Source organism: Rutidosis leptorrhynchoides, chromosome 1, assembly GCF_046630445.1.
Source record: "Rutidosis leptorrhynchoides isolate AG116_Rl617_1_P2 chromosome 1, CSIRO_AGI_Rlap_v1, whole genome shotgun sequence".
NCBI classification, from domain to species: domain Eukaryota; kingdom Viridiplantae; phylum Streptophyta; class Magnoliopsida; order Asterales; family Asteraceae; genus Rutidosis; species Rutidosis leptorrhynchoides.
In genome coordinates, this window is record NC_092333.1 from 450990097 (window position 1) to 451062185 (window position 72089).

The 72089-nt window shown below is 33.6% G+C and overlaps 2 protein-coding genes across 2 annotated transcripts; one reads left to right on the forward strand and one right to left on the reverse strand.

Annotated features, from left to right (window-relative positions):
• Nucleotides 1-17486: 17486 nt before the first annotated feature.
• Nucleotides 17487-21885, forward strand: LOC139873243 (probable polygalacturonase). Its single transcript, XM_071861180.1, has 6 exons — nt 17487-17584; nt 18312-18656; nt 19473-19593; nt 19989-20163; nt 20879-20949; nt 21044-21885. Exons 1-6 carry the CDS (start codon nt 17534-17536, stop codon nt 21745-21747), a joined length of 1467 nt encoding a protein of 488 aa, XP_071717281.1. The 5' UTR covers nt 17487-17533; the 3' UTR covers nt 21748-21885.
• Nucleotides 21886-22922: 1037 nt separating this feature from the next.
• LOC139873254 (mitogen-activated protein kinase homolog MMK2) lies at nt 22923-26641 on the reverse strand. Its single transcript, XM_071861192.1, has 6 exons — nt 26312-26641; nt 25317-25446; nt 24790-24927; nt 24309-24641; nt 23992-24175; nt 22923-23353 (listed from the first exon to the last, which is right to left on the reverse strand). Exons 1-6 carry the CDS (start codon nt 26503-26505, stop codon nt 23181-23183), a joined length of 1152 nt encoding a protein of 383 aa, XP_071717293.1. The 5' UTR covers nt 26506-26641; the 3' UTR covers nt 22923-23180.
• Nucleotides 26642-72089: the final 45448 nt, after the last annotated feature.

Below are 72089 nucleotides of genomic sequence, written 5' to 3' on the forward strand. Positions count from 1 at the left end.
AAAAATATGATTTTTAAATTCGTCGTAAGTTGAAGACTAGGTCTTTAAACCGAAATTGCTTTACCCGAGGGAGGGACGAGAACTTTTATTATCATTATTTTTAATCTTATTGAATTAAAGTATGCCAAAAACATTAAAAAATCCAAAAATCTAAGCTTTTAAAACAATTGCTTGAAAATGAAAAATTTTAAAATTTTGTCGAGGGACGGACTAGGGCATCGTTCCGAAACGTCCTCATTCTTAAAAGAAACAAATTTTTAAAATTAATTAATATTTGTTTTATAAGTTAAAGGTTTTATAAATAAAAAAAAAATAGTATGTATATATTTGTTTGTAGTTTATCTTACAAGACAGGGTAAAACAACGCGTTTTCAAAGACTGGCATTAAGTTCAGCAAAAGCAAGTAATTTTGATGACAAGATGCAAAATCTGTGTGAAATAACAAACAAGACGGAATAAACAAATGACGTGCACCATTTATCATTCAACAAACAAACAACAATATGTTTGAAACTTTGGTAAAATTTAATCACTTTTCTACGCTTATCACCCTCAATAATTTAAATTGTTACTGATTTCTTGCAAATGAGGGCATTGCAAGAACTTAAGTGTGGGAAGGGGTTAAATTATTTCGGATTTTAAAATTTTTTATTTTAAACACTTGGTTACCATTAAAAATACTAGTAACGCAGTAGTTGTATTAGAATCTAGTGCTCTCCGATAACAAGGAACAGCTCTAGTCTTATATACTGACTACCCACTTCTAGTAAATTTTTCAAAATTTTCAACAAAATGAATTCAAAATCATGTTTATACATATTTATGAACGATGAAAACTAGGTCATTGAGCCGAAATTATCGTTACCTCGGAAAGGACATAAATTGAGAAACAACCAAAATGTTGAAATTCATTTAAAATGGAATAGAGGACGATAAAAAGGAAAATAAAAGCCAAGTGTGGAAAAACTTACCAAGTTATCTTAAACATATGTCACATATATCTGTAACAAATAACTGAAAATACTTTTGCTTTGGACTAAACTAAACTGTTTTACCCGATGAAAGAAAAGAAGAGATGGATCTACACGATGAATCAATTCCATCATTAAAAGGAAGTAAAGTCTTCCGAAAAAGAAACGCGCTTCTTGATTTAGGTCATGAAGTTGTCGTCCAGACCAGCTGTAGGTTGACGAAAAATCTAGAAAAGTCATCACTAAAATCAGCAGGAAATCCACGGACCTCAGCATTAAACAGGGTCGCCAAGTGGTCAGATTTATCCTAACCATGAGAAGGATTTATCTCGTACAATGGGGGGCACCATGCAAATTAGCTGGATAAGACTAATGAATCAGATCCCCAGAAAGGATAATCTCCTTAAAGATTAAAAATCAGCTTTTAAGACTGATATTATTCAATCCTAGAGATTGACCTTAAAGATTGAGAATTCAAACTCATGGAATTCAATGATATCTAAACTCGAGCTTGAACGAGAAAATATTTTGATCAAAATTACAAACCGATTTGTTTCCTGAAAACCCTATTTTCAATGCGTTCATTACCATTGAACGTAAAATCCTAGGAATTCACCGGGAATTCATTAGGTCACCTGAACCAAATCGGGTGTCAACCGTAAGAACGGTGGTTGCATAGCATGGTCGGAGACAGGACCTTGTGCCAGACCGAAAAATCATAGGATGATCTTTACTATTGCTCCTACCAAGGATAGTACTAGCATCCGACACGTAATTAGACCATGAACAAATACATGTCATTAGACATTGCCTTAACAGTTTCTTGTTCATCGCTTTCCTTTACAACCGGACGGTAGTTTACCGAAAGGTAATATACGGAACAAGTAAACTGGATGTGTGCTATTCGATACCGGGATAGCAGTGGATTACACAAGCCTAAAAGTTTTAGCCAAAATATTGATCCACAAATATATTTTGCAACACCAATGATGGACCAAATCAAAAAACTTGTCTAGGGTAAAATCTAGCTTGAATTTTCAAAAGATCAAATGTTTTCATAAAGATCCAATTTCCTTAAAGGATCTAAATTTTTATAGTCATGTGGGACTGTAAACCGCCTTTCAAATGTGCACTTTGCTTTGGAAACCGAAAGTAAATCGGCTATTTGATTGCCAGTGTCGTTGACCTAAACCCGAGGCAACTATAAAAGACACACCCACCTTTAACCACATCGTTACTACCATTGTTTATACCGCCGTATTGAAGTCACTGATGTACAAAGTGTGAAGAATAAAGAAGTGATTCAAGTGTTTTTCAAGACTATATTGCTTGAGGACAAGCCACGCTCAAGTGTGGGGATATTGATAAGGCTAAAAAGGAACATATATTTCATAGCATTATCCCCCCAAGAAAGACAAGATTTTAGTTGCAATTGTTCCATTTTCAAGTAATATTCGTTTGTATTAAATAAGTGCGAAGACAAAAGGCGTAAACGACAAATTGAAGACACAAAGGTCCAAAAAGCTCAAAAGTACAACATACAATTAAAAAGGTTCAAATTATTGATGAGGAACGTCTAAAAATGACAAGAGTACAAGTTACAAAACGCAAAGCACACGATATAAAATAGTACGCAAGGACGTTCGAAAATCCGGAACCGGGACATGAGTCAACTCTCAACGCTCGACGCAACGGTGTAAAAATTATGAGTCAACTATGCACAAGAATAAAATATAATATTTAAATAATTCATAATAAGAATAATATTAAATAATAAAAAGTTGTTAATTTAGTATAGTTCAGGGGTCGTAAGTGAAAATTCAATTTATACTTTTGCCTATAAAAGGCGATGTAGTTTTATGATATCGGTACACTTTTTTTTCTCATATATCTTTCTACCGATCCAATATCAAATATCAATATCTATATCTAAAAATCTCTATCATAATGTTAATGTAATAAGATATAACAATAATCTTAATTTTAATTTTAAATTATAATAATAATAAGATTTATGATAGAGATCGTTTGAGTGTATAAGTCGAAATTCTGTCCGTGTAACGCTACGCTATTTTTAATCATTGTAAGTTATGTTCAACCTTTTTACATTAATGTCTCGTAGCTAAGTTATTATTATGCTTATTTAAAACGAAGTAATCATGATGTTGGGCTAATTACTAAAATTGGGTAATTGAGCTTTGTACCATAATTGGGGTTTGGACAAAAGAACGACACTTGTGGAAATTAGACTATGGGCTATTAATGGGCTTTATATTTGTTTAACTAAATGATAGTTTGTTAATGTTAATATAAAGATTTACAATTGGGCGTCCCTATAAATTACCATATACACTCAATCGGACACGATGGGCGGGGTATTTATATGTACGAATAATCGTTCATCTAACCGGACACGGGAATGGATTAATAGCCACTAGAATAATTAAAACAGGGGTGAAATTATGTACAAGGACACTTGGTATAATTGATAACAAAATATTAAAACCTTGGGTTACACTCAGTCGACATCCTGGTGTAATTACTAAACAAAGTATTAAAATCTTGTTACAGTTTAAGTCCCCAATTAGTTGGAATATTTAACTTCGGGTATAAGAATAATTTGACGAGGACACTCGCACTTTATATTTATGACTGATGGACTGTTATGGACAAAAACCAGACGGACATATTAAATAATCCAGGACAAAGGACAATTAACCCATGGGCATAAAACTAAAATCAACACGTCAAACATCATGATTATGGAAGTTTAAATAAGCATAATCCCTTTAATTTCATATTTAATCGCACTTTTATTTATTGCACTTTAATTTCTGTCATTTAAATTATCGTCATTTACTTACTCTTTAAATTAAGTTTTAGTTTTTTTTTATATTTTACATTAGGTTTTAATTGTATTTTAAGTTTTAAAAATCGACAAACCGGTCATTAAACGGTAAAAAAAAAATCCCCCTTTTATAATAATAATACTACTAGTACATATATATTTTTGTATTTTTACAAATATTGTGTGTAAAAAATATAGCGTTAAACTTCACGAGCTCCCTGTGGAATGAACCGGACTTACTAAAAACTATACTATAATACGATTAGGTACACTGGCTATAAGTGTTGTAGCAAGGTTTAAGTATATCCCACTCGATAAATAAATAAATAACTTGTGTAAAATTGTAGCATATTTAATAGTATTTCGCACTAAAATAATACTATTTTGTATACACCCCCTACGACATCAGTTTGACTTCGGTTAACTTTGTTTGACTTGCATGAATTAGTTGACTGTATGTTGACTTCTACTTTGAAACGCTTCGAGTCGAGCAATAAGACAACTTATACTATGAAACCACATTTGTTTAGGACATATTTATTGACCAACCTATATACGTATACTTAGGTTGCATTACTCGGCTATAAACCGTACAAGTAAATTGTCCACTTTTCATTCCGAGCTTTATTCAAGGTGAGTCTACAGTCCCGTTTTTACACGTTTTCAGGGATGAGAATACACGCTATTATACTTACATTATCAAATGATTTTTGTATTGACATGAGTACTATATCTGCATATTGAGTTTGTACATAAAGCCTCTAGCTTGAATACTTTAAATACCATCGGTTTAGGTACAATTTACATGGACGGATCCGTTAGGTTGACAACCTCACCCGCTATAAAAACTGTGGTGCATTTACTTTGAACATAATACATTCGTACAAGAGTATAACATTTTTATGCGGTAAAGGCGGGTATAGTGGATTCTATACTCGGGTCATTGCTAGTATTCAGGTGCTCATAGATTATGCAAACGTTTCGCAACTTGGAGTTGTACTTGTAAAATCTCGTGGTCAAGGAACTTAAACTTTTTTCTGATAACTGTTTTTAGATACTATACAACATTATTTAAAATTGTGGTTTACGAACAAATGAAATAAAACTTGACATGGTATTGTCTACGAATATTTGAAACTTGACATGGTATTGTCTACAAATGATTGAAACTTGACATGGTAGTGTCAACAAACTTTTGAAATGGGACACAGAGTTGTCTACAAACTTTTAACATTGAACCTTGGTGGTCTTCCACTAATAACCGTTTTCGAAATGTATTTCTTAAACATACTGTATTGTTTACCTAAAACCTGTAGATTCACTCAACATTGTTGTTGATCCGTTTTGCATGTTTTATTCTCAGGTATTAATTGCTTCCGCTGTAGAATATTGCTGTCACTTAGAAGTCAAGCCAAGCACTGGGACTAGAGTTAACATTCCGTTAAAGGGATTTTTGACGGGGTGTTACATTTAGTATCGGAGCTTTGGCTATAGGGAACTAGGATACATTAGTGTATCTAACCGTAGGACGCTTTAGTGAAGTCTAGTCTATAGCCGTGTGTCTTGGACGACTTTTATGCACCGTACTTACACTGTATGTGTCACTATGCTACATGTAGAGCTACACATTACATCACGTACATATACACCTTACACTCATATGATATGGAATTGAACTGAACACCATACTACAAAACACATACGTACACGTGACGCGAGATTTAACTAAATTAAGTTGATTACGCCATCTTGAACTTATGGAGTGATGTCGAATGGAAATGTGAGATAGCGTAATGTAATGACTGGGATTACATTACAGTAACTCATATAGAAGTTCCGACACCGCAAAATAAGGAATTGGGAGTGAGTCAAGTAGGTTACTTGGATAAACAACGTTTAGAACAAACCGTGTAATCTCAAATGCAAGTAGAAACTTACACTATGCGAACTAATTGTTATTATAACTTATAAGTAACTTGTAATCATGACACAACACTTCACTGCTCGACGCCGTCCGTTCCCACCGACCACTACTTGTCACAACTAAGACACTACTTGGACACACTCGTCATCTTATACCACTACCCAGTACTATTTATCACTGCTAACTACTACTCAACACCGCCTCTCACTACTAGTCGCGACCGATCACTACTTCTCACTGCTTATCATTTTTGATCCACCGACATCTTACTGCAATTATTGCACCGATTATATATAGACTAATCCTGTCGCTATCATACTTATTATATTAGATTTTGTCTGATATATTTTCTAAATTTCCTCCGTAAATTACAGAAATCTTTTTGCTATATACACGTATTCAAGGAGACGAATATATCATCCAACATTCAATTCATATCAAACCCTATTCCAAACACATAATATGGATTTCTTATCTGATTCCTCGAACTCCATGGACAGCGTAACCGGAACGAATGAACCTATTAGCCATCATCTTTTCTAGGTGAATTGGGGGTGGGTTCGTAGTCGACTTAATCAATGGAGGCGAGAAGAAGGCGATCCCTTCCACCAACCGAATTCACCTATTGGCGAAGAACCTGAAGCACTTACCGGCGAACCAGTTCGGAATACTATTTTCACCCTCATTTCCAGAATATCCCGTCACGAATATATAATATCTAGAATTCTAGATCTTATTCATCCACTCGTCCGAACTGCCAATCATCCCGGAATAGTGGAAGAAGTCAACGAGCTTGGCGCTCGAGTAGTGGCTCTGGAAAATATGGTGCGAAATCTAAGAGCATCAGCAGCACCAGCAGCATAACCAGCACTACCAGTACCATCAACATCACCACCAACAGCATCAGCTTCACCAACAACAACATCCGCATCCCACACCTCAACATCACACTCGGTACTTCGGATATCAACATCATACGCCCCATAGATACCAAGGAATATTATTAATTGTGAGTTAAGATGTATTGACTCATTCTTCCTTGAAAAAAAAAATTATATATGTATACTTTATATAAATATATGGTTTGGAACAATAATAAATCTTTTCGTACTAAGCTATTACGTGTGAATCTTAACTAGTATGTGCTACTTGGTTAAATCATATCATTAATATACTATGATGTACATCCTTCATTAATGACGTAACAATCATTAATCACTGCTTCAGCACAATAAACTCCATTTCATAATAAACTAAGTGTATTATTCAAATACATGTTTGATTTTTCACTTCTATTTTCGATGTACTCGAAACTTTCTAGAAAACATTATTCGTGCCTTGTAAATTTCACAAGAACTCCACGAGCATCAATATCATATACCGAGGTATATCAATAAACAATTAACGATGAAGTATTGATTCATAACTTCATTAGCGAAATATTTCGCGACAATTATGAAATCTCTAAGGCTTTGGAGATTATCTTCAACCGTAAATCAAATGAGTTTAATATTATATTAACTCATTAAATCCATGATTACATCTGAAGAATATATACGAATATATATATCTTCATAAAGATTGTAATTAAAAACCCTTCTGTAGAAACTGTAAATTGTAAAAATATTTAATGGGTAGGTAAAACCCGAGAAATATTTATATCTCACATTAATATGTTACATTATACATTCTTCAAATTCTGATTCAATAATCAGTAACTATACTAATTACACTCACAAGATATGTGTATCCGTTCACTAAAGAACAATTACTACATATTCTGATTTTGACGTATCGGAATCTAAGTAAAGCTTTAGCAAGTGTTATCTTCCTAAAGATCACTACATTCATGAATTATATTCATTTGTATTCCATGATGAATTATCACATCAAACCATCGAAATTATCATTCATTACTTTTGAAATCAACAACGCCTATTCGTCAACCATTAGACCCGTTAACGATTACAATCAGCGTTTAATCATCTAAAAATAAAATCTCTTGAAACCATCTCGGATTGATAACCAATGATTCAGATTCGTTAACCTTGAGAATGCTGACGAAGCAGCAAAAGCTATAGATTGTCTTAATGGCCAAAAGTTTGATGATAAAGAATAACGTATTGAAAAAGCTCAGATTTGGAACTGAAAAACGGATTGAGCTAACCATGAAGGAGACCAAGGAAAAATACAAGGACCAAACCTTATATTCAAAGAATCCAGGTAATTCTGGATCCGATGATATCTTTAGAGAATATCTTGCTCCGGAGTCATGCTGAATTTCTAATGGAAGATGATGATTCACAGACCTTACAATCATCATGAACCATGTTACATAACTCTTTCATTCTATTTAACTACTAAACATATCAAGGAAATATATTTCTTGATGATTCAGTCTTTTTCGAATATTCTGGTAATTTGACAAATCAAATCGTGCTATTACCTTTCCTTTCTACCTTGTATATTATGATCATGCAAAACTCCATACCTACGAATTCTGGACCATTACTTGCTTGATTTAAAGTCGAGAAGAGAAAACAAGGTGAAAACGGATACTATGATGATGAACAGCGAATGTTTCTGCATCATCATCGGCTATTGATCCGTATTATTTGACCATGTATAGAAGAACAAGTTGAAGATCTTCTTGGATAAAAAGCATGAGTCTTCGAAAAATAGGTCAAAATATAAAAGATAACAAACATGGAAGATCATAAACCATTTATATCAATAAGTATTGAAAAACAGAGGAGTGGTAGAATTAAAAATACTGTCATCCCTAGATCATTATAGAAGAACAGAGATTCTTCTGGTGGTAGACTAAAAAGAAGAATGACTATATACACAGTCAAAATAGTAACGAAAGTCAAGAGCAGATGAAGCATCTTCACAAAATTTTCGAATATAGAATCTTGAAAGTAAGAAGATTGAGGTTGAGAAAATAAGGCCGCAGAGATGATTAATTTATATTAGAACTTTTTACCATAGCAACGCGTCAGCCGATTAAGATAATTGTATTAAATTAAAAAGAAAAGGATTCTAATTTCCTTAATTACCGGGATTCAAATCTCACAGATTTCAAACGATTATATTAAAATCCCTTGAATTTAGGAGAATCAATAGTGATTACATCGAAAAGTCAAGGCGGACAACTATTACTTCAATACATCCATTAGTGACATATTCAGTCATATTTTTACACGTAACCGAATCATTTCATCCATATTCTTGATGATAAGAAATTCTATACACTTAACTGGTATTCATTACGAAATCAAACGGACCTTAGAAGTCCATCCGTATAGAGATCTCGAAAGATTATTTAATCTTATCATATTATTTGACGAAACAATCGTATATGACCAAATTCTTTTATTAAAAGAATCTATGAAGGCTTACGTCTGGAAAGACAAACTATTCAAGTCAAGTATGAACTTTATTTGCAAACTTCGTTATAGAATTCAAGCTCACGTTGAAACGTGGATTTCTAATGATACGAAAATATTTTATTTTCATCAATAACTGCCATCATCCAAATTTCGGGACGAAATTTCAATAACGGTGAGGTAATGTAACAACCCAACTTTTTCCGTTACTTTAGTTAACTGTCCGTTAGTTAGTTAATGGAACTTACGTGAATTTTTTTTTTGTATTTAAAGAAATTAAATGCGTACTTGATCCTTAGTGGATTACTTGAATTAATATGTTATATTAATTAGTAAACTTAATTCGGTTGACGAATTAAACTAGAAACGACACGATTAAAGTTAATCGCCTAGAAAACTTTTCAGTTAACGGAACTCAGAAAAACGATAGAATAATTATTGTTAATAATTATGGAACTTACGAAAGAAATTTAATTTATTATTTACTTAATGAATTAAACACGGTGATTTTGTTTCAACGACTAGTTAATGTTCCGTAGATTCGGTACGGTTAACGGCATTCGAAACGAACCACGCGCGAACGAGCTTTTACACAAAACGAGTCCGAGACCCGAGCCCGATGCCACATGGCCGTGACCTCATACATCATATCCTAAAATATCTCATATTAGTCAAAATAAGGTGGCCATTATATCTTAAAATATTTTATATTAGTCAAAAGAAGGTGGCCATTTTATCATAAAATATCTTATATTAGTCAAAAAGAGGAGGCCATTAGTAGGTAATCCCATAATTTTTTTTAGACATGTGCATCACCTTTTACATGTAAAACTAGTAATCAGAAAATAAAGAGTTAAATGGTGCATCATATCTCATGAATACTCACCATCATCGATCATCTTTTCTTCAAGAACACCCTCGATGTTTGCTTGATCGTTAAATTGATCGCATATCCGTGTTCCTCTCGACGAGCCCTACGTATCTATACCAATAATTGTATGATTAGGGTAAGATCTAAAAACTCTATTTTTCCAGATTTAATTATTTATCATATGATTTAGATTTTCTATTGCTCAATTGGTCGCGTTTGTACATGTATTTAGTCGTTATATTGTCCGAATTACGAGTTAGGGTTTAATCACGAATTGTATTTCTATGCTACTGATTTTGTGACTTTGTTTTCTATAATTGAAAATTGTTTATATGGATAGCTATCGAAAAACTATTGATTTTAGGCTTTGGATTCGCTTGATTTCGTTTCCGGATGATCAAGTTATGTCCATTTGAAATTAACGTTGTATTTTTGTTGTGTAATCAGAAATCTGGGTTTGATAGACCATGAATTAGATTGTGAAACTTATACCACTGGAAATATAATTTAAAAACACACACTTTATACTAGGATATCATGTCGTTTGCTCATGTGAAACCCGAGTTATGCTTGAATTAGTGTAAAAGTAGTTTTATACAGCACTTGCATGAAAATGACCTTGTATAATAAGATGTATTAACTTCTGTGATTAAATATTTGCATATTTGAAATCTACTCAAAAATTACTTCATCTTTCATGTAGATATCATAGGCTAATTGTATCTAGATCTTTGGATAATCGCGTGCCAATGTGACTAGCGAGACTAGAATCGAATCTGTAAATTGCTCCCTGTTTTATACTCTGAGGATTGTGTTTATTGAATGAGCATGTAAGCTTATGGAATATGAATTTTAACATGATATGTGACTTATTTTTAGTTTATGTTAATCTCAGAAACCTTATGCATTAGGCACAATAGAGCCATACTTTATGTAAATTCTGATTGAGCTGAAAACCGAATATTCAACTTGCATGAATAAACTGTACAAATTGGCTAAACCAAAATTGCTCGATTTTTGATATGTGTTAGTTTAACTTGTTTTTGAACTATTTACACTGGTCTTGTATCAATTGCATGTTCCTAACTCCGGTTATAGCCGAAACCAAATCAGTGCGTGGTCAGAAACTGACTTGGTGAACCCCAAATGTACCCCTTCTGATTTCTGACTTTTAATTATCGTATGAGACCCTAGCTGGACTTTTTGGAATCGATTTTAAGTATATTTACGATCTGGAGTTTTCCATATTTGCATGAATTATGTACCATGAGATAATATGCTAAGTATGCTACGTGTTCATGAATTTTGTGTACAACGATAAACTGAAATTGTGAAAATGATTATTCATGACCTGAAACGTGTTGTTTGACTTAGGTTTGACATGTTGACCCATATTTGACATGAACCAACTGATGTTGACTTTAGTTGACTACTTTGACCAAGTTTGACTTCCAGTTTGACTTCGGTTGACTTTGTTTGACTTGCATGAATTAGTTGACTGTATGTTGACTTCTACTTTGAAACGCGTCGAGTCGAGCAATAAGACAACTTATACTATGAAACCACATTTGTTTAGGACATATTTATTGATCAACCTATATACGTATACTTAGGTTGCATTACTCGGCTATAAACCGTACAAGTAAATTGTCCACTTTTCATTCCGAGCTTTATTCAAGGTGAGTCTACAGTCCCGCTTTTTACATGTTTTCAGGGATGAGAATACACGCTGTTATACTTACATTATCAAATGCTTTTTGTATTGACACGAGTACTATATCTGCATATTGAGTTTGTACACAAAGCCTCTAGCTTGAATACTTTAAATACCATCGGTGTAGGCACAATTTAGATGGACGGATCCGTTAGGTTGACAACCTCACCCGCTATAAAAACTGTGGTGCATTTACTTTGAACATAATACATTCGTACAAGTGTATAACATTTTTATGAGGTAAAGGCGGGTATAGTGGATTCTATACTCGGGTCATTGCTAGTATTCAGGTGCTCATAGATTATGCAAACGTTTCGCAACTTGGAGTTGTACTTGTAAAATCTCGTGGTCAAGGAACTTAAACTATTTTATGATAACTGTTTTTAGATACTATACAACGTTATTTAAAATTGTGGTTTACGAACAAATGAAATAAAACTTGACATGGTATTGTCTACGAATATTTGAAACTTGACATGGTATTGTCTACAAATGATTGAAACTTGACATGGTAGTATCAACAAACTTTTGAAATGGGACACAGAGTTGTCTACAAACTTTTAACATTGAACCTTGGTGGTCTTCCACTAATAACCGTTTTCGAAATGTATTTCTTCAACATACTGTATTGTTTACCTAAAACTTGTAGATTCACTCAAAATTGTTGTTGATCCGTTTTGCGTGTTTTATTCTCTGGTATTAATTGCTTCCGCTGTAGAATATTGCTGTCACGTTGAAGTCAAGCCAAGCACTGGGACCAGAGTTAACATTCCGTTAAAGGGATTTTTGACGGGGTGTTACAGCTAGGGTATGGTTTGGGTAATCGTGGTACACTTTTCGTTCGAAGTGTTTAAGGATTGATCGAAATCTTTCGTGTGCTCAAGGTTGGAGCTAGATGTGGTGATGGGTCTTGTGAACCCAATCGTTTGTAAAGTCTACCTTCGGTAGCATTGTACGGTTGTACGAGTTGTGGATATGGAACGTAGTTCCAAGTGGGAGAGTTGCACTCCTGCCCGAGGAAGTTTTAGTGTGAGATTTCAGATGATGCTTTTGGTAGATCCGGAAAATGTTGTCGAGACCTAGTTTTGGTCGATTTGTGGTAGAGAACAATTTCGGTTAGATTGTACTTATGGTTTGGATTTGAATTATCACCGAGGTGGTATTGTGGTAAATCTCGTTGAGAGATAATGGACGTGTTTGGCGAGCAAGGTGAAATCCTTTGGGTAAAGGAGGTGTGTGTCGGATTCTCTTTTAGAGAATTATTATTTTGTGCCTATGTTTGATATAGGTGGTTTTTGCTCGAGTGTGTGAATGGTTAGTGGTATCCGTTAGGATTCACTATGGCGTAGCAGAGCGCGATGTTACGCTACTCGTCATTCGAGGCCAAAAGGGCGTTGATTGATGAAGCATGACCTTCGGGGTTCGCTGACTTCATCATGGTATTGTTGATTGGTGAAGCATGACCTTCGGGGTCCGCTGACTTCATCTTGGGTGTAGTGTTATATCGGTGAAGCATGATCGTTGACAGGGTCCGCTGACTTCATCGGGTGATGTTTGATATATTGGTTGTTTGATACACCAATGGTGGGGTCGTAAGGACCATGATGTTTGATCTATTGGTTGTTTGATACACCAATGGTGGGGTCGTAAGGACCATGTTGTGGGAACTATCGGCTGTTTTATACACCGATGGTGGGATCGTGAGGACCATGTTGTGTGATTAGTGATTGTGATAGCCGTGTTTCGCTCACATGTTGTTACGGGTGTGACAATAGTCGATTTTGTACACCTTAGGATTAGCGTTGCCATAGTCATTTTGGGCGCTTTTGGTTTTAGCCGTTGCTTATGATGTTAGGATAGTGGCATATTGGTTGTATTGCGCACTACGAAGGATGTTTAGTGGTAAGTGTAATCCGTAAGGATTCATGTGGTTCGATCTTCAACGTTCGGATTGTTGACTTTAGATTGAGACTTGGTTGCTTTTAGCATTGTACTCGGTAAGGGTACGCTAAGGGGTTGATATCTCGGTTCGAGATTTGGTTGAGTTTTTCCCGACGTTAGGGAATGAGCATGGTTTTAGTGCTCGGGATTGTGAATTGATAAATCGCGTGTGACGATTTAGTTGTTAAAGGCGATTCATTGGGAAGGATTGCTTAGGAAAGTCGGAATGGGGCTATGTTTGAGGACCGTTGAGTGAGGTCTGTTCGGTTACGTGTTGCAGATCGCGAGGACGCGATCGTGTTTAAGTGGGGGAGAGTTGTAAGACCCTGTTTCTGTTTCTGATTTTGCAGTAGATCGGGACACCGTCCAACCTTCGGGACACCGTCCAGCAAAGAAGGACGGGACGCCGTCCAAGATTCGGGACGCCGTCGAAACTATCTGTCGAGCCAGCTGTTTTAATTAATTAAAAAGGAGTAAAATGGTAAATTCACTTGGATGCCGGTTAGGAGCCTTCAAGGCTGGTTCCTTGGTCATTTGTGGATGATATTTCATCCTCACAAACACTCTCAACCTTATCTAGAGAGAGAGGAGGGTTTTAGAGAGAGAGAGAGGCGGATTTGGAGAAGAAGGAGTCGGATTCTCGCAAAAACTCGGGTTCTAAAGTTGTTCATCTCGCTCCTAGCTACGTTGTGGTGGTATTGGTAAGCTCAAACTCCGAATTTCATTTGTTAGATTTGATGTTCAAGTTAGGGTTTTGAGCTAGATTGTTGTGAAACCCTTTTAGATGATGAAGTAGGTTCATGGTGACTTGTTAATCTTGTCACTTGGCGGGTTTTGGGTTGGTTGATGTTTTAGCCTTGATTAGGGTTTGATCTTGAGTTTAATCACTAGGTTTAGTGATTATGGAAGTGTTGAAACTCTTTTGGGTGAGTTTGGCTAACTAATTTTGAAATGGGTCAAAATTAGGGTTTTGGTGTCAAAATGGGTATGACACGTGTTTAACACTTGTGTTCGGGTTTAATTGGCGTGTTAGGACCATTTTCACTCGTGTTAGTGATTATTGGTTAGTTTGGGCGCGTTTCGTGCTTGAAAGTGCAAATGGGTCGAATTTGCACTAGGTGTCAATTGGGTTGGTTTGTAAGTCAACCCTAATTGTGTTGTTGTGTTTGTGATAATGGAATAGGTACTTTCCATTTGGCGCGTTGCGGTTTACTTGGAAGCATTCATCAAGACCAATAGGTGAGTGTTAATATCCTATATGCATATGTATGTGTAGGATGGGTGTGGGTCGGGAGAAGGGGTTCTCGCTTGTAGAGCTCGCTTCTCGTATAGGTGGAATTGTTGGACTTGTGTATAGGTCCAATTGGCACGGTTGTGCGTTTTGGTTGAACACGTTGGCGAGGTGCACACTTTGTGTGTACGTTATCACATGGGCGTGTGATGTGGACTTAGATAACCCCAATGACGAAGGGTTAATATAGTGAGTGGAATAATTATATGTGTAGGTATATAATGTATCTATTTGTTGTAGCGTGAAATGCGTAGTGTCAAGGTGTTAAGACACCACGTTTCACATGACGAGTGAAGCATCGAGGTGTTAAGATGCCACTCGGGGTGAAGCATCGAGGTGTTAAGATGCCACCTAGGGGTGTAGTGTCGAGGTGTTAAGACACCACTTCGTAAAATAATGAGTGAAGCATCGAGGTGTTAAGATGCCACTCGGGGTGAAGTGCCGAGGTGTTAAGGTGCCACCTAGGGGTGTAGTGTCGAGGTGTTAAGACACCACTCCGTAAAATAATGAGTGAAGCATCGAGGTGTTAAGATGCCACTCGGGGTGAAGTGTCGAGGTGTTAAGGTGCCACCCTAGGGGTTAGTGATACGAGGTGTTAAGTACCCTAACGGATGTTATGAACATCGATGACTTGTTTCGCGAAGTCATTCCTTTGCGAAGATTTGGTTAACCATGGTTATTGTGTTGTAAGCGTAAGCAAATTTTGTTATTCGAGATATATATATATATATATATATATATATATATATATATATATATATATATATATATATATATATATATATATATGTATATATATATATATATATATATATATATGTATATATATATATATATATATATATATATATATATATATATATATATTGTATACATATAATGTTGTATTGTCGTGATGTAGCTAACCCTCCGGGTGTAGCTTATTGGCATTGTTCACATCGTTGTTGGTGAACTTATATTTTGTTGATGTATCTTTAGCTCGTTGCTTAGTGATCTTACGGTATGCTTAGACTAGCTTGCCTTTATGCTTGGATGCTCCGGTATACGGTATTTGGTTTTGTGAGGCGTGTTCATTTTATGCATATATATGTATGTAGTATATTATCATTCACTAAGCGTTAGCTTACCCTCTCGTTGTTTACATTTTTATAGATTGCATGGATGCGGTGGCTCGGGTAAGCGCGGGGACTAGTGGACTTGCGTTGTTACTTTAGAAGACTTGCTTTTGGATTTGATTAGGATTGGGTAGCGTGTCCCCAATCCCATGCTCGGTCTTTGTTTTTGCATAAACTAACGGGTCGAAATAATCACTTGTGGTATTTTGGGTCGTTGTGGGCCCGGTGTCGTAAAACTCGGTTTTTATTGTGAAAAACTCTTAGTTTAAACTATTGTAATCTATTGTGAAAGTGTTTTGGTTTAAAAGTGTCGGGAAGCGGGTTTTCGCCCGCGTGTGTTCAAAATACTGATCAGAATGTTTTAGTACATCTAGACGCCGTCCCAGATGGCTGGACGCCGTCCCAGTCTTAAGTGCTGGACGCCGTCCAAGCTTTTGGACGCCGTCCAGATCAACTGTTCTAGAAATTTTTTTTTTGTGGCACATTTTCGGAAGGTTAACGGGTTGGGTTGTTACATATTTTCACGTTGTACTATAACCGTATGCTTTATCGACGAGAGAACAAGGTGCAGGCTGAACAGTATGTGAAAGTAGCTAAGCTGTGCTACTTGAACAACATGGTAATCGATCCATACGGATGAATTGGATGACGACTGAAGACTTTTGATATAGAACTAGGTCTTAGGGGGAGTTTGTTGGTGCATAATCCCGAGTTCTATGATGTAATAAGTTCTATTTGTATTATCGTTTACACTTCAGTCGTGTATCAACATTGTCATTGATATTGTGTGTTTGAATTGATTAAGCAATGGCGTAAAATGGTTCGAGCTGTTTGGTTGGCAGCTCAGACCATCGACCGATGGTAGAGACCATCGGTCGAGGGACTATCACCATCAGCCGTTGGTCAGAGACCACCGACCGATGGTCACTGTAACTTTATATATATACGGGTGTTGGGTTTCATTGTTAGGTTACACACCCTACACACCCTAGCCGTCGTTTTTCGCTGTTATTATTGTCCCAGACCATACCCCAACCGAATACACTCATCTAGGCGTCGATTCTATCAATATTTCATTGGTTAGATTGATCCCAAAGTGAAACTAGTATTCGATTCACTCTAGGTTATTGTTTTCCGCCTTTAATCTAGATACAACGTTTAATCTAAGATCCAAGATCGTCTACAGTAACTACCATAAACTAAACCGCATGTGTGTGCGGTATAATTCTGTTCTGTTCTGTTCTGTTCTATCTCGTACGCAGTTTGTATTCATTGGCCATGTTTTTTAAACCAGCTTTTGTTTTTGTTGTTGCTACTTCTGTAGATACACGATATATATAATGATTGTTTTATGTCATATAAGTTGGGCCGTGCTAACAATATTTGATGATTTGGACCTATAAATACCCACAAAAGACTTCATAATTTTCCAACATCCCACCACACACATATTCCACAAATTAACAACAATGAAGTGTTGCTACAACTCAAAATTTACAAGGTGCCATCTACATCTTCAAGTAAGTGCACTTAATTAATTCTATCTTAATTCTTAATATTCAATTTTTACTAATTTTGTTTATACCAAAACTCAGTTCCATATCAAATATTATCTACTGATGCTAAAAAAATCGACGTTAAAAAAAAAATCAAAAATATCATTTCAATCTACCTATAAAATTCCCGAACACGTAAACTACAGTTTCATCATATTCTATTATACTGTTTTGGCATTAAATCCGTTATCCGTATTATGGGTAATATAACATCTTTTTTACACGTACATTATTGACTTGATAAACATCTGACCTAATGGTTGATTTCCTGATATTCTCACAAGAGGTCTTATCTTCAAACCTCACTAACAGCATATTGTGATAACCTGGAAAAGGGTATGAACGGTCACTGAATATGCATTCGAGAAAAAGCTATACGTGAGGAAAAACCTCATTCATTTACTTTTCTAGTTGATATCTTATCTTAAAATCCCTGAACTCGGTATGCATTTTGGCTTAAAATATCACTTGAACGCAGCCAACAGATAATATTTAAAAAAACATTCTCTTGTAACCGTGATTTACAAATTTTTTTTTTTTTGAACGGCGAATTTTTTGGCATCGGTAGATCATTTATTTCAACGACCCTCATCATTTGCACGAAACACACGTTCGGACGGAAACCCGAACCCGATCGACGGTACCCGGCAACACATCCATTCGGGATTTACAATTTATTTATATTATATAGATGCGAGAAGCAATACGGTTGTTAATGCTGGTGATGGTGGTGGCAAGTATGGTAGGAGTTGATGGTAGAAAAGGAAGAGTTGTATTAAACGAGGGGTCATTAGAGTACACAGCAATAAACTGCAGGAGTCATAGTGCATCAATTACGGATTTTGGAGGGGTTGGAGATGGAAAAACTTTAAATACAGGGGCCTTTCAGAGTGCAGTGAATAAATTGAGCCAATACGCCTCAGACGGCGGGGCTCAGCTGTTTGTTCCGGCTGGTCAATGGTTGACCGGCAGCTTCAATCTCACAAGTCATTTTACTCTGTTTCTTCACAAGGATGCCACCCTCCTTGCTTCTCAGGTATTTAATTTTTTTTTGGTCATACTTAAAAGAAAATTTCTAATGACAACCCTAAGGGTTGTCTTTAAGAAATTAAGACATGCTTAATTTATTTCTACATTATAATTAACCACCCACTCCATGAAAATAATCACCTCCAACAATCAAATTATAACACTATTTTATGCATCAATTACTTCTTAATGATAACCCTTAGGGTTGTCATTAGAAAACTTCTACTTAAAATATATAAAAATTTTATTTTTACTATAGTAATATTTTGATACATATATCTTCCATATGGAGTAATTAAAAAGTACCACACCCAAAAAGGCAGAATTGTCTAAAAAATGGTACATGGATACTTTTTTGGTCTGTTTTGAACATGTGATATTGATTTGTCATCATTTAAAGAATATAGACAAAGTTTGAAAATTTTATATAATAAAACAGTTAAGACATAATCACTAGTAAAATTTACTCCAAAATAATGTATTATTACTTTCAATCTTTAATTTTTTAATATATTCAATAAACTTCTCTTAAATTTTCTAAGGATAAGATGGAAATTACCAAACCATTTTTAAATTCAATAAAATTCTCAAGACACTAATGCACCAAGTCACTTGTTTGGCTTACGGAATCAAATGGGATTTCGACGGTATTCTAATTGAATTTAGACACTGTTTAAATCAATTCAATTCCGCCGAAATTTCATTAAATTCCGTGAGCCAAACGGAGCCTAAAAAATAACAAACATTAGTTTATCTTCACGTGATAAGTCTTTGATCCGTAATCAACGTTAACCACCATAATTTACGAGTGCATGAATTACAGGATATAAATGCATGGCCGGTGATCGATCCCCTACCATCTTACGGTCATGGTAGAGATGCAGCCGGAGGAAGGTACATTAGTCTCATATTCGGGACAAATCTCACTGACGTCGTCATCACTGGTAAAAAAAACATATCTTCTTGATATAACTTCTTTAGAATGTCAAATGTTGATTGTGACAACGAGAAGTTGTTGGTGTATTGGTGGTAACCTGACTTCCTATAAGAAGGGTCAGAAGTTCGACTGAAAAAATATTTTCCCTTGTGTTTACCTGCCCATTTCATGAGCCTCGGAGGTTTTCGGATGTCTATGCGTTAAGCCTCACTTGAGGTGGTTCGTCAGCGATTCCTAGCCGCCGTTCAATTATCTTTTTTATTTTATTTATTTATTTATTTATTTTTATTTTTTTGACTGTGACAGTGACAGTGAGTTGTTATTCTAAAAGGAATTTGTATCATGACTGTGAGTGGTCTTTTTAAATAAATATTTTTGATCGTGACCATTCGTTCATATTAGGTGACAATGGTACAATCGACGGCCAAGGTCTACTTTGGTGGCAAAAGTTCCATGGGAAAAAGTTAAAATACACGAGACCATACCTATTCGAGATCATGTATTCAGATACTATTCAGATTTCAAATGTTACCTTCCTAAATTCTCCATCATGGAATGTTCATCCTGTTTATAGTAGGTAATTATCGTTTTATGAGCATTATTTATCCATCATGTAATGTATATTCTTTAATTCACCTTTTCTTTCATTACAAGCAACACAAGACTAGAATATAGATGACTAGTTACTATTTATTATTTATAATAAGCATTTGATTAAACCCAAACTCAACAATGTTCTGTTTGGTCTCTAACTTTTGCGAATGGATAGAATAGTTTAGGAACATGTAAGGTTGTAAAGGTCACTAGTCGGAGTTTAGTCAAGCAGGACATTGTAGAGACTAATCAGCCAAGTTGGAGACTCTAATATGACGTTGACCAACTTTGACCAAATAACTATGAATTTACCGATTAAATTGGATTTCTGGCAACTTTGACCGAATAAATCAGCTACGTCGGAGACTAGACGAAAAATAATCGGACTACTTCAAAATCCCGACTAGTTAGGGGACTTTTACGACCATCGATACATGTTTAAAACAAACAGAAACAACCATTTTAGTTAGTATCCTTTAGATTTGGAATGATTTCAGTGTAGCTCTTTTAGAAGAGTATGATGTTAGGCAAGCCTCTTTTTACTTAAAGTCGGGGTTTTTTTTTTTTTTTTTTTTATAAAGTTAAGATACTACAGGGGCTTTAATAGTAAGTTTTCAAAATGACATTCAGCCTCCGATAATACAGATTAATTGTCATTCCAGTATAGTCTTACGTTTTTACATGTTGATGTATTACAGCAACATTCTTCTACAAGGAATTACAATTTTGGCCCCAATTCAATCTCCAAACACTGATGGCATTAACCCAGGTTAGTAATCATCATCTATTAGTTTAGTACTTTAGTTTCGATTATCATAATTAAATCGAGTTGCTAGTAACTCTATGAATTTAATGTGAAACAGATTCTTGCTCAAACACAAGAATAGAGGACACATATATTGTCTCTGGGGACGATTGTGTGGCGGTTAAGAGTGGTTGGGATGAGTACGGGATATCATTCGGTATGCCAACCGAACATTTGATCATTAGGCGCCTCACGTGTATCTCCCCTTATAGTGCAGCAATTGCACTAGGAAGTGAAATGTCGGGTGGCATTCAGGACGTGAGGGCCGAGGATATAACCGCCATCAATACTGAGTCAGCAGTTCGGATCAAGACAGGGGTGGGCCGTGGTGGATTTGTGAAAGATATTTATGTAAAAGGTATGACATTGCATACCATGAAATGGGTGTTCTGGATAACTGGAAACTATGGGTCCCACGCTGATACTCATTGGGACCCAAAAGCTGTTCCTATTATCCAGAACATAAATTATAGAGATGTGGTGGCGGAAAATGTGACAATGGCAGCTCGACTAGAGGGTATCTCGGGTGATAGTTTTATGGGGATATGTATATCGAACGCAACTATTGGGATGCGGGTCAAGGCTAAAAAGGTCCCATGGACATGCACTGATGTTGAAGGGGTGACCAGTGGTGTGGTTCCTAAACCTTGTGACTTGTTGCCTGACCAAGGGGAAGACAAGATTGGAATGTGTACTTTTCCTCAAGAGAAATTAGACATAGACAATGTTGAGCTCAAGAAGTGTTCCTATGTCATGGCATGATTCTAGGGACTTGATTCTATTGCATTTGTAGTCGTTCTATCGGACACTTGTATTTTGTGTCTTAAAAATTGTACATCGTGTTCTACATGACAATTTCTATGCTTCTATATGACTATATCATATATTGAGATATGAAAGGGTTACCATGATATCAACTGTTGACTTGTTTGCAATTTGTCCGCTTTACGCCCTTTTAGAACTTGCACTTATCACTTTGATATGACTCAATTTTCAGGAATCGAACTAAAACAATGATAAAGTTATTTTCCCTTTGAATCATTCTACATGGCAATGTTGGTGTTTTAGTGTAATTGAGATTGAGATTTACTTAAGCTCATAAGCTCAAAAGAACTCCAAGTTAAAACACGATTTAGGAGGTCCTAGGTGCACACTTGTAAAACTACATTGATCAAAGATTGATAAATTGATTGATGAATGATAAAGATTGTGAATGTTGATCAAGGAGTGCGGTTCTTGATTGTTGTTTTAAGTAAAAAAAAATTCTTTGGTCACTATCGGAAGTTCAGTATATGTGACTGTTCACTTTAATTACAAAAATAACGGTCGATATAGGAACGTCGCATATGAGAGAGTCATAGAAATTGGCCACTAATCGGCATGTTCAAGCTACTAGGGAGGGAGAGTATGATGTATGTGGCCTAACGGGCTATTCTGTGACCATTTTCAACCATTACCTTAGTCACCTGAAACTTACGTTGTTAGTGAGGTTTGAACATGAGACCATTTCTTAAACATGAATGGATACAAAGATCATTTCTAGGTTGAACCTTGTAATGCAAGTGATTTTTGAAAGGAATCAGGAAGACTTGCTTTCGTATAACCCTAGTCAGCAATGAGGTCGAACTACTACAATCTGAAAGTGCTTCGTATACGATTCAAGGTCTTATCAAAGTATTCATGATTATCATTATACCCAAACCAACATAATTTCTAACACATAAGCCAGTAAGCTAAGTCTGTAATTCTAGAGCCGAAACCTCTAATTTTCGTAATATAATCATGTCATGAGAGTGGTAATAGTAAAAGATTCAACAATCAAAAGTGAGTTTATTTGTGAAGCAAGATTTAGGCATCTCAAATTCTCAATCAGAAGCAAAATGATCAAAGTATCATACAGAACATAATATAACAGTTTGGACTTTCTAACACCAGAAAGAACTAACCATCGGTGAATAGACTCCAAAATAACAAATTCAGCAATTTGGATTTGTTTGTAGTTACTAAAACTGGAAAGAACATTATGGTATGTAGTACAGTAATCCTAGGATGATGTCATATATAGTTGTCTAACTAGTATACATATATAAAACCTCTGGCTGCTCTGCATATATATATATATATATATATATATATATATATATATATATATATATATATATATATATATATATATATATATATATATTTGTTACTCAGTGAGTAGGGTCAGGGTTGAATTTTACAGACTCCCTCCAAATGAGCTCTTTGATATTCTCCTCAGTGCACGATGGCTGCTCGAAGTCAAAACTGAATGGCCTCGGACAAACAGGCTCCTCATTGATATCGTGAAGGGGTGCTAAGTAAGGGTGACAAAGAGCCTCATCAACTGCAATATATCACATGAAAACAACATTTTCTAAGTTTATATAATCTGTATAATGCATCTACACTGGTTTATATTTATGATTTGTTGATTGTTTATGGTCAAAATAATTAGATTCAAACAAGCAAATAAGAAAAAGCTGTGGATAAACAGATATTGAGATTAAAACAAAAACTATATCAATATTCCTAACTTTATTCAACTGATTACCATAATCTGATTCTGGTTGTTTAAATCACATAATCACTTTGAAAATGCAGATAATAAGCATAGAGTTGGAATCTATTATTCAACATTACAGACATGACATTTTATACTATTATTTTTGCAATGCAAAATTTGATAATAGTTGTATGGTATCACATGGGTATCTTGTTTTAGCATAGTATTGGATAATACTAATATTTTTTTTTTCAATATCAGTACAAAATTGTCCTTAAAGTATTTGTCCAATCAAATGTAATGGTTTCAATTGGATGGATAGTATTTAATGTGTGTGTATATCATTTGACTTTCTTTCACATGAATAAGTATATACTTATAGCTTTGACTAATTTGAAGTTTTTTATTTGACGTCATAAAACTGAACGCTTAAACTACTTTTTTTTTCTTTCAAAATCGTACAGAAGCAAGCATTATACCTGTAATACGCCTATTTGGGTCAAAGACGAGCATTTTTTCCAGCAAATCGAGAGCTCCAGGAGACTTATTTGGGAAACGAGCAGAAAATTGTTGCTTTGGATACTGAGGAAGCTGTCTAACGTATCTTCGTGCATTATCACTTCTCAGAAATCCAAGACTCGCATCATCTGGTGAACCTATCAGCTATATCAACACAACAAAACAAATACATACACATCCAGTCAAAGTCAAACTCCTTTAGATATACTCGGGAAAAAAATTGTTTAGATATATAACAAATGACAGATTATAATTAAGGTGTGGAGAACTTAATTACCTCTGTGATAAGTCTAAGTTGATGAACATAATCCTTTCCAGGAAACAAGGGTTGTCTGGTCATGATTTCACCAAGAATACATCCAACTGACCAGATATCAATTGCTGCTGTGTACTCTGAACAATTCAAGAGCAATTCTGGGGCCCGGTACCATCGAGTAACGACATACTCAGTCATGAAGTCTGTTTCAGATGTTGTCCTTGCAAGTCCGAAATCTCCAACTTTTAAGTCACAGTTAGCATTAAGAAGCAAGTTGCTTGGTTTTAGATCACGATGCAAGACGTGTGCTGAATGCACATACTTGAGTCCTCTAAGTATTTGGTATAGAAAATACTGCATACAAAACATCAAAGCATAACTCACAAGGTACACAATTTGGATATAGTTATTTGGAATTATTGACAAGTTTGGTAACAGTTTAACACAAAGTGCTCGATGTGAACATGCTACTTGACATCAAGAAAGTCGGGTCGGGACATACCCGACAATGATCATCAGCAAGTGGTTGATTAGAGCGTATTATCTGATGAAGATCAGTGTCCATTAACTCATAAACAATGTATACATCATTGAAATTTTCCTTTTGTGGAGGCCGTATTATGTCTTTGATTGCAATAACCTGCAGTGGTTGAACAGCAAGCATATGTTTCTAATTATGAATAACAGATAAAGAGACGAAACAAATTTAAATGATTAAAAATAGATATAATCAACATAAAGGGCACTAACAAACATCTAAGAGACTAAGAACAATCATAATGTTCTGAAAATCTTCTAATATTAAGTTGATCATGTGAGATTTTCAGTGTATGTTAATTTGATTCATGAAGTTGATTTAACATGTTAATAAATAACCAACTATAAATTTAATAAGACACGAGTTACTTAAGGCAGTTATTTTATGTTTAAAAGTATACTGAGTAGGTGTAATTATAGACCGAGGATGCTAGAATGGCTTCAACAGTATACATTATGCAACCAATATCAAATAACAATAATGAAGCTCACATTTTCATGATCCATGTGGCGAAGAAGCTTGATCTCTCTTAAAGTACGCTTGGCATCTATTCGGTTGTCAAATGCATTACCGATTTTCTTAATGGCAACCTCTTCACGTGTCTCTGCATTCATTGCAGCACTGCAGTAAAAGAATTTTAGTCAATTTTCTTCATTTTCTTGAGAAACATATAAACTATCAATAGCATTACACACTCTTGAGTGATATATTACAAGCTAATTCATGCTTTTCATTAACCTCCATTGATAGAGTATGGCACCCCATATAGGGCACTGACAGAGGACTACTTCAAGCTCCACATTCACAAACTCAAAAAATTATGGATATTTAAATGAACTCAAACCAAGTGAAAACGCCATATTTCTTAATCAAATGCTGAACTAAGTTTCCAAAAGCTTACAAGCAAGACGAAAACAAACGCTAACCCTCATAAAAACGAACACTACTTTTACGATACAACTGAAAGCATAGATATACTAATTCAACCCTTAACATATATCAATGTGTTGGATTTATTTTTTATACAAGTTCCTTTTCTGTAAGAAACCGACAAGTAGTTAGTTATTCAGTTACTAAAGAAATGTCTAGATGTGCTTTTAGAAAGTGAATATCGCCACTGAAGAGTTACTATAACATAATCATCAATTCAACTTACTAAGCTCTTTATAAACTTTGCTTAACTTTATCTGAATAATAACTTAACAAATCAAGATCATCATAACTTCAATCACCGCTGGTGTATATATACATATACAATGATCTATAAATGCTATATCAACACTCTAAAGCTCATTCACAAACACGGTACACATATACATAATGATATACTAGCAAATTTCCTGTATTATCAAACAAATCTATATAAATACAACGATTCAAACAAATTAAACATTATAAATAAACGTAATTAAACAAATTGAATCCAGATCAGATGAGTATGAAATAAAAAGAAAATAAACACGAGTTTAATCAACTAATTTCATACCATACGATGCCGTACGCGCCTCTACCAACAGGACGAATCGGAGGAACATATTTTCTGGAAACTTCGAATAGGTTTCCGTACACATTGTATTGAACGTAACGACCACCGTGTGTAATCACTCCTTTAATATGACTTTGTTGCTGTTGTTGCTCTTGTGTAGTAGTGTTAGTTGAACTGGATTCCATTAGAGACATGATTTGTTAATTGATCTGTATGAATTATTAATATCTATATTTTGTATGTATACACAAACTACACCAGAAGACGAGATGGAAAATTGGGGAAACAAAATTGGATATTGACATTTCAAAAGGATTAAACAACTTTTTAACTGTAAAATATTAAAAGTCTGTATGGAAGTCCGTGAAGAAAATTGACTTTATTTTCAACCTTTTTGTGCTCTTGATTTTGACCAGTTCAACTCCATCCAACCATACACCTGGATCGCCCCATCTCCTAGTCTCCTACGGTTTTCGTATTTTTTTTTTTTTAGCGAAATAAGATGCTCTCTAGACAAAAAAATACACAGTTTAAGAAATGTCATTATCACACTGTATTTTTTTTTGTACTATTTTCTTATTTTACTGATTTACCCTCAACTAATTATTTAGAAATCTATCTCATCTTTGTAATTTAATTAATTCATTAGGAACAATATTGTAAACTTTATTAAATTTACTTTCCATATTTGAAAGTGGACAATTAATATGGAACGTCCCAAAAAAAGAATAATGGACAATTAATCCGGGAGGGAGGGAGTAATAAGATAATTATCCAATTTGGCTAGGACTCGTTTGATTTGATTTCTTTTGTGTTAATTGTACTTGTTAATCTTTAGTTTCGTTTTGATTTTATTAGGTTTTTTTAGAAAAAATGCAACAAGTGATTTTATATATTTTTAGTTTAACGCTTATTGTAGATGAATAAAACATGTTTTCAAATAAACATACTATCAAAGAAATGATATACCTACAAGTTGTAATGAAATCAAAATTTATTAAAAATAGGATATATAATACTTGACTTTAGAGTTAAATTTTCAGTTAAAAAACTAGTCTGCGTGTCCATTGAGCCCAAAAAATTGATGAGACAATGATTATAAAGTATTATCGACGTCAAAGGTAGGGATGAAAGTTCGCGATTGTTTGAATACACTATGTGATGTTAGGGTTGACGAAATATAATGTAAAAGAATGCAAGGGTTGAAGATGTAGCCTGTTATCTAGGTAAGTTGTAAATCAATATAATGTAATCGCAGGCTTTGATAACTAAAATAGTCATTTTACAAATGTAAAGGGTTGAGTTAGTAAATTAATTTGAAGGGTAATATAGTAATTTTACATTAAATGCTGTGGTTGGATAAAAAACAAGAATAAAATAAATAGAAAATTAAGATTTCCATGTCCGGTTTATTCGGGAGGGCGATCTCACCTCATAATCTACTCTACGTAGCCCATCATAATTTTTATGGCTATTTCTAACATTTCTATGACCACCACAAGATTCAAACCTGAGACATTTTGTAAAAATGTCAGGATCTAAATCACTAGACTACCTTGTGAGGGTTCGAATATGAGGATTATAAAAACAAGAGTTTGAAGGCCCTTTGTTGTAGTGTTATATGTATTACAAGTAGTACTATGTGCATTTTATTAAATTATCAGATAAATTTATCTAAAAACGTGTCTAATCTAGTTTTTATTTGAACGATTTAAATAGATTTGCATCTTTCTATATAAAAAATCTAATCTAAAAAAGCAATAAAATCTATGAAGAATTTGGCTTCACAAAAATCTCATTAAAATCACAATGTTATCATTTTGGATCCAGTTTCGGTGTCGCAACAAGTTTCGTCATGAAGTGTAAAAAAATTAGGAAAAATGAAAGTCGAGGGTGATGAAATGTCCCGTTCTATTGATTATAAATGTTCCATATTAATTGATTTCGTCGCGAGGTTTTGACCTCTATATGAGACGTTTTTCAAAGACTGCATTCATTTTTAAAACAACCATAACCTTTATTTTATCGATAAAGGTTTAAAAAAAATATTACGTAGATTATCAAATAATGATAATCTAAAATATACCGTTTACACACGACCATTACATAATGGTTTACAATAAGAACATATTACATCAAAAATAAGTTTCTTGAATGCAGTTTTTACATAATATCATACAAGCATGGACTCCAAATCTTGTCCTTATTTTAGTATGCAACAGCGGAAGCTCTTAATAATCACCTGAGAATAAACATGCTTAAAATGTCAACAAAATGTTGGTGAGTTATAGGTTTAACCTATATATTATCAAATCATAATAATAGACCACAAGATTTCATATTTCAATATACATCCCATACATAGAGATAAAATTCATTCATATGGTGAACACCTGGTAACCGACATTAACAAGATGCATATAAGAATATCCCCTATCATTCCGGGAAATCCTTCGGACATGATAAAAACGAATTCGAAGTACTAAAGCATCCGGTACTTTGGATGGGGTTCGTTAGGCCCAATAGATCTATCTTTAGGATTCGCGTCAATTAATAGATCGGTTTACTAATTCTTAGGTTACCAAGCAAAAGGGGCATATTCGGCTTCGATCATTCACCCATATAATGTAGTTTCAATTACTTGTGTCTATTTCGTAAAACATTTATAAAACTGCATGTATTCTCATCCCAAAATATTAGATTTTAAAAGTGGGACTATAACTCACTTTCACAGATTTTTACTTCGTCGGGAAGTAAGACTTGGCCACTGGTCGATTCACGAACCTATAACAAATATGTACTATAACAACCCTCATTTTTCCTTTCTGAATTTACCAAGTTGTCCTTAGGATTTCAATGTCATACTCTGTGTATTAGCATTAGGGTTGTTATCCGGGATATAATAAATAAAGTAATTAATACTAAAACCCTAATGATATTTAAAAACCCTAAACCTAACTCTATACATTAAATACTAAACCCTAATACTATTTAATATTGAATATTAAACCCTAACCCTAATTCTAAATTAATAATATAAACCATAAGTAATAAATTAAAAGTGACAAATTATAAATTTAAAAACTAATTAGAACTAAATTAAAATTTAATAAAAAGGCACGGACTAATAAGTAAATTAATAAATAAAATGTAATTTAAATAAGATGTATCTATTTAAAAAAAAATGGGTATAAAATAAATATATAAGACTTAATTGCCGAAAAAAATAAAAAAAATAAATCATATGTATCATACAATCAATCGGCTGTAATGTTTAAGTAAACTTGATGACTAAGTTTGCTTAGTCCTAGCTTAATACAAATTATGTAGGATTAGGAAAACCTACAACAACTATAAATACCCTCAAGTAATTCTCAAGAAATCACCACAAATAAACCCTTGCAAGTATCGACTGGTTTTCTTGTTTCCCTCTTCTTTTGCGTCGACTAAACAGCTCAAAAACACCCCACTTGCAGTCGACAAAAGCAGCTTTCTAGCCTGCTGTTTCAGTCTACTGAAGCCCTCCAAAAAATAGCCACCCATCCGCCACTTTCCTGCTGTTTTTCACCCTCCTGTTCAGCCCCATAAACCGTCCTATCCTGCAGCTTGTATCTGCTTGTTTGCGAGCTCAAACCAGGCCCTAAAAGTGATCCATTGCTACTGCATCTGTGCTGTTTCAATCGTGATCCAACAGCCCCATTAGCGAACCATTGTTGCTGAGCTGCTGCTGTTTCTGTCGTGTTTGCTCAGACGCAAACAGACCTCCAACTGGGTCGTGTTTTCTTGTTGCTGCTGCTGCTTTGTTTTCCTGTTTTCTGCTTCACTAACCATCATCATACTCCTTGATCGTTAGCCTAAGGTATCCTAATAACCCTAGTCTAATTGTGTGATTAAATCAATTACTTATAAGATGATTAAAGAGTAACATGTTATGTATACAGATTAAGTATTGAATGAGTGATAATTATAATGTATAATGTTAATGGTTATGATCCAAGTTAAAAAAAAATATAATTATAAGATATGAATAATAAGGTTTAAAGTTTATAAAGATTTATGAATTGTTGTAAGGTTAATTATTATGATTATTGGAAAGGATTATGATCAAGTATTATAAGTAGTTATTAATAAGTAGTTATGATTTTATGTAGGAATATGGTTAATGATAATGATAAAAAGGGTATGAATTAGTATAAGATTATGATTATGATTTTATGTGGAATGATAAGGTTAAATAGGTTTAATAAAAGTTGTTTAGTAAAAATAATTATGGTAAAAGTATGATTAAAAGATGATAACAAGTATGAATATGGTCATTATGATTAGGGTTAATGAATGTAACTAGTAACTATGTAGAAAAGATATGATTTTATGTGAAAGATTGTTAACTAGTTAGTAAGGATATATAAAGATTATGTTTACAAATAGGTTATGGCTAATAAGGTTATTAGTTCATATGTTAAAAAGTTATTATTTTATGTGATTAAAAGATTATAAGTTAGGATTAATTATAAGTAAAAAGTTGTGATTTTATGTATTGGTTAGGTTAAGATTATGGATTAGTGAAGTGATCATGGTGTACGTGCATGCATGCATACATACGTACGTATGTGCATGTATACACTGTATGTATATGTGTGTGTGTATATGTAAATATATGCATACGTGTATATGTATGTGTATATGTGTATGTATATGTACGTGTGTATGTATGTATGAAAGTTCATTATGTAAGATACATAAGTTAGTAAACATAATAATGAAAAGTAATAAGTATATGTATATGTACCATCTTACACTATTATATATAAGTAACACATACATCTACTATATATATATATATATATATATATATATATATATATATATATATATATATATCATATAGTTATGAATACATATAAAATAATAATAAAGAATATATATGTATATCAGTATATGTATGTATCACATAGAAGTATATTTATAGATGTAACATATAATGATAGGTATATATATAAAGGTCGAATAATTAAAGATTAATAATACTATTATTAGTATAACCTATACGCATACCTATATGGTAACACTTAATAACACTAAGTATATTATCATTAATATAAATTTAAGCTTTTCTCGAGAACGGTCACTGTTAATATAGTTTACTATATTAATAAACAAACTTTATGTCTATTAGACATTAACTAATCGAACATAATGTCTCTAGGTTGAGATCTCCGTGTTCAACACTCCGATCATATAACTTGCGTGGAATATCTATCTGCTATTGAGGTGAACTTCATAGCCCCACTTTTTAACTGTTTCTATTACTTATTTTAAACTTTGGGGTGAGACACATGCTTGCTTTTAAACTATTTTACGCTTAGACACAAGTACTCAAACTTTATTTTGATCAGTTCAAACTGTTTGCTAACATGCTTTGATTCATGCTTAATCCCTACCATGATATCGTTAATTACTGGAATTTGGTAAGCTTAGTTATTGTGATAGCGCTATTGAGGGTGACGTCTCTATCCGGATGACCGCTGGTCAATGGATACATAATAACGATGAACGACACGAACGTGATTGTGTTTAGGGTAACTAATGGTTAGTATCGATATCATATACACCAGCACTACTACCGAACTGATTAAACCACTTATTTAAATCCTGTGGTCTAAAAACTTGTTATAATTATTAAACCTATGTTGTTCACTCAACCATTTTGGTTGACACTTTAAGCATGTTTTGTCTCAGGTGAAGATTGCTAAAGATTATTTGCTATTTGGACTTTACTGCTTTTGGAGTCCGCATATATACATTCATATTATTGCATTAGAACATTAAAGTATACAATTGTAATGACTTAGTGCTTTCCGCTGTTTTGATACATTGGTTTATATTAAAAACGTCTCATATAGAGTCGTTCTCGTTTATACATACTTGTGTTGTGATATTGTGAAGTCATATTACCCCGGCCCTATTTGGGGGTATCACAGAGTGGTATCAGAGCCAGGTTGTTATAGAGAACCAGGATTGCATAATATGTGTGCCTTATGTGTTAGCTAGGTGCCTTAGCAATCTATAAGACTATAACCTTTCCTGCCTTAGTTTGAAGTGTAATCCTCATATCTATGTTTGCCTTACTATGCTCTCCTTATATCTTTGCCGTCATACCGTGCCTTAGAATCTAGTTAGTACTCTTTCTCTAGGATGTCTAGTCATCACCCAGTCATCATTTTGGACACCGAAGGATCCGACACTAAAGGATCTATCCGCACACCCAATTACTCACTTGTTTCACCATCATTATCACTAACTAACCCATACTACCTCTTCTTATCCATTGGTGTTGCTACCTAGTGCACCAAAAACTCTTTAACTAATACTATTTTTGTGTATTGAAGATCAATGGCAACTTGTGGTGCTAACGCTCTTCCAAATGTCACTTTGACTCCCGCACAATTTCAACAACTGCTTGCTGCCGCCCAAGGCAACAATATTCAAGGAAACAACCAAGGAAACCCACCTACCTCATGCACCTACAAGGAGTTTATGAACTGTAAGCCTCCATCCTTCAATGGGAATGAGGAAGCAGTTGAGCTAACTCGTTGGTTCGAAAAACTCGAATCAATCTTTCGCATCTGTAACTGCGCGAAGGTCGACCGAGTGAAGTATGCCACTCATACACTAAGTGGTCTTGCTTTGACTTGGTGGAACGCTTATGCCCAAACTGTAGGGCTAGATGCTGCTAATGCTATTCCATGGGCTGTTGTGAAAAGAATGATGACGGATAAGTTTTGTCCAAGGAACCAAATTCAAAAGTTAGAGGTTGAGTTTTGGGAATTGAAGGTCAATGGTACCAATATTGAAGCTTATACCAACAGGTTTATAGAGTTGGTTTCATTGTGCCCGGACATGGTGCCCACTGAACAAAAGAAGATTGAGCAATACATAGAAGGTCTCCCTGACGAGATTCAAGGAAATGTTATTGCTGCTAGTAAAGAAACCTTAGATGCGGTGATACTTATGGCTCAAAACTTGATGATGGCTAAAAGGAGAAAGGCCGCGGCTAATAAACAAGCCGGGGCTAAGACTAGTGAAGGCAAAAGGAGGATTGAGCCTACTCCGGAATCAAACCATGGTTCGAATAAGAAGGTTGCTGAAAATTCAAGAGGAGGTTTTTTAGGGAACCAACCTTATTGTAATCGTTGTGAGAAACACCATTCTGGGTGGTGCAAGGCTGAGTGCACTAAGTGTAAGAAGATTGGTCATATAGCCAAGACTTGTAGGGTTGCAGTTCCTTCGACCAATACACCTGCAAAAAAAGCCAACGCAGTCGTTCCTACATGCTATGACTGTGGAGAAAAAGGGCATTATCGCAACCAGTGTCCAAAGAAAAAGGATAACACAGGAAATGCTAAAGGTCGAGCGTTTGGGATGACTGCCGAGGAAGCTCGGGACAATGAGGAAGAAGGGGAAGAGGCACAATGAAGAGTTTTGACAACTACATGAGTCAATTAAATTTTCATAGTATTCATTGTGTTACCGTTTAGTACTTCTATAGTTTGAAAGATTTCGTTAAGTTTCTGTAATACTCTAGTTATTTTCTTTTAATGAATGATGTTATTTTCTTTTCTTTCATTTTCCATTGAATCATTCACCTCGATGAAGATGCATGTTGACTAGATGACATAGTAATAATGTTATGGAGTGATAAAAGTATGATTTAGAATAATATAATGACACTTGATCAACGTCATTATATTATGATAAGTCATACAGAAATCCTAATGGATCATGATGGGAATAAGATTTGATCAACCTTAGGACCACTGTGTACCATTACATACTCCTTATCACTATATTATCAACTAAAAATATCAACCCTAGATATTATATATCCTTTACTTATCAAATATCCACGCCCGGTGCTGTACCTATTGCATAGGTACCATACCGCTTAGCTCCATTTGAAATGAAGAAATCATCCAATCAACTCCAAGAGTTTTTGGAGAAAGGTTTCATTCGTCTTAGCTTGCCTCCGTAAGGAGCACCCGTTCTATTTGTTAAAAAGGAAGATGACATGTTGAGGATGTGTATTGATTACCAAGAACTCAACAAGCTAACCATCAAAAATCGTTATCCATTCCCGCTTATTGATGACCTGTTTGACCAACTGCAAGGGTCAAGTATCTATTTGAAGATTGATCTTAGCTCGGGAAACCGATGTTTCTAAGACTACTTCCCTAACTCGTTATAGACGTTATGAGTTTCTTGTCATGCCTTTTGGTTTAACCAATACTCCTGATGTATTCATGGATCTTATGAACCATGCATGCAAACCCTATCTTGATAAATTCGTGATAGTCTTCATTGATGACATCTTAATCTATTCCAAAAGCAAGAAAGAGTATGAGCAACCTCTGCAATTTATTCTAGAGCTCTTAAAGAACGAACAAATGTATGCCAAGTTTTTCAAGTGTGAACTTTGGCTACGAATCGTACAATTCTTTGGACATGTAGTTAATAGTGAAGAAGTACATGTCGATTCTATAAAAATCACCGCTATTTAGAAAATTTTCCAAGAGCTAGTCATGGGTAAAGTCCATAGAACTAGATATTTCTAATCACCTAGGCTCTTTTAGCTAAAATTTCATGCAACATCAGCTCTCACTCAAATAGATCCCCACTGTGATTAAGTGTAAACTTTGCTATAATAAAACATTGACTGAATGGTAATTTTTAGTCCGTACTTCTTGTTAATTAAAGTTCATCCATTTCCCATCTCGAATCTTAAAAAGTGTCTTGTTGACAACATACTCGTTATTCCCTTGAATGATCTTCGCATTAATTGCATTTCATCGAAAAACCTATAGAAATTCTGGATTGTGAGGTTAAACATTCGAAACAAAGCTTTACTCCTGTTGTTAAGATCTGTTGGAATTCACGAAGAGGCCCGAGTATACCTGGGAACGTGAAGACCAGATGAAACGGAAATACCCACTTCTATTCTCACTCGCTGATGCATTTGAGAAGTCTTCCTGAAACTTCGGGACGAAGTTTAAATTAACGGGGAGGTACTATAACAACCCTCATTTTTCCTTTCTGAATTTACCAAGTTGTCCTTAGGATTTCAATGTCATACTCTGTGTATTAGCATTAGGGTTGTTATCCGGGATATAATAAATAAAGTAATTAATACTAAAACCCTAATGATATTTAAAAACCCTAAACCTAACTCTATACATTAAATACTAAACCCTAATACTATTTAATATTGAATATTGAATATTAAACCCTAACCCTAATTCTAAATTAATAATATAAACCATAAGTAATAAATTAAAAGTGACAAATTATAAATTTAAAAACTAATCAGAACTAAATTAAAATTTAATAAAAAGGCATGGACTAATAAGTAAATTAATAAATAAAATGTAATTTAAATAAGATGTATCTATTTAAAAATAAATGGGTATAAAATAAATATATAAGACTTAATTGCCGAAAAAAATAAAAAAAAAATAAATCATATGTATCATACAATCAATCGGCTGTAATGTTTAAGTAAACTTGATGACTAAGTTTGCTTAGTCCTAGCTTAATACAAATTGTGTAGGATTAGGAAAACCTACAACAACTATAAATACCCTCAAGTAATTCTCAAGAAATCACCACAAATAAACCCTTGCAAGTATCGACTGGTTTTCTTGTTTCCCTCTTCTTTTGTGTCGACTAAACAGCTCAAAAACACCCCACTTGCAGTCGACAAAAGCAGCTTTCTAGCCTGCTGTTTCAGTCTACTGAAGCCCTCCAAAAAATAGCCACCATCCGCCACTTTCCTGCTGTTTTTCACCCTCCTGTTCAGCCCCATAAACCGTCCTATCCTGCAGCTTGTATCTGCTTGTTTGCGAGCTCAAACCAGGCCCTAAAAGTGATCCATTGCTGCTGCATCTGTGTTGTTTCAATCGTGATCCAACAGCCCCATTAGCGAACCATTGTTGCTGAGCTGCTGCTGTTTCTGTCGTGTTTGCTCAGACGCAAACAGACCTCCAACTGGGTCGTGTTTTCTTGTTGCTGCTGCTGCTTTGTGTAACGACCCGCACTTTTTCGATCGTTCTATACTTATAAGATTAATATTTACATAAATTAAACCTTACCAACATGATAAGCAATCCAAATTGTTGAGAATTATGTTTTCGAAAAGAGTTTTACACAACGTTTGACCGTCTAGTTTGACCGATGATATCACGAACTATACAATATATGATAATTATACGTTTGTGTATATATATGTATATATACATATTTAACATGATCTAAGAATGTTTTAATATCTCATTTTGTATTAATAACAATAAGTTATAAGTATATTTTGAAACTACTAACTTAAGTTTTCAAAACGATAACCATACGTAACGTTATTTGACTTAAATACTTATAACCTATAATGTTTATACATATATCGTATAAGTAATGTATTTAATCACTTTTAAAGGGCTTACATACATAAAACAATATAAGTATATTTACAAAAGATAGCTATATTTGAATCCTCGTTCCGTTTTCTCAAAGATTTCTATACGTATACCTAGGGTATATGTACCCGTATCATACGCAGCTTCTAGATGTATTTACTATTGGTATATACCAATAAAAATCTGCTCCTTAGTAGCCTTAAATGATTAAGAAACATGTGGAACCAACCATTTGTCAAGTAGCATGAATTATTTAGCAAGAAAACAAAGTTAGGTATCTTTTTTTTCCTTTATAACCTAAAAACGTTTTTATGCATGCACACCATTTCTTCACCCCATTTTCTCATACTTACACTTCCATTTCTCTCTCAAAATACTCTTAACTTCATACTTGATCATCTCCAAGCATTTTCCCCATCATTTAGCTTCAAAAACAACACTTAAACCTCATAAGAAAACCTTACAAAAACACTTCAAGAAATCCTTCCAAGAACACCAACTTACTTCCAATCTTTCATCCACTTCCATCACCCTTTTGGTTCTAGGTTCTTACTCCTCTTTTACAGCAACCTTGTCCAAGGAACTTGAGGTAGAATCTATGTTCATAACCTTATTCGATTCATATATATATAGCTATCTTATTTTGTGGTATAAAAGTTTAACAACAAGAACATAGTTTGAAAGTTTTCAAACTTGTTTGCAAACTAAATAGATCCTTCTAACTTAACTTTTAAAATACTTCAAGACCTGTAATATATCTTAAATATATGCTAATTTAACAAGGTATAACTTGGTTTTTCAAAGAACACCTTAAAAACTGAATTTACGACATCGGAGTGCAACCGGGGGCTGTTTTGGGTTGGATAATTAAAAACCATCTTAAACTTTGAATTGGAGGTTTATTTTCTGGAAAAATGATTTTTACTATAAATATGATAACACATAAAAATTTCATGATTTAACTCAAAGTATAAGTATTTTTAGAAAAATAATCATTTAAGGTTGTTTACATGATGGAAAATGATTAACTTCATAAGTTTCACTAAAGTTTGACCTATGACCTGTGATTTCGAATACAAACTAAGGTATTTACAGTTCATAGTCTTAAAGAGGGACTCGATCCAAGGAAGTGGCAAGTTGAATCAACAAAAACGGAGTTGTAACGAAGAAACTATGACCAAAACGAGATCGGATATCTAAGACTAGTTTAGTTACGAAAATAATTGGAGAAAATTAAATAAATCACATCTTTTTAAAATAACATGATATTTTATATATATGTACTCATAATTTAATTTTATATGGTTCAGGATCACCCGTAAACAATACGAGAAGATTAATCATAAGATCCCATGATTGTACGCAACATGTCATTTGACAACACCGGTACTTTATGTACGCAACACGTCATTTGACAACACCGGTACCATGGGTCAAGATTAATCTCGACCAATACATATACGATGGGGTTTTATTTATTTCGTTGGGGGTTTTATTTATTTCATTGCGGGTATATTAAACATCTAAAAATGAACCATTAAAATTGAATTACTAACAACGAACTGCTAACTACGGACTAAGGAATTATTAAAAGTATTAAAAGTATAACAAGTATATATATGTGACGTTTGTTTAAAAAGAAAAGGTATTGATATATTATATATGGATAGGTTCGTGATATCAACCGGAGACCAAGTCAAATTATATATATCTTCAAGACGAAAGTGAGTATATAGTCCCACTTTTAAACTCTAAATATTTCGGGATGAGAATACATGTATTTTATGTTTTACGTTATGGACACAAGTAACTGAAAATATATTCTACGTTGAGTTGTACCACTGGCATACTTCCCTGTAGCTTGGTAACTAATATTTACAGCGGTATTGTAAACGTGAATCCTGTTGATAGATCTATCGGGCCTGACAACCCCAACCGGACTGGACGACCAGTATTCAACGGTTGCACAGTACTTCGTTTTGTGACTACACTTGGTACGGTGTAGTAAGATTTCATATTAAAGGGAATATGCGACGTGATTAAATGTTAAGTATGGTTACCAAGTGCTCAACCACTTAGAATATTTTTATGAAAATGTTTATATATGAAATCTTGTGGTCTATATATATATATTGCTGCCGGCACTAAACCTATATCTCACCAACTTTATGTTGACGTTTTAAACATGTTTATTCTCAGGTGATAATTAGAAGCTTCCGCTGCATTATGTTGAATTTGAGCAGGATCTTGCGTACGCATATTTGTGTCAAAAATAAAACTGCATATCCAAGAACTTGTGTTGTAAAATATGCTAGAAATCGTGTTGTTATCATCATTTGTAAAGTTTGTAAGTCGAAGATTATCGCTAAACGATAATCATCTTTATTTCGTCCAAAGCTTGTATCAAAAATAAGAATCATGGTTTGTAATGTATAATATATGCAGTTTTTCTTTTAAAAATATCGCATATAGAGGTCAATACCTCTCAATGAAATCATACGTTATCTAACACGTTCTTACGGTTAAGGACGGGTTATGACATGTGGTATCAGAGCGGTGGTCTTAGCGAACCAGGTTTGCATTAGTGTGTCTAACCGATAAGTCGTTAGGATACATTAGTAAGTCTGGACTTTGACCGGGTCTGATTTAAAAACCATTGCTTATCATTGTTGGTTAAAATTTATATGTAAATATTATGTAGTACTAATGGGTTAGTTGTTGTATGATAGATGTCGGGCTCAAAACTTGTTATCACATTCAGCGACTCCGAACCAGAATCTTCAGATGGTGTTCCAGTCATTAACATATCCGATGACGAAAATGATATCTTTGGGGAAGACTCACAAATTCCGGATGAACCAACTATAGAGAACCCGGAAAGTGAACCCGAGGAGGAAAGTGAACCCGAGGAGGAAAGTGAACCCGAGGAAGAAATACAGGAAATTACAAAAGACGAGTTCGAACTAGGAAAGAAACGAAAGGCTAATGAATTAGAAAATTCAAATCCCGAGTTTAGTGAGAATGATGTGGCACCAACTCCACTAGACACTACCACCCCTATTCCCGCTATTCCTATTCGTTCTATCCCGGCATCCAGTTCTTCAGTCCCACAGCCAAAATATAGGCAGACAGCCAGGATAAGCGTTAAGCGATTCTTTGAACCTAAACGTCCTAGAAAATAGACCAAACGATGCGCTGCCGTATTAAACCATGGGATCATATAATGTTTTGTATAATATTATTAGTGTGGTTTGCTTAATGTTCGATGTAAGATAAGCATATGTAAAATAGTGAAGTGTGAAATGCAATAATTTTCCATGGTTAAGTATTATTTAGATGGTAGTAATTGATTCTGTACTAAGCTATTAAGTATGGACATTAACGGGTAGGTACTACCCTAGATATAATTATAAAACGCTAATAAGAAGAAAAGGCTTTTATAATAATACCTGGTTCATATTATTAATAAGCTATAATGTACTGTAAATATACACTACATCTATAATATTCCATGTGAATAATTATTTTCTTTTCATTCTTATAGAAGAATATGGCGCGATTGAACCGAATGACGGAACAAGAAATCCAGGAACTCATCAATCAGCGAGTGAACGACAGAATGTTATGGGTCGAGGTTGCAAGAGGTGCTGCAGTTAACCCAAATCCTCGTGTGGGGTGCACTTACAAAACTTTTCAAGCTTGCAAGCCCTCATCATTCAGTGGAACAGAAGGACCAATCGGTTTAACCCGGTGGATAGAAAAGATGGAGACTGTGTTTAAAATCAGTGGTTGTGTTGAAAAGGACATGACCAAGTATGCATCGTGCACTTTACAAGATAGTGCACTCACGTGGTGGAAAAATTATGTGAAGGCTGTAGGAGGAGATGTAGCTTATGATACTCCGTGGGAAGAATTCAAAACAATGTTAATCAATGAATATTGTCCAAGGAACGAGGTTAGGAAGTTGGAAGATGAGTTACGAAGTCTGAAGGTTATTGGTACTGAAATCACCAACTACAATCAGCGATTCATGGAATTAGTTTTGCTATGTCCTGAATTGGTTCCAACCGAAGAACGGAAAATTGAAATGTACAAAGATGGGTTGCCCAAAAAGGTCAAGGCAAATGTTACAGCATCGAAACCTAAGACAATTCATGAAGCTATAACCATGGCAAACGAGCTAATGGATCAGGTCATCATGGATAAGAAAGTATCCAATACTGATGTGAAGGTATCAGGTAACAAAAGAAAGTGGAATGGAAATTATGATCGAGGTAACCAACAACAATCTTTTAAGAAACAAGAAAACACGCAAGGTGCGGGTAGTGGTTTAAGCTTTGGTTATAAAGGACAAAATCCTTTATGCAACCGATGCCACAAACATCACTCTGGTTACTGTAATGTGGTATGCAACAAATGTAATCGAAAGGGTCATCTTGCTGAAGATTGTAGGGCTCTCGTTACAAATGGTACCAAGACTCCTGCCACCAATGCAAATAGAACTGCTTTGGCTACCATTACTTGTTTTGGGTGTGGAAAACAAGGTCACTATAAGAGCCAGTGCCCGAATCCAGAGAAGAATATCGGACCTGCACGTGGGAGAGCATTTGTTATTAATGCTAGGGAGGCATGTGAAGACCCGGAGCTTGTTACGGGTACGTTTACCATTAATAACTTATCCGCATCTATTATATTTGATACTGGTGCTGATAGAAGTTACGTGTGTAGAGACTTTCACGCTAAATTGAATTGTTCATCATTACCTCTAGATGCTAAGTACATGATTGAGTTAGCTAATGGTAAACTAATTAAAGCCGATAAAATTTGCCGTGATTGTAAAATAAATTTAGCCGGAGAAACATTTAAAATTGACTTAATACCCGTAGAATTAGGAAGTTTTGATGTAATAGTCGGCATGGACTAGATGTCCAAAATAGGAGCTGAAGTTGTGTGCGCCAAGAAGGCAATTCGCATTCCTCGTAAGAATAAAACGCCAGTAATGATTTATGGAGAGAAGGGTAACTCAAAGCTAAAACTCATTAGTTATTTGAAAGCTCAAAAGTGCTTGAAGAAAGGGTGCTATGCTATCTTAGCACATGTTAATAAAGTCGAAAAGAAAGAAAAAGAGAAGTGCATCAATGACGTGCCTGTGGCAAGAGATTTTCCTGAAGTATTTCCGGAAGAGTTGCCAGGATTACCTCCATTTAGATCTGTAGAATTTCAAATAGATTTAGTACCAGGAGCTGCACCAGTGGCTCGTGCTCCATATAGACTTGCACCGTCCGAGTTAAAAGAACTTCAAAGTCAGTTAAAAGAATTACTAGACCGTGGATTCATACGACCAAGCACTTCACCGTGGGGAGCTCCAATTTTATTCGTCAAGAAGAAAGACGGATCTTTCCGAATGTGTATAGATTATCGTGAATTAAATAAGTTAACTATCAAGAATCGGTATCCACTACCGAGAATTGACGACTTATTTGATCAACTCCAAGGATCATGTGTGTACTCGAAAATTGACCTAAGATCGGGTTATCATCAATTACGTGTCAAAGAAGAAGATATACCGAAAACTGCTTTTCGGACACGCTACGGTCATTACGAATTTTTGGTCATGCCGTTTGGATTGACGAATGCGCCAGCTGTATTCATGGACCTCATGAATCGAGTTTGTAGTCCATATTTAGATAAGTTTGTTATCGTTTTCATTGATGATATTCTTATCTATTCCAAGAGTGAGCAAGAGCATGAACAGCATTTAAGGTTGATATTAGAGTTATTGAGAAAAGAACAGCTATATGCTAAATTTTCTAAATGTGCTTTCTGGTTGAAAGAAGTGCAATTTCTTGGCCACGTTGTTGGTAGCAAAGGAATTCAGGTTGATCCAGCAAAAATTGAAGCCATTGAAAAATGGGAGACTCCTAAGACACCAATGCAGATACGCCAATTTTTGGGTTTAGCCGGTTATTATAGAAGGTTTATTCAAGATTTTTCCTGAATAGCTAAGCCGTTGACAGCGTTAACGCAAAAAGGGAAGAAATATGAATGGACTTCCGAGCAGGAGAGTGCATTTCAATTACTGAAAAAGAAGTTGACTACGGCGCCTATTTTATCATTACCAGAAGGGAACGATGATTTTGAAATATATTGTGACGCTTCGCGACAAGGTTTTGGTTGCGTTCTTATGCAACGGAAGAAAGTTATTGCATACGCATCCCGACAATTAAAGATTCACGAGCGGAATTATACGACGCATGATCTAGAACTGGGAGCAGTCGTGTTTGCATTGAAGATGTGGAGACACTACTTGTATGGGGTTAAATGCACTGTGTTTACTGATCATAAAAGCCTTCAACATATTTTCGATCAAAAACAGCTGAACATGAGGCAACGTAGGTGGGTTGAGTTAATAAATGACTATGATTGTGAAATTCGTTATCATCCCGGGAAAGCGAACGTGGTGGCCGACGCTCTAAGCAGAAAGGAACGAGAACCAATTCGAGTACGAGCAATGAACATAAAAATTCGCATGAATCTCAACTCACAAATCAAAGAGGCTCAACGAGAAGCTCTTACTAAAGAAAACATAGGAAATGAAATAATGAAGAAGTATGGGAAACAACTCGTTATGCGGAAAGATGGAATTCGATATTTTGCAAATCGTATTTGGGTACCGAAGTTGGGTGGATTAAGGAAGTTGATATTGAACGAGGCACATAAGACAAGATATTCGATACATCCTGGAGTTGGAAAGATGTACCAAGATCTTAAGACGCATTATTGGTGGCCTAATTTGAAGACAGACGTTGCAACATATGTTGGGGAATGTTTAACTTGTTCCAAAGTCAAAGCAGAACACCAGAAGCCGTCAGGATTACTTCAACAACCAGAAATCCCAGAATGGAAATGGGACGGTATTACCATGGATTTCATCACGAAGTTACCAAAGACTGCCTGGGGATACGACACCATTTGGGTGATTGTTGATCGTCTCACCAAGTCTGCACATTTCCTGCCTATAAAGGAAACGGATAGAATGGAGAAACTATTACGATTGTATATAAAGGAAATTGTTTCAAGACATGGAATACCTATTTCCATTATATCCGATCGTGATAGTAGATTTACCTCAAAGTTCTGGCAATCACTACAGGAGGCACTAGGAACTCGTTTGGATATGAGTACCGCATATCATCCGCAAACCGACGGGCAGAGTGAAAGAACGATTCAGACTCTTGAAGACATGCTCAGGGCATGTGTGATCGATTTTGGAAACGGATGGGATAAATATCTACCATTAGCAGAATTCTCGTATAATAATAGTTATCATGCGAGCATTAAAGCTGCACCATTCGAAGCATTGTATGGAAGGAAGTGTAGATCTCCTATCTGTTGGAATGAAGTAGGAGATCGACAATTAACTGGTCCCGAGATCATACATGAAACTACTGAAAAGATAGTACAAATCAAGGAGAGATTGAAAACAGCCCGTAGTCACCAAAAGAGTTACGCCGATGTCCGAAGGAAACCATTAGAGTTTCAGATCGGTGACATGGTTATGTTAAAGGTGTCACCATGGAAAGGTGTAATACGTTTTGGAAAAAGGGGTAAACTGAACCCAAGATATGTAGGCCCGTTCAAGATCATCGAACGCATTGGACCGGTAGCTTATCGACTCGAGTTACCGCAACAACTCGCCGGAGTACATAATACATTTCACGTCTCAAACCTTAAGAAGTGTCTAGCAAAGGAAGATCTCACCATTCCTCTTGAAGAAATCCATGTCGATGAGAAACTACAATTCATCGAAGAACCAATCGAAATCATGGACCGTGAAGTTAAACAGCTCAAGCAGAGCAACATACCGATCGTTAAGGTTCGTTGGAATGCTCGAAGGGGTCCCGAGTTTACGTGGGAACGAGAGGATCAGATGAAACAAAAGTATCCACAATTGTTTCTCAATGACGCAAAATAGGTACAATTTTAAAATTTCGGGACGAAATTTATTTAACGGGGAGGTAATGTAACGACCCGCACTTTTTCGATCGTTCTATACTTATAAGATTAATATTTACATAAATTAAACCTTACCAACATGATAAGCAATCCAAATTGTTGAGACTTATGTTTTCGAAAAGAGTTTTACACAACGTTTGACCGTCTAGTTTGACCGATGATATCACGAACTATACAATATATGATAATTATACGTTTTTGTATATATATGTATATATACATATTTAACATGATCTAAGAATGTTTTAATATCTCATTTTGTATTAATAACAATAAGTTATAAGTATATTTTGAAACTACTAACTTAAGTTTTCAAAACGATAACCATACGTAACGTTATTTGACTTAAATACTTATAACCTATAATGTTTATACATATATCGTATAAGTAATGTATTTAATCACTTTTAAAGGGCTTACATACATAAAACAATATAAGTATATTTACAAAAGATAGCTATATTTGAATCCTCGTTCCGTTTTCTCAAAGATTTCTATACGTATACCTAGGGTATATGTACCCGTATCATACGCAGCTTCTAGATGTATTTACTATTGGTATATACCAATAAAAATCTGCTCCTTAGCAGCCTTAAATGATTAAGAAACATGTGGAACCAACCATTTGTCAAGTAGCATGAATTATTTAGCAAGAAAACAAAGTTAGGTATCTTTTTTTTCCTTTATAACCTAAAAACGTTTTTATGCATGCACACCATTTCTTCACCCCATTTTCTCATACTTACACTTCCATTTCTCTCTCAAAATACTCTTAACTTCATACTTGATCATCTCCAAGCATTTTCCCCATCATTTAGCTTCAAAAACAACACTTAAACCTCATAAGAAAACCTTACAAAAACACTTCAAGAAATCCTTCCAAGAACACCAACTTACTTCCAATCTTTCATCCACTTCCATCACCCTTTTGGTTCTAGGTTCTTACTCCCCTTTTACAGCAACCTTGTCCAAGGAACTTGAGGTAGAATCTATGTTCATAACCTTATTCGATTCATATATATATAGCTATCTTATTTTGTGGTATAAAAGTTTAACAACAAGAACATAGTTTGAAAGTTTTCAAACTTGTTTGCAAACTAAATAGATCCTTCTAACTTAACTTTTAAAATACTTCAAGACCTGTAATATATCTTAAATATATGCTAATTTAACAAGGTATAACTTGGTTTTTCAAAGAACACCTTAAAAACTGAATTTACGACATCGGAGTGCAACCGGGGGCTGTTTTGGGTTGGATAATTAAAAACCATCTTAAACTTTGAATTGGAGGTTTATTTTCTGGAAAAATGATTTTTACTATAAATATGATAACACATAAAAATTTCATGATTTAACTCAAAGTATAAGTATTTTTAGAAAAATAATCATTTAAGGTTGTTTACATGATGGAAAATGATTAACTTCATAAGTTTCACTAAAGTTTGACCTATGACCTGTGATTTCGAATACAAACTAAGGTATTTACAGTTCATAGTCTTAAAGAGGGACTCGATCCAAGGAAGTGGCAAGTTGAATCAACGAAAACGGAGTTGTAACGAAGAAACTATGACCAAAACGAGATCGGATATCTAAGACTAGTTTAGTTACGAAAATAATTGGAGAAAATTAAATAAATCACATCTTTTTAAAATAACATGATATTTTATATATATGTACTCATAATTTAATTTTATATGGTTCAGGATCACCCGTAAACAATACGAGAAGATTAATCATAAGATCCCATGATTGTACGCAACATGTCATTTGACAACACCGGTACTTTATGTACGCAACACGTCATTTGACAACACCGGTACCATGGGTCAAGATTAATCTCGACCAATACATATACGATGGGGTTTTATTTATTTCGTTGGGGGTTTTATTTATTTCATTGCGGGTATATTAAACATCTAAAAATGAACCATTAAAATTGAATTACTAACAACGAACTGCTAACTACGGACTAAGGAATTATTAAAAGTATTAAAAGTATAACAAGTATATATATGTGACGTTTGTTTAAAAAGAAAAGGTATTGATATATTATATATGGATAGGTTCGTGATATCAACCGGAGACCAAGTCAAATTATATATATCTTCAAGACGAAAGTGAGTATATAGTCCCACTTTTAAACTCTAAATATTTCGGGATGAGAATACATGTATTTTATGTTTTACGTTATGGACACAAGTAACTGAAAATATATTCTACGTTGAGTTGTACCACTGGCATACTTCCCTGTAGCTTGGTAACTAATATTTACAGCGGTATTGTAAACGCGAATCCTGTTGATAGATCTATCGGGCCTGACAACCCCAACCGGACTGGACGACCAGTATTCAACGGTTGCACAGTACTTCGTTTTGTGACTACACTTGGTACGGTGTAGTAAGATTTCATATTAAAGGGAATATGCGACGTGATTAAATGTTAAGTATGGTTACCAAGTGCTCAACCACTTAGAATATTTTTATGAAAATGTTTATATATGAAATCTTGTGGTCTATATATATATATATTGCTGCCGGCACTAAACCTATATCTCACCAACTTTATGTTGACGTTTTAAACATGTTTATTCTCAGGTGATAATTAGAAGCTTCCGCTGCATTATGTTGAATTTGAGCAGGATCTTGCGTACGCATATTTGTGTCAAAAATAAAACTGCATATCCAAGAACTTGTGTTGTAAAATATGCTAGAAATCGTGTTGTTATCATCATTTGTAAAGTTTGTAAGTCGAAGATTATCGCTAAACGATAATCATCTTTATTTCGTCCAAAGCTTGTATCAAAAATAAGAATCATGGTTTGTAATGTATAATATATGCAGTTTTTCTTTTAAAAATATCGCATATAGAGGTCAATACCTTGCAATGAAATCATACGTTATCTAACACGTTCTTACGGTTAAGGACGGGTTATGACACTTTGTTTTCCTGTTTTCTGCTTCACTAACCATCATCATACTCCTTGATCGTTAGCCTAAGGTATCCTAATAACCCTAGTCTAATTGTGTGATTAAATCAAATACTTATAAGATGATTAAAGAGTAACATGTTATGTATACAGATTAAGTATTGAATGAGTGATAATTATAATGTATAATGTTAATGGTTATGATCCAAGTTAAAAAAAAAAATATAATTATAAGATATGAATAATAAGGTTTAAAGTTTATAAAGATTTATGAATTGTTGTAAGGTTAATTATTATGATTATTGGAAAGGATTATGATCAAGTATTATAAGTAGTTATTAATAAGTAGTTATGATTTTATGTAGGAATATGGTTAATGATAATGATAAAAAGGGTATGAATTAGTATAAGATTATGATTATGATTTTATGTGGAATGATAAGGTTAAGTAGGTTTAATAAAAGTTGTTTAGTAAAAATAATTATGGTAAAAGTATGATTAAAAGATGATAACAAGTATGAATATGGTCATTATGATTAGGGTTAATGAATGTAACTAGTAACTATGTAGAAAAGATATGATTTTATGTGAAAGATTGTTAACTAGTTAGTAAGGATATATAAAGATTATGTTTACAAATAGGTTATGGCTAATAAGGTTATTAGTTGATATGTTAAAAAGTTATTATTTTATGTGATTAAAAGATTATAAGTTAGGATTAATTATAAGTAAAAAGTTGTGATTTTATGTATTGGTTAGGTTAAGATTATGGATTAGTGAAGTGATCATGGTGTACGTGCATGCATGCATGCATACGTACATATGTGAATGTATACACTGTATGTATATGTGTGTGTGTGTGTATATGTAAATATATGCATACGTGTATATGTATGTGTATATGTGTATGTATATGTACGTGTGTATGTATGTATGAAAGTTCATTATGTAAGATACATAAGTTAGTAAACATAATAATGAAAAGTAATAAGTATATGTATATGTACCATCTTACACTATTATATATAAGTAACACATACATCTACTATATATATATATATATATATATATATATATATATATATATATATATATATATATATATATATATATATATATATATATATATATCATATAGTTATGAATACATATAAAATAATAATAAAGAATATATATGTATATGTATGTATCACATAGAAGTATATTTATAGATGTAACATATAATGATAGGTATATATATAAAGGTCGAATAATTAAAGATTAATAATACTATTATTAGTATAACCTATACGCATACCTATATGGTAACACTTAATAACACTAAGTATATTATCATTAATATAAATTTAAGCTTTTATCGAGAACGGTCACTGTTAATATAGTTTACTATATTAATAAACAAACTTTATGTCTATTAGACATTAACTAATCGAACATAATGTCTCTAGGTTGAGATCTTCGTATTCAACACTCCGATCAAATAACTTGCGTGGAATATCTATCTGCTATTGAGGTGAACTTCATAGCCCTACTTTTTAACTGTTTCTATTACTTATTTTAAACTTTGGGGTGAGACACATGCTTGCTTTTAAACTGTTTTACGCTTAGACACAAGTACTCAAACTTTATTTTGATCAGTTCAAACTGTTTGCTAACATGCTTTGATTCATGCTTAATCCCTACCATGATATCGTTAATTACTGGAATTTGGTAAGCTTAGTTATTGTGATAGCGCTATTGAGGGTGACGTCTCTATCCAGATTGTGATGACCCGGGAATTTCCGATCAAATTTAAACTTAATCTTATATGATTTCGACACGATAAGCAAAGTCTGTAATGTTTAGTCTCAAAACTTCTTGAACTGTTTACATAGATTCATTTGACCCTTGACTAATTTCGACGATTTACGAACAATTGGTTGTAAGTAAATATATAGATATAAATATAAATATAAGAGTATATATATAACACTTTACATAAATAAAATACACTTTAATTAATTAAGAATGTAAAACAGAATAATTAAGTACAATTAAAATAAGTAAATATAAACATGTACATGATATTATGTATATATATGATTTCTATTAGTCACTATTATTATATTGTAATATATATATATATATATATATATATATATATATATATATATATATATATATATATATATATATATATATATATATATATATATATATATATATATATAAGTTATAATTAGTTGTAATATATAATTATTGATATTATTATTGATATTATCATTAGTAATATTAGTATTTTTATTATTATTAATTGTATTATTATTATCTTATAAATGATATTATGATTATGATTATTAATATTATTATTAATATATCTATTAATTATTAATGTTTATTAATTATATTAAGTAAAAGCATATATAAACATAAAAATCTGTTTTCTTTCTCCTTTCACTATCTATAGATTCCATCCAGTACGATTCAGTTCCACATCCTTATCAACACTGTAATTCAATTTGTTTCTTTCTTCAATCTGTTAGAAATCAAAATCAAGTGTACAAAGTCTAATTCCATTCACCATCTATTCTTGTTTTCTTTCTCTTTTTGTTATTCCTGATTTCAATCCTGTCAACCACAATCTCTGTAATCGTTTGAAAAAAAATAAAACAAACCACTATCACAAAAACCCATTTCTTGTTATTAAAACAAGACATCAACAAAACTTATTCAAGACAACTCACGATCTCAACATACTACAAACCACCATCCATATATTCCATTTTCTCTTGTCCAATGAACAATCAATTCAAATGATCATTATACTCGATTCATGAGATGCTTGCAGACCATCAAGCTAGAACAGTTATACGATTGATATTAGTAAGTAATGAAGCAACTCAGATCACCCTCATTTATGTGCTGCAGTTCAATCACGTCAATCATCCAATCTGATATCATTCAATCATCAAGACTACCAGGTTATTTTTCCTTAAAACCCATCGACAATCTATTCAACCTACTCACTGATTACTCGGATTCAAAAACCAACGAAACACTTCTTGATTTTAAAACGTTGTCAACCACTTTCTCTTACTCTCCCTCTATTTTTTTCTTTTCGATTCTTGGCTCAAGATTTCAGTTAATGCTATCGTATAATCCTTGTGTTCCTGCCTCTTGTTTCGATAATGAACCCAAATCACATTCTTCTACAGCTAACTTACTTTATTATGACATATATACAATGCACCGAACAAATCCTTAAACAAATAACAAAACTTGAATCTTAATCACCTTATTTGTTTCCTTTGCCAACATACCCAAACACCCATAATTCTGCTCGAACTATTTTTTTTACTCGATGCCTGTCACAATCGATTGCTACTACCTTGTTGTGTTTTTTTTTTGTTGTTGTTAGAATTCGAAACCACCATCGTCTCTTATTACTTCTGCAGCCCAAAACTAAACCCGTCACCATTAAAACACCACCACTAAACCCTACGATCATCTCCTTCGACCCCATCCTTGCTACTGTGATTTGTTCGAAACTCTCACCCAACACAGCCATTGTGAATTCAAAATTGCAGCCCACAAATTATATTATAGAATAAAGAATGATAATGCGTATATATTATCTCTGGTGGCCGACAATCAATAATGAAATAACCCTACTTTTGATAAAGCAAAAGTGATGACGAGATGATTAGTGCGTTTGATATAATTCCAGACAAAAACCAAAGTACCGTGAACCTTTAATACCTGATGTTATTTGGGCTTATAAAAAGGGATTGGGTCATGTACCTATTTGTGATAATTGGGCCGAGGTGTACAGTGGGCCAAATAACGAGTGATGGTGTGCTGTGAAAAAGAAATAGAAACGGAAATCAGAAACGGGTTATATTTATTTGGGCGTATTGTAAATCAGAAAAGCAGAAACGGAGCCATGGTTAAGGAGTATTGTGTGTTAGCAAGAGGTCTCGGGTTCGAGTCCCGTCTGTGGCATTTTTTTTTTAGCTTTCTTCAAAGGTTGTTACCCTTCAATATTTATTATTATCATTATTATTATTGTTATTGTTGCTAGTATTATTATTAATTATTAATATTATGATGATTAACTAAAATTATTAATAATAATAATAATAACATAATTTGTGTTATTGATAACAAAGACTTATATTATTATCATTAAAATTATTAGTATTATCATTATGGTATTATTGTTATTATTATTATTATATGAACATGTTAATAACAGTGATATTTTGAGTTTAACCATAAAAGTTGATATAGTAAAAATTATGAAAAATGGTTATAATAATATGAATATTTGTACAATTGTGAATGTGATTATGAATCTAAAACATAGGAACTAAAATTATAAGTCTATGAAATTTAACACCAAGTCTATGATAAATCTAATTATTATTAACCCTATTATTATTATTACCATTATATCATTAAAGTAAATTATTATTATTAATAATATTAAAATGTTTATTACTATCACTTATATTAAAAGTATCATTATAACAAAAATTATCAAAGTATCGTTAAAACTATCATTTGCACTAAGAGTAAAATTATTATTATTATTACTATTATTACTATCATTATTAATATCATCATAAGTATTATTACAAATAGATATTTTTTTAAATAATAATTAATAATACATATCATTATATCTTTAATACTAAAATGATAATAATTAAGTCATATGTAAAATATATAAATTAATATATAAATATATATTTTTATCATACAAATTCTGATAAATGATAAATAATACATATATAAAATATATAACTTAAATATAATAAATTTATCTATATAATATATAATATAACAAGTGTACTATTAATATATATATATATATATATATATATATATATCAACTTGTTCGATTACAATTATGAATAATAATAAGTACACAAATGATATAGGTTCGTGAATCCGAGGCTAACCCTGCATTGTTCAATGTTGTTATATGTATTTTTACTACAAAATACAGTATGGTAAGTTTTTCATTTGATTCCCTTTTTACTCTTTACATTTTGGGACTGAGAATACATGCGCTTTTATAAATGTTTGACGTAATAGACACAAGTACCTTAACTGCATTCTATGATAGAATTATCTGGGATTGGGGTTGATTATTATGACACGCTTTAGCCCCGGGTTCCGTTAGAGCGTATGAGCTCTCAAGCGGGGTGGATGGTTTATTATTTATGACATTTTGGCACCGGTTGTCCTATATTTTATAAACATGTGTTCAGCCGTGGGGTGTAAAGACCAGCACAGAGGTTCTATATGTTGAAGGCACATGTATTCAGCCGTGGGGTGAAAGACCGGCACAGATGATTACTATTATATTTTGAATCCTCACCAGGTGTTCTTCATATGAAAGATATTTTTTTTGTGCAGTTGGAATGGGACTTCTGCACGTTTTATAATACTTAAAATCTTGTGGTCTATTAAAATGATGAAAATGAAATGTTTACTATAAACTGACGAACTCACCAACCTTTTGGTTGATACTTGAAAGCATGTTTATTCTCAGGTTTGAAAGAAATCTTCCGCTGTGCATTTGCTCATATTAGAGATATTACTTGGAGTCATTCATGACATATTTCAAAAGACGTTGCATTCGAGTCATCGAGTTCATCAAGATTATTATTAAGTCAATTATAGTTGGATGTATTATGAAATGGTATGCATGCCGTCAACCTTCATTGAAATGAAAGTTTGTCTTTTAAAAACGAATGCAATGTTTGTAAAAATGTATCATATAGAGGTCAATACCTCGTGATGAAATCAAATGTAATGTTCTCATCCATATGGATTTGATCGGGGCATTACAGGTGGTATCAGAGCTGGTATAACGCCGTCCATGTGTGGCGGGTTAGTCGTAAAGGAGGTTCTCACAGTGTTACCTGTGACGAAGCATTGGCTCTTACTCCTTGCGATCCCTTATGAGGGTTGGCAGTAGCCGAGAGGCAGGCCCTAAAATCAGTATCTGAGGTACACTCAGTGGTCACCAGGCAGTTAGCTGGGAAGGCACTGGGTGGGACGGTGGTTGTCCCCACTGTATATTACAGGTGGTATCAGAGCGGTGGTCTTAGCGAACCAGGTCAACATTAGTGTGTCTAACCGGTAGTTGTTAGGATGCATTAGTGAAGTTTGGACTTCGACCTAGTAGTTGTTAGGTTATATTAATAAGTTTGGACTTGAACCTGGTCTGCATGTCAAAAGATTTGCTTATCATTTCTTGTCGAAAATTACCTGCTTATCATTCGTAGTCTAGACACATCTTACTGCATTGATTGCATGAATAGTGTATAAACAGAATTCATATCTTAGCGAATCTGCTAATTCATATCTTAGCGTATCTATTACCATAAACTTTGCCTGTTATATTTCGTAAATTCCTCCGTAATCTACGAAATCTTTTGCTCTATATATATAGATATTCTATGTAATTAGAATATCATCCGATATCCGAAAATCATTTCATATCGAAAAATCCTTTATTCAATCGTACGCAATGGAACTCACCACCAGTTCAAGTCCCTCGGATTCCGATATGGAGTCCCACTCCAGCTCCGAAAGCAGCGTCACCAGAATGAATCAATCAATTATCAATCAGCCATCCCCAATTCATCTGATGAGTTCGTAGTAGACTAAATCAATGGAGACGCGAAGAAGACGATACTTTCCATCAACCGAATTCATCTCTTGGCGAAGAACCTGAAACACTTACCGGTGAACTTATTAGAAACACCATTTTCACCCTCATTTTTCGAATATCTCGCTATGATTATATACTATCTCAAATTCAAAACCTTATTCACTCGCTCGTTCCTACCGACAATCATCCTGGAGTAATAAGTCAACGAGCTTCGCACCCGAGTTGTAGCCTGGAAAAATATGGTGCAAAATGTACCAGCTTCAGCAACATCCGCATCCTACACCTCAACATCACAATCTGTTCCACGAACATCAACATCATACGCACCATGGATACCAAGGAGTACCATCAGCAATTACAATGAAGTATTGAACCATAACTTCATTAATATTCTGCGAAGAATATGTTGATCCTAATAGTTTTAGAGATTACTTATTCTAGCTCAAATCGAAAATCAAATGAGTCTAATATTATATTGACTCATTAAATCCATAATTACATCTGAAGAAAATATATATGTATATATATTTTCATAAAGATTGTGATTAAAAATTCTTTCGTACAAACTGTTAATGATGAAAATATTTTAACGGGTAGGTAATACCCGAGGAATATTTAGATTTCACATTAATATGTCACACTGTACATTCTTCAATTCAGATTCAGCAGTCATTAACAATATTGCTCAAATCCGCACATATATGTAGCTGTTCACTGAAGAAAAACTATTTTCATTCAAATTCAATTCCATAATTGGATTTTGGTCTATCAGAATCCAACAAGTGGCATAATGAAGAAAACATTTGACGGAATAAAATTGGTTAGAAACAAACAAATCAACTATGAGAAATTTTGTTAAGAATTCACGCTAACAAAATCCTAGCTAACTGTTCCTAGCTAACTGTGGACTAATCAACTGAGGACTACCAACAATGGACAATTAAAATGAATTAAAATATTGATTATGACATATGAAACTAAACAATTCTTCAAGCTTGCCTCTTGATTTCATCTTAAACCTCATTTGTATCTTGACAATTACAATCTGCGTTCAAACCATTCATGATTCTTGAAAACACCTCAATCGGGAGGATGAACCAACCACAACTTCATCTACGGAAGAAAAGATTGATGCATATAGTTATGTACCTGAAAAAATCTCGAAACCAGAGTCATAGTTTAACACATATCCGCGTTAAATCTTTTGGCATTTATTAGCAAAAAAATAACTTTGCGATTCCTTTTCAAATTAGCCAATTTTGTCACAGCTCCAGCAAATCAACTTCAATTTTTCATTCGAATAAGCCTTATTATAACCTTGATATATAATTTTACCTTTCATCATCATTACCGAGGAACCGTTTATATTCCAACACATTAGCCGTAAATTTACCCTCAACTTCATTACTCATCGGCTTATGTCTCTCTGAGGAACCATTATATCCGTTCATCAAAATCCTATCATATATTCATCTGCATCTTGTAAAGAGAATTACCATACCAATTACCAATAATCCACAATCAGTATTTTGAATCCCGCAACGTTTCTACATCAACAGTTATATGTATACATATAACCTTTAGAATTATGATCTTCCATTCTGAAATTCTGAAAAGCACTCTAGCCTACGAATCAGTTCTTTGAGTTTTGAAAAAGCTGAATGAAGCAGCAGAAACTGTAGACAACAGTAAACAACCTTAACCGTCAGAAGTTTAATGAGAAAGAATAGTATATTGGCAAAGCTCGGAAAAGTTGGAACTGGAAACCGGATTGAGCAAACCATGAAGGAGACTCTGAACAAATCACAAGGACTAAACTTGTACATAAAGAATCTAGATGATTTTGTTTCTGATGAAATCTTTAGTGAATACCTTACTCCTTAACCGCTCTAAATCATCGTGAATAAATTTCTTCATCACAATTTAATTCTGAAATTCTAAGATATCATCGTATCTTTCTTTATTAATATCCTCAATATTTCTGAAGATATCTTCATAAATATTCTTGTTCGACATTAATTATCTCTCTGCGCTATCCGTATTATATCATAAGAGGAAACTATTTTAGTTTCTAGATTCTGCGAACCTTCGAATTTAAAATATGAATGTTTTGAAGTAGTGTTGGAAACTGATGCATGAGTTAGTATAATATAATGACACTTGATCAACGTGATTATATTACAGTAATTCATGTTGAGTTTCTAATGGAACGCGATGATTCTCAGTACCGTCATCATGCGCCATTTACACGACTCTTGCATTCTACTCAATCTCTAAACATAGTAAGAACATATCTTCTTGGTAGTTCTATCTTTCCGGATATTCTGGTAAATTACAAAATCAAGATCGTCCCATTTCGATTTCCTTCTTAGAACATTAACTATGTTCATTTTAAAATCCATACCTACGAATTCCGGACCATTATTCGCTTGACTTAAAGTCGGGAAAAGAAAACAAAAGGATAGAACTCCAAAATATAAAGGAAATGAAGAGGGTGGATTTATAGTGAAATATCAGACAAAGTAATCGAGACAGATCACCGTATTAATTATAGAGATCTTAATTTCCTTATTCGTCAAAGAATTAAATCTTTTAGATTTTGAAGATTTTCTCTATATCCCTTGAATTCCGGAAATTCAACTAAGGCAACGTCAAAAGTTAAGATGCACCTTATTTTCTTAATTCAACCCTAACTCTGCCAAAAGTTAAGACGAATCTTTATTTTTCCTATTTCAACCTTTTGTGATAGCTTCATTCGTACTCTTCGAATAATCGAATTATTTTATCCATATTACTCAATAATGATAAGACTCAATTTATCAACTCATATTCGTCATGAAAACATTTTTATTGTTAGCCATGACCACCTCACTCAAATTTCGGGACAAAATTTCTTTAACGGGTAGGTACTGTGATGACCCGGGAATTTCCGATCAAATTTAAACTTAATCTTATATGATTTCGACACGATAAGCAAAGTCTGTAATGTTTAGTCTCAAAACTTCTTGAACTGTTTACATAGATTCATTTGACCCTTGACTAATTTCGACGATTCACGAACAATTGGTTGTAAGTAAATATATAGATATAAATATAAATATAAGAGTATATATATAACACTTTACATAAATAAAATACACTTTAATTAATTAAGAATGTAAAACAGAATAATTAAGTACAATTAAAATAAGTAAATATAAACATGTACATGATATTATGTATATATATGATTTCTATTAATCACTATTATTATATTGTAATATATATATAAATATATATATATAAGTTATAATTAGTTGTAATATATAATTATTGATATTATTATTGATATTATCATTAGTAATATTAGTATTTTTATTATTATTAATTGTATTATTATTATCTTATAAATGATATTATGATTATGATTATTAATATTATTATTAATATATCTATTAATTATTAATGTTTATTAATTATATTAAGTAAAAGCAGATATAAACATAAAAATCTGTTTTCTTTCTCCTTTCACTATCTATAGATTCCATCCAGTACGATTCAGTTCCACATCCTTATCAACACTGTAATTCAATTTGTTTCTTTCTTCAATCTGTTAGAAATCAAAATCAAGTGTACAAAGTCTAATTCCATTCACCATCTATTCTTGTTTTCTTTCTCTTTTTGTTATTCCTGATTTCAATCCTGTCAACCACAATCTCTGTAATCGTTTGAAAAAAAATAAAACAAACCACTATCACAAAAACCCATTTCTTGTTATTAAAACAAGACATCAACAAAACTTATTCAAGACAACTCACGATCTCAACATACTACAAACCACCATCCATATATTCCATTTTCTCTTGTCCAATGAACAATCAATTCAAATGATCATTATACTCGATTCATGAGATGCTTACAGACCATCAAGCTAGAACAGTTATACGATTGATATTAGTAAGTAATGAAGCAACTCAGATCACCCTCGTTTATGTGCTGCAGTTCAATCACGTCAATCATCCAATCTGATATCATTCGATCATCAAGACTACCAGGTTATTTTTCCTTAAAACCCATCGACAATCTATTCAACCTACTCACTGATTACTCGGATTCAAAAACCAACGAAACACTTCTTGATTTTAAAACGTTGTCAACCACTTTCTCTTACTCTCCCTCTATTTTTTTCTTTTCGATTCTTGGCTCAAGATTTCAGTTAATGCTGTCGTATAATCCTTGTGTTCCTGCCTCTTGTTTCGATAATGAACCCAAATCACATTCTTCTACAGCTAACTTACTTTATTATGACATATATACAATGCACCGAACAAATCCTTAAACAAATAACAAAACTTGAATCTTAATCACCTTATTTGTTTCCTTTGCCAACATACCCAAACACCCATAATTCTGCTCGAACTATTTTTTTTACTCAATGCCTGTCACAATCGATTGCTACTACCTTGTTGTGTTTTTTTTTGTTGTTGTTAGAATTCGAAACCACCATCGTCTCTTATTACTTCTGCAGCCCAAAACTAAACCCGTCAACATTAAAACACCACCACTAAAACCTATGATCATCTCCTTCGACCCCATCCTTGCTACTGCGATTTGTTCGAAACTCTCACCCAACATAGCCATTGTGAATTCGAAATTGCAGCCCACAAATTATATTATAGAATAAAGAATGATAATGCGTATATATTATCTCGGGTGGCCGACAATCAATAATGAAATAACCCTACTTTTGATAAAGCAAAAGTGATGACGAGATGATTAGTGCGTTTGATATAATTCCAGACAAAAACCAAAGTACCGTGAACCTTTAATACCTGATGTTATTTGGACTTATAAAACGGGATTGGGTCATGTACCTATTTGTGATAATTGGGCCGAGGTGTACAGTGGGCCAAATAACGAGTGATGGTGTGCTGTGAAAAAGAAATAGAAACGGAAATCAGAAATGGGTTATATTTATTTGGGCGTATTGTAAATCAGAAAAGCAGAAACGAAGCCATGGTTAAGGAGTATTGTGTGTTAGCAAGAGGTCTCGGGTTCGAGTCCCGTCTGTGGCATTTTTTTTTTAGCTTTCTTCAAAGGTTGTTACCCTTCAATATTTATTATTATCATTATTATTATTATTGTTATTGTTGCTAGTATTATTATTAATTATTAATATTATGATGATTAACTAAAATTATTAATAATAATAATAATAATAACATAATTTGTGTTATTGATAACAAAGACTTATATTATTATCATTAAAATTATTAGTATTATCATTATGGTATTATTGTTATTATTATTATTATATGAACATGTTAATAACAGTGATATTTTGAGTTTAACCATAAAAGTTGATATAGTAAAAATTATGAAAAATGGTTATAATAATATGAATATTTGTACAATTGTGAATGTGATTATGAATCTAAAACATAGGAACTAAAATTATAAGTCTATGAAATTTAACACCAAGTCTATGATAAATCTAATTATTATTAACCCTATTATTATTATTACCATTATATCATTAAAGTAAATTATTATTATTAATAATATTAAAATGTTTATTACTATCACTTATATTAAAAGTATCATTATAACAAAAATTATCAAAGTATCGTTAAAACTATCATTTGCACTAAGAGTAAAATTATTATTATTATTACTATTATTACTATCATTATTAATATCATCATAAGTATTATTACAAATAGATATTTTTTTTAATAATAATTAATAATACATATCATTATATCTTTAATACTAAAATGATAATAATTAAGTCATATGTAAAATATATAAATTAATATATAAATATATATTTTTATCATACAAATTCTGATAAATGATAAATAATACATATATAAAATATATAACTTAAATATAATAAATTTATCTATATAATATATAATATAACAAGTGTACTATTAATAATATATATATATATATATATATATATATATATATATATATATATATATATATATATATATATATATATCAACTTGTTCGATTACAATTATGAATAATAATAAGTACACAAATGATATAGGTTCGTGAATCCGAGGCCAACCCTGCATTGTTCAATGTTGTTATATGTATTTTTACTACAAAATACAGTATGGTGAGTTTTTCATTTGATTCCCTTTTTACTCTTTACATTTTTGGACTGAGAATACATGCGCTTTTATAAATGTTTGACGTAATAGACACAAGTACCTTAACTGCATTCTATGATAGAATTATCTGGGATTATGGTTGATTATTATGACACGCTTTAGCCCCGGGTTCCTTTAGAGCGTATGAGCTCCCGAGCGGGGTGGATGGTTTATTATTTATGACATTTTGGCACCGGTTGTCCTATATTTTATAAACATGTGTTCAGCCGTGGGGTGTAAAGACCGGCACAGAGGTTCTATATGTTGAAGGCACATGTATTCAGCCGTGGGGTGAAAGACCGGCACAGATGGTTACTATTATATTTTGAATCCTCACCAGGTGTTCTTCATATGAAAGATATTTTTTTTGTGCAGTTGGAATGGGACTTCTGCACGTTTTATAATACTTAAAATCTTGTGGTCTATTAAAATGATGAAAATGAAATGTTTACTATAAACTAATGAACTCACCAACCTTTTGGTTGATACTTGAAAGCATGTTTATTCTCAGGTTTGAATGAAATCTTCCGCTGTGCATTTGCTCATATTAGAGATATTACTTGGAGTCATTCATGACATATTTCAAAAGACGTTGCATTCGAGTCATCGAGTTCATCAAGATTATTATTAAGTCAATTATAGTTGGATGTATTATGAAATGGTATGCATGCCGTCAACCTTCATTGAAAGTTTGTCTTTTAAAAACGAATGCAATGTTTGTAAAAATGTATCATATAGAGGTCAATACCTCGCGATGAAATCAAATGTAATGTTCTCATCCATATGGATTTGGTCGGGGCATTACACAGATGACTGCTGGTCAATGGATACATAATAACGATGAACGACACGAACGTGATTGTGTTTAGGGTAACTAATGGTTAGTATCGATATCATATACACCAGCACTACTACCGAACTGATTAAACTGCTTATTTAAATCTTGTGGTCTAAAAACTTGTTATAATTATTAAACCTATGTTGTTCACTCAACCATTTTGGTTGACACTTTAAGCATGTTTTGTCTTAGGTGAAGATTGCTAAAGATTATTTGCTATTTGGACTTTGCTGCTTTTGGAGTCCGCATATATACATTCATATTATTGCATTAGAACATTAAAATATACAATTGAAATGACTTAGTGCTTTTTGCTGTTTTGATACATTGGTTTATATTAAAAACGTCTCATATAGAGTCGTTCTCGTTTATACATGCTTGTGTTGTGATATTGTGAAGTCATATTACCCCGGCCCTATTTGGATGATCTTCTCGGTAGTTTCTTGTATTATCTCCGGACCCGTAATCTGTCTATCCCCCACTTCACTCCAACAAATCGGAGACCTGCACTTTCTATCATAAAGTGCTTCAAACGGCGCCATCTCAATGCTTGAATGGTAGCTGTTGTTGTAGGAAAATTCTGCTAACGGTAGATGTCGATTCCAACTGTTTTCGAAATCAATAACACATGCTAGTAGCATGTCTTCAAGCATTTGTATCGTCCTTTCACTCTGTCCATCAGTTTGTGGATGATAGGCAGTACTCATGTCTAGACGAGTTCTTAATGCTTGCTGTAATGTCTGCCAGAATCTTGAAATAAATCTGCCATCCCTATCAGAGATAATAGAGATTGGTATTCCATGTCTGGAGACGACTTCCTTCAAATACAGTCGTGCTAACTTCTCCATCTTGTCTTCTTCTCTTATTGGCAGGAAGTGTGCTGATTTGGTGAGACGATCAACTATTACCCAAATAGTATCAAAACCACTTGCAGTCCTTGGCAATTTAGTGATGAAATCCATGGTAATGTTTTCCCATTTCCATTCCGGGATTTCGGGTTGTTGAAGTAGACCTGATGGTTTCTGATGCTCAGCTTTGACCTTAGAACACGTCAAACATTCTCCTACGTATTTAGCAACATCAGCTTTCATACCCGACCACCAAAAATGTTTCTTGAGATCCTTGTACATCTTCCCCGTTCCAGGATGTATTGAGTATCTGGTTTTATGAGCTTCTCTAAGTACCATTTCTCTCATATATCCAAATTTTGGTACCCAAATCCTTTCAGCCCTATACCGAGTTCCGTCTTCCCGAATATTAAGATGCTTCTCCGATCCTTTGGGTATTTCATCCTTTAAATTTCCCTCTTTTAAAACTCCTTGTTGCGTCTCCTTTATTTCAGTAGTAAGGTTATTGTGAATCATTATATTCATAGATTTTACTCGAATGGGTTCTCTGTCCTTCCTGCTCAAGGCGTCGGCTACCACATTTGCTTTCCCTGGGTGGTAACGAATCTCAAAGTCGTAATCATTCAACAATTCAATCCACCTACGCTGCCTCATATTCAGTTGTTTCTGATTAAATATGTGTTGAAGACTTTTGTGGTCGGTATATATAATACTTTTGACCCCATATAAGTAGTGCCTCCAAGTCTTTAATGCAAAAACAACCGTGGCTAATTCCAAATCATGCGTCGTATAATTTTGTTCGTGAATCTTCAATTGTCTAGACGCATAAGCAATTACTTTCGTTCGTTGCATTAATACACAACCGAGACCTTGCTTTGAGGCGTCACAATATATCACAAAATCATCATTCCCTTCAGGTAATGACAATATAGGTGCCGTAGTTAACTTTTTCTTCAATAACTGAAACGCTTCCTATTACTCATCCTTCCATTCAAATTTCTTCCCTTTATGCGTTAATGCAGTCAAGGGTTTTGCTATTCTGGAAAAGTCTTGGATGAACCTTCTGTAGTAACCAGCTAGTCCTAAAAACTGGCGTATGTGTTTTGGAGTTTTCGGGGTTTCCCACTTTTCAACGATTTCAATCTTTGCTAGATCCACCTGAATACCTTCTTTGTTCACTATGTGACCGAGGAATTGAACTTCTTCCAACCAAAATGCATACTTTGAAAACTTAGCGTACAGTTTTTCTTTCCTTAACAACTCTAGCACTTTTCTCAAGTGTTCTTCGTGCTCTTGATCATTCTTCGAGTAAATAAGTATGTCATCGATGAAAACAATGACAAACTTGTCAAGATATGGCCCACACACTCGGTTCATGAGGTCCATGAACACAGCTGGTGCGTTAGTCAATCTAAATGGCATAACCATAAACTCGTAATGACCGTAACATGTCCTAAAAGCAGTCTTTGGAATATCATCCTCCTTCACCCACATTTGATGATATCCAGAACGTAAATCGATCTTCGAATAAACAGACGAGCCTTGTAGTTGATCAAATAAGTCGTCGATTCTCGGTAGTGGGTAGCAGTTCTTGATGGTAAGTTTGTTCAACTCTCGGTAGTCGATACACAACCTGAATGTACCATCTTTCTTCTTGACAAACAAAACAGGAGCTCTCCACGGTGATGTGCTTGGTCGAATGAAACCACGCTCTAAAAGTTCTTGTAATTGGCTCTGAAGTTCCTTCATTTAGCTAGGTGCGAGTCTGTATGGAGCACGAGCTATTGATGCAGCTCCCGGTACAAGGTCTATTTGAAATTCAACGGATCAGTGTGGAGGTAGTCCCGGTAATTCTTTCGGAAATACATCAGGAAATTCTTTTACGACGGGAATATCATTGATGTTCTTTTCTTCGTAATTGACTTTCTCGATGTGTGCTAGTGATGTGCAGCGGGGTAGTATATAAAATAGCTTATATTTTTGCAGGAAAATACTATTAAATACGATACAATTTTACACAAGATATTTATTTATTTAGAGAACGGATATACTTAAACCTTGCTACAACACTTATAGGTAGTGTACCTAATCGTACAGTAGTGTAGTTTTTAGTAAGTCCGGTTCGTTCCACAGGGAATCTTTTTAAACAAAGCTTAACGCTATATTAGTTTACTTTTATAGAAATACATATATATATATAAGTAATATTATTATTATAAAGGGGGGTTTTTACCGTTTAATGACCGGTTTGTCGATTTTAAAACTTTAGTCGCAGTTAAAACCTAATGTAAAATATTAAATAAATAAAAGACTTAATTTAAAGCGTAAAATAAATAACGATAATGAAATTGCAATAAATAAAAGTGCGATAAAATAAAATTGCGATAATTAAAAAGTACGATAATTAAAAGTGCGATTAAATAACAATAAATAAAAGTGCGATAATTAGAAGTGCAATTAAATATAAAATAAAGGAAATTAAATATGAAATAAAAGAATTATGCTTATTTAAACTTCCGTAATCATGATGTTTGACGTGTTGATTTTAGTTTTATGCCCATGGGTTAATTGTCCTTTGTCCTGGATTATTTAATATGTCCATACGGATTTGTCCATAATAGTCCATCAGTCATAAATATAAAGAGCGAAAGCCTTCGTCAAATTATTCTTATTCCCGAAGTCAAATATTCCAACTAATTGGGGATTCGAATTGTAACAAGGTTTTAATACTTTGTTTAATGAATACACCAGGTTATCGACTGCGTGTAAACCAAGGTTTTACTACATTGTTAACAATTACACCAATTACCCTTGAATGTAATTCACCCCTGTTTCAACAAGTTTATTAACTATTAATCCAGTTCCGTATCCGGTAAAATGAATAATTATTGGTATTTATAGATATCCCGCCCACCGTACCCAATCAAGCGTATGTGGTTATATATAAATACGTCAAATTATAAGTTTGTATATTAAATTAACAAGGTATTGTTTAGTTAATATAAAACCCATTAATAGCCCATAGTCTAATTTCCACAAGTGTCGTTCTTTTGTCCAAACTCCAATTATGGTACAAAGCCCAATTACCCAATTTTAGTAATTAGCCCAACATCATGATTACTTCGGGTTAAATAAGCATAATAATAACTTAGCTACGAGACATTAATGTAAAAAGGTTGAACATAACTTACAATGATTAAAAATAGCGTAGCGTTACACGGACAGAATTTCGACTTACACCCTTACAACATTCGCTAACATACCCTTATTATTAGAATTATAATTAAAATTAAAATATAAATTATAAATATATATATTTATTTTACGTATGAATGAGGAGAAGAAAAAGATGATTAAAATGATCAGAATTCGGTTGGCTTTATAGGCAGTTTCTCATTTTGGGGCTCCGCGACTCGCGGCCAATTTTACCTTCAAACTCCGCGAGTCGCTCTTTGTTTACCGACGGTTTTAAATAAATATAATATATTAAATAATTATAAGAATTATTTAAATATTATATTATATTTATGTGCATAGTTAACTTGTAATTTTTAGTCCGTTGCGTCGAGCGTTGAGAGTTGACTCTGGTCCCGGTTCCGGATTTTCGAACGTCCTTGCGTACAATTTAATATCTTGTACTTTGCGTTTTGAATCTTGTACTTTTGTAATTTCGAGACGTTTCTTATCAATAATTGGAACCTCTTTGATTGTCTTTTGTACTTTTGAGCTTTTTGGTCGTTTGCGTCTTCAATTTGTCGAATCTGTCTTTTGTCTTCACCTTTTATTATTTAAACGAATATCACTTGTAAATAGAACAATTGCAAATAAAAGCTTGTCTTTCTTGAGGAATAATGCTATGAAATATATGTTCGTTTTTAGCATTATCAAATATTCCCACACTTGAGCGTTGCTTGTCCTCAAGCAATATCGTCTTGAAATACTAGAATCACTTCTTTATTCTTCACACTTTGTACATCAGTGATTTCTATACGGTGGTATGAACAATGGTAGTAACGATATGGTTTACAGTCCCACATGACTATAAAAATTTAGATCCATTAAGGAAATTGGATCTTTATGAAAACATTTGATCTTTTGAAAATTAAATCTAGTTTTTACCCTAGATAAGTTTTCCGGAATAACCCTTTACCGGTGTTTGCAAAATATTTTTGTGGGTATAGTGGGTTTCAGATTTGAAAATTTTAGCTCAAAACTTGCGGTTTTGTGTCACCCACTTGCTAACCTTGTATTTGGGAAGCAACACGTCCAGTTTACTTGCTCCATATATTACCTTTCGGTAAACTACCGTCCTGTTGTAAAGGAAAGCGTTGAACAAGCAACTGTTAAGGCAATGTCTAATGACATGTATTTGATTATGGTCTATAACGTGTCGGACGCAATTACTATCCTTGGTAGGAGCAATAGTAAAGCTCACCCTTATAATTTTTCGGTCTGGCACAAGGTCTTGTCTTTGACCACTATGCAACCACCGTTCTTACGGTTGACACCCGATTTAGTTCACGTGACCTAATGAATTCCAGGTGAATTCCTAGGATTTTACGTTCAATGGTAATGAACGCATTGAAAATAGGGTTTTCAGAAAACAAATCGGTTTATAATTTGATCAAAATATTTTCTCGTTCAAGCTCGAGTTTAGATATCATTGAATTCCATGAGTTTGTAATTCTCAATCTTTAAGGTCAATCTCTAGGATTGAGTAATATCAGGCTTAAAAGCTGATTTTTAATCTTTAAGGAGATTATCCTTTCTGGGGATCTGATTCATTAGTCTTATCCAGCTAATTTGCATGGTGCCCCCCCATTTTACGAGATAAATCCTTCTCATGGTTAGGATAAATCTGACCACTTGGCGACCCTGTTTAATGCTGAGGTCCGTGGATTTCCTGCTGATTTTAGTGATGACTTTTCTAGATTTTTCGTCAACCTACAGCTGGTCTGGACGACAACTTCATGACCTAAATCAAGAAGCGCGTGTCTTTTTCGGAAGACTTTACTTCCTTTTAATGATGGAATTGATTCATCGTGTAGATCCATCTTTTCTTTTCTTTCATCGGGTAAAACAGTTTAGTTTAGTCCAAAGCAAAAGTATTTTCAGTTATTTGTTACAGAAATATGTGATATATATTTAAGATAACTTGGTAAATTTTCCCACACTTGGCTTTTATTTTCCTTTTTATCGTCCTCTATTCCATTTTAAATGAATTTTAACATTTTGGTTTGTTTCTCAATTTATGTCCTTTTTGAGGTAACAATAATTTTGGTGTTAAAACCTAGTTTTATCGTTCATAAATATGTATAAACATGATTTTGAGTTCATTTAATTGAAAATTTTGAAAAATTTTACTAGATTTGGGTAGTCAGTATATAAGACTAGGGCTGTTCTTTATTATCAGAGAGCACTAGATTCTAATACAACTACTGCTTTACTAGTATTTTTAATGGTAACCAAGTGTATAAAGTAAAAATTTTAAAATCTGAAAGAATTTAACCCCTTCCCACACTTAAGATCTTGCAATGCCCTCATTTGCAAGAAATCAGTAACAATTTAAATTATTGAGGGTGATTTGTGTGAAAATGATTAAATTTTTACCAAAGTTTCCAAATATATTGGCGTTTGTTTGCTGAATGATAAATGGTGCACATCATTTGTTCATTCCGTCTTGTTGTTATTTCACATATATTTTGCATCTTGTCGTCAAAATTAGTTGCTTTTGCTGAACTTAATGCCAGTCTTTGAAAATGCGTTGTTTTACCCTGTTGTGTACATAAGATAAACTGCAAACATATATACATATTTTTGAAGTTTGGTATATTACCCCACATTCAAAAATTATTAAAATCTAAGAATAAAAGTTAGACAATTATAAAAACTATTACAATATTAACAAAAGTATTAAACGTATCAATCATTACAAATTACAAAATAAAAAAAAATATAAGTAGACTAGGGATGATATTGATACCAATAGGGGTTCCAGGCATAACCATAGGTGCTATAGAATGCTTCGGCAGGGTTATACGTAGGATACGGTGGCTGCATCTCTATAGACCAGGGAGGGAAGATGGGTTTCGGTGTAGGAATATAGTTTCTACCTATATGTTGGCAATGAGCTATGATTTGGTTCTGATGAACTTGCCAATCTTCAAATGCTCTCTGTCTAGCATTTTCGTACTCCTGAGAAGCTATAAACCTTTGCATTTCTTGCATCTCATTCCCCCCTCCTACATTACCTTGCTGTTGGTTTCTCTCAACCTGTGGAAGTCTACCATGGTATGGTACTGCGGCGTTATTTCACCTCTTCAAAACTTTCGCACCATGGTATACATTTAAACCTATAGTATCGCGGGGTTCTGGTTCTTCTACTAATAATCCCCCCCGACTTATATCCACACCGAGATATTCACCAATCAAAGTAATAAAAATACCACCTCCTATTATGCTATGCGGTCGCATCCCCCTAACCATAGCTGATAAATAATAACCCACACAATACGGTATACTTACAGCGCTTTGTGGGTCTCGAATACACATATGGTAAAACAAATCCTGTTCATTTACTTTTTCCATGTTCTTACCTCTTTGTGTAATCGAATTAGCTAAAAACCTATGAATCACTCTTAATTCGGCTCTATCTATATCCAAATAAGAGTAATTTCCCCCTTTGAAACGGTGATGGCTTGTCATTTGACTCCACACACCGTGTGTATCAAAATTTTCATCTATCTTTCTACCGTTTAGTATCAACCCTCTACAATCGGCAGATGCTAACTCCTCAGGCGTATATATACGTAAAGCCTGAGCCATGTCCAGTAAAGACATGTGGCGCATCGAACCGCCTAACAAAAATCTAATAAAAGAACGATCGGTTAAACTAGCTACCCGATCATTCAACTCTATACTACACAACAATTCTTCACACCATACTTTATATACAGGTCTACGCATGGTGAATAAACGTACCCAGTCATTAAAAGTAGAATTACCATACCTCTGTATAAGTAATTCTCTAATTGGCCCGGCCAATTCTACAGCTTCTAAGGGTCCCCATTCTATGACCCTTGGTACCTCAACAACCTTAGAATGAAGAGTATGCAAACCCCTTTGATATTTTGGATAATCTATCCAAAGTCTGTCAAATCTCAGGTTCGGGTGCAACTCTTCCAAGTGCATATCAGAAAAGGTCATGACTGGATGAGGTATATCCTGCTTGTAGTAGTTATCCACCTCCTGTTGTTCCGCATTCTCAGCAGGAGCATTGCGAGCTTGGGATGAAGATTCACCCCTTTCAGTCTGCAAAACACATCAAACACAGTTTTTGTGCATCCAAATATGCATTAGTGTCAGCAAAATCATCAATCAAAATAATTACAATGACATGATCAATTTATATCAAACTTAAGCTCATTTTCACATTTTTATCAAATCTACACTTTTTCAAATAAGCATATACGAAAATGTTCGCCAAGTTCATAAGCATTCAATTCAAATAACATGTCAAAATAATCATTACTAGCAATTAAACAAGTTTCAAATGGCATTATCTCTCAAAAATCAAGTTCATGAATTTTAGACTTGAAAAAGTCCACTTTAATTCTCAAAATCATGTTTAGGCTCAAAGTTTGGATCATTTAACTACCTAGACATGTTACACTACTTAATTTAGCAACAATTCATGACAAAAATCGGCCATAACCTGTTTATATCAAAAAGCCCCAAATTTGCTCAAGAACACAAACCCTAGATTATTCAAAATTTGAAGTTTAAGGCTTCTAATCATGTTAAATAGCATCAATCTAGGTTATACAAGCATAATACATAAACAATTTAAGCATAATTACACTAAAAAGCATCAAAATCAAATTGGGGAAAAAATGGCTCAAGAACACTAATTTCGGATTAAATGGTGTTTAGGTGTAGAAATTTACCATTTTTCTTGAGTAATTCCTAGATAGCATCCTTCTCAACATGATTTTAGTAAAAGATTTGATGATTAACGGTTAAAAATTGTGATTTTGGGGGTTTTTTTCGTGTATTTTCGGGTTTTTTCGCTGTTCTTCGCAGTATTTTTGGGTGGGGGAGTGAACTGATCTGTTTTTTACGTTTTATTTTTTTCTGGGTTTCGGTCCCTCCGCGACTCGCGGTGTTTGGACCCTTCAAACTCCGCGAGTCGCGGAGTTTGGTTTTTTTTTTTTATAATAACTTTAACTTATAAAACAATTAAGTAATTAATTTTAAAATTTTGTTTCCCTTGTTATTTAGGACGAGGTCGTTTCGGATCGATGTCCTAGTCCGTCCTTCGACAAAATTTTAAAATTTGTCTTTTTGTAGTGATTGTTTTAAAAGTTAAGATTTTTGGGGTTTTTTAATGTTTTTGGCATACTTTAATTCAATAAGATTAAAAATAATGATAATAAAAGTTCTCGTCCCTCCCTCGGATAAAGTAATTTCGGTTCAAAGACCTAGTCTTCAACTTACGACGAATTTTAAAAATCATATTTTTAACTTAATGAGATAAAGTAAATTTTTGTTTTTAAATTCACACAACTTAAATATGAAATTCAAAATTAATATTAAAAATTCACACCAAACTTAAAATTTAAAATGCATAAAATTAAAAATTCATATTTTAAAAATTCACACCAAACTTAATTTAAAAATTCATATTATAAATTTACACCAAACTTAATTTAAAAATTCATATTATAAATTCACACCAAACTTATATTATAGTTCAAATATTTACAATTTTAAATATATTGTTTTTATAAAGTTTACAATATTAATTTAAGATTTAAATATTAATTTTAAAAACATGGTAAAAATAAAATTAAAAATCTTTTTGGCTTTTTATCCCACTTTAATCAATCAAATATTATCAAAAATATGCGCCCCTCTTTTCGGTAAAGTAATTTCGGTTTCAAGACCTAATTTAACTCATGACGAATTTTTGAAATATTTTGGGTTGATTGATTAAAGATATTTATACCTTAAGAATAAACGTTAAATTTTGCAGTGATGTAATAAATTTTTGAATGATATCAATAATTTCGGTCGCCAAACCTAATTTTATTCAATACCAATTTAATACTTTTTAGCGAACAAATTAGCGTTTATTATCAAAAGGTTAAAAATAAAAATAAAAATAAAAACTGTACATACATACCTGTGAAATAGATTTCTTAGTTATATGATCTATCCCATTCATAAGATAGTTGGTTTAATTGGTTTTCCATGGCTACATAGGCGTAACCTCGAGCATTTAGTGTCTTTTCTTCTAAACATATGAATGGTCCGTCTCTGCATAAAGTAACAAATTCGGTATTTGAATAGGTTTGATTATTTGAACATTTACCTCCATGTGACCATTTTCAGCATTTGTGACATCTTTCTAGGTGTCGTGCTCTTCTTTTTGCTGCGGATTTTGATTTTCCTTTACCAAATTGTAACTTATTATCTTCGCATCTGGATTCTTTTCTAACTCCGTCCATTCTTTCTCTGATTACTGATACTAATTCACTCAGGAGTATGTCATTATTACGTTTAGTGATCAAAGCGTGTAGCATTAGACCATGGTTTAGTTCACAGGCAGTCTTCATTTCGTAAAACCCTAAAAAAAAATAAAAATTCAGAATGGGGGGAGAAGACTAGTTCTTTAGGGTCTGCTAGGGAAAGACCATTCGGGTTCCATTTTCGAGAACTACACGAAAACAGACAATCTAACTCTAACAGAAATACATATTATCCTTTAAAGACTTGATTCTCCCCACACTTAGTTAGCTGTGGTGTCGAAATTGTGATTAACTTCGTTGTCGACTTCCATCGGACCATGTATGTAATGTTTAACTCTGTGACC

What these genes read in the sequence shown, in the direction of transcription:
- LOC139873243 (XM_071861180.1), top strand. Translation starts at nt 17,534, where the DNA reads ATGAAGTGTTGCTACAACTCAAAATTTACAAGGTGCCATCTACATCTT. An exon ending in CACTGACGTCGTCATCACTG is followed by an intron (nt 19,594 to 19,988) that starts GTAAAAAAAACA and finishes CGTTCATATTAG; the next exon opens with GTGACAATGGTACAATCGAC. An exon ending in GTTCATCCTGTTTATAGTAG is followed by an intron (nt 20,164 to 20,878) that starts GTAATTATCGTT and finishes GATGTATTACAG; the next exon opens with CAACATTCTTCTACAAGGAA.
- LOC139873254 (XM_071861192.1), bottom strand. Translation starts at nt 26,505, where the DNA reads ATGTCTCTAATGGAATCCAGTTCAACTAACACTACTACACAAGAGCAA. An exon ending in GGCGCGTACGGCATCGTATG is followed by an intron (nt 25,447 to 26,311) that starts GTATGAAATTAG and finishes CTTTTACTGCAG; the next exon opens with TGCTGCAATGAATGCAGAGA. An exon ending in TTGCTGATGATCATTGTCGG is followed by an intron (nt 24,642 to 24,789) that starts GTATGTCCCGAC and finishes TTTTGTATGCAG; the next exon opens with TATTTTCTATACCAAATACT.